The 72,089-nt window shown below is 33.5% G+C and overlaps 3 protein-coding genes and 1 long non-coding RNA gene across 5 annotated transcripts; 3 read left to right on the forward strand and 1 right to left on the reverse strand.

The window, feature by feature from the left end:
* Positions 1-5,858: 5,858 nt before the first annotated feature.
* On the forward strand, positions 5,859-10,172 carry LOC137810752 (leucine--tRNA ligase, cytoplasmic). Its single transcript, XM_068612171.1, has 4 exons — positions 5,859-5,995; positions 6,090-7,621; positions 7,725-9,473; positions 9,818-10,172. The coding sequence occupies exons 1-3, from the start codon at positions 5,922-5,924 to the stop codon at positions 9,464-9,466; spliced, it is 3,348 nt and encodes a 1,115-aa protein (XP_068468272.1). The 5' UTR covers positions 5,859-5,921; the 3' UTR covers positions 9,467-9,473; positions 9,818-10,172.
* Positions 10,173-15,968: 5,796 nt separating this feature from the next.
* Positions 15,969-19,965, forward strand: LOC137810753 (uncharacterized). Of its 2 annotated transcripts, none has more exons than XM_068612173.1 (8): positions 15,969-16,136; positions 16,277-16,591; positions 17,335-17,406; positions 18,461-18,528; positions 18,677-18,833; positions 19,171-19,254; positions 19,349-19,438; positions 19,631-19,965. In XM_068612173.1, the coding sequence occupies exons 2-8, from the start codon at positions 16,304-16,306 to the stop codon at positions 19,745-19,747; spliced, it is 876 nt and encodes a 291-aa protein (XP_068468274.1). In that variant the 5' UTR covers positions 15,969-16,136; positions 16,277-16,303; the 3' UTR covers positions 19,748-19,965. The 2 variants fall into 2 exon arrangements, with proteins under 2 accessions (XP_068468274.1, XP_068468273.1); XM_068612172.1 differs by having other exon boundaries at positions 15,998-16,136; positions 19,628-19,965.
* Positions 19,966-24,058: 4,093 nt separating this feature from the next.
* Positions 24,059-29,694, reverse strand: LOC137810754 (uncharacterized). The gene is made up of 2 exons (XR_011080962.1): positions 29,426-29,694; positions 24,059-27,919 (listed from the first exon to the last, which is right to left on the reverse strand). It is a non-coding gene; the product is annotated as an uncharacterized lncRNA (long non-coding RNA).
* A 26,376-nt stretch (positions 29,695-56,070) lies between these two features.
* On the forward strand, positions 56,071-57,511 carry LOC137810755 (zinc-finger homeodomain protein 9-like). Its single transcript, XM_068612174.1, has one exon. The coding sequence runs from the start codon at positions 56,374-56,376 to the stop codon at positions 57,166-57,168; it is 795 nt and encodes a 264-aa protein (XP_068468275.1). The 5' UTR covers positions 56,071-56,373; the 3' UTR covers positions 57,169-57,511.
* The last annotated feature ends 14,578 nt before the right edge of the window (positions 57,512-72,089 follow it).

Consider the following 72,089-nt stretch of genomic DNA (forward strand, 5'->3'; position numbering starts at 1 on the left):
GTTTTTTCTTGTGTATATAATCTTTGTTTTTTTTCACAAGTGGAAGCTAAAAGTCATGTGGAAATGGTTCGTGTGATGACTGTAGACATGAATTTGGAGGACAAAAGTTTATGCTAGAGTCTAGAGATGATGGATAAAGTATTACCCCTCTTTCTTATGTTATGTGATGACTTTTTTACAATGTCAGAAGTAATAATTTGTCTCTAAGGACAAATATCAAATTCACAAGGAACAAATGAATTATCAAGTATAAGATTCACAAAATAGAAAACAAAATAATTAAGTTTGTTGGAAGTTTCTTGTTTATGATTTCAAGAATTGTAAAGAAAGCAAGTTAAAGAGTTTGTTGGTTCAATTGGAAAAATTGGGATTGGGTTCATCCTTCTTACTCTTGTGTATTTTGAAAAGCATATATTCTATCATTTGCTTGATGTTGATGTTCATATAAAATTCATTTATATTGATTCCTCGCATATAAATTTATTAAGAGAGTCTTCTAAATATCGATTCTTTGCATATTTATAAAAACTCTTCAACATTAGGATTAAATGTTGATAGCAATTAACATTTCAAATTTGTTCCTACCATTCAAATATGTTAAGCATTATCATTTGGATCAGAAACTTAGAGATACTTTTCAATCAAATCTAAGGATCTAAATCATGATACACAAGCATTACAACTAAAATGACAATATCAATCATCAATCAATAACAAAATATTATATTAAAATATCACCTCAATACATAAGATTTAGTCACTCATGTTGGCCATTACAAGCATGGAAAGCAAGAAAAGAAGATCCAGGATGTTCCTCGTTGACGGTTGCCTCCTTTAGGGTTTTTTAACATCTAATATTCTCTCAATTGATGTTTAGGGTTGTCCATCACGCCTCATATTTAACCTAGTTGGGCTTGGGCTAAGTGACTTCTTGCCTGAGCGTTATTGGGCTCGCCTGGACGAGTTAGACGAAAACAAGCCCAACGTCTTTAGAATGATCTCACTTGGGGGTAACTAAGCTCGTTTGGGAGAGATCCTCTAGAAGCTTCTTGCTTAGGCGAGTTTGGGTGAGTGTTTGGAGCATTTCAACTTTCTCTTTTTATCTTTTATATTATCTTTTATATTATCTTTTTGCCCTTTCATCTCCATTTTTTCCTAAAATCCTGAAATTAACACAAATTTGAGAATAAATTGTTCTTATTCGTATTATATCACAAAATATGTATAATAATTTAAATTCATAAATTAGGGGTTATATTATAGTTATTTTATCAATTAATATTCATAAGTGTTTGTATTGAAATATGACACTTATCAACCCCCCAACTTAGAATCTTGCTTGACCTCATGCAAAGTAAATGAATATAACCAAATCATATTTGAATTTAAATATCAGAACAACTTTATTTATTAAACAACATATGAGATTAGAAACTTATGTTGTTTCCAAATTCAAATATAACAAAATATAGATATAATCAACTTCCAGGATTCAACTAAAACAATAAAATGTCAATTCATCAAAGAATTTCTTCTCATATGCTCACATGTAAGTGTTTGTATATATTTTTACTGAATCATAACAGATCATAGTTGCTTTTCATTTCATCTTCATATCAAATACATATTAGAAGCATGAATATAATTAGGCTGAGCTTCCAAAAAGTATTGGTTTTTCAAATAACAAAACGCACATTTTAAAGAAGAAAAACATACCTACTATCCAGTTATAATACATATGTGTTATTTAATCACTATTTTCTTTTGACTTCACATTTCTCCTCATTTTCTTTCTACTTATTCATGATTTCAACATGAACTTTTCAACACATTTTTTTTCATCAATAGGAATAGATTCTTCCTATTCTAACTATTTGAACTTTCAACAATTAGAACCAACCATTCCCTTACACACACACACACACACACACACACACACACACACACACACACACACACACATATATATATATATATATATATATATCATTTATGTTCTCCTTTCTTAAACATGTTAATGGGTAGGAAAATACATCATTAAGGTTTAGGGTGCAATAATAACAAAACAAGTTGGCTCAAAGGAGAAAATTGGGATTGAGGTTCATCCTTCTCACTCTTTTGTATTTTGAAAAGCATAGTAATATTATATCATTTGATTGATGTTGATGCCCATATAGCAATTAGTATTTCAAATTTATTCATAGCATTCAAATATGTTAAGCATTATCATTTGGGTCATAAATTTGGAGATACTCTTCAGTCAAATCTAAGGATCTAAATCATGATAAACAAGCATTACAACTAAAATGACAATACCAATCATCAATAAAGAACATAATATTATATTTAAATATCACCTCAATACATAAAAGTTTGAACAAATTACTCTCAATCCCAAAGGGTAGAATTAGCCACTCATGTTGGCCATTACAAGCATGAAAAACAAGAAAAGAAGATTTAGGATGTTCCTCCTTGACAGTTGCCCCTTTAGGGTTTTCTAACACCTTTTATTCTTCCAATTGATGTATAAGGTTGTGTCTCATGCCTCATATTTAACCTAGTTGGGTTTGATATAAGTGACTTCTCGTCTGGGCATGTGGTGGTGTCTAAACCAAGTACGTATGCTTAGGAAGAAGTATCCATTGCTTAACATTGAGGTATGTCAGCCTATTCTTTTGACTAACTTCTTTTATTTCTATTTAGATTCATATTTTCTTCATGTTTTTAAACATATTAAATAATTGAGATTTTTTGCTTACTTGATTCTTGAACATGTTAAATATTTCGAATTTTAATTTTTTAAAGAGTACATTTAAGTATCAAATTTTTGTGTTCCTCTATGTAAATTACACTATGGGCATTACTATATCCTTTTGTTAATCTTTTCATACTTATTTATCTCTCTCATCTGTACATTCAAAGTTTTGCAGAGATCCATCCAGACTTTGTATATTTAAAGTTTAGACACCACCACACTCCTAGTGGTATTATAAGACTGGAAACTACAGAGATTCACAACATTGCCACAAAAAGCTTTGGTTCAAACTAGCTGCAAGAGGGTGCCAAAGTAAACACAAACAACATAACCAAAATTGATGCATATTTCAAAAATTTAAAGCAAATCGAAATCTCATTCCATAAAAGCAAACAATAACTTAAAGCAGATTGAAAAGAAAATGAATATCAAAAGAAGTATTACAATTAAAGCAAGAACATACCTCTTTCGATCAATCAAATAAAATGCCACAACGAATTATAAATTAGGATTGCAAGATTGAAACCATAGACATCAAATGCTGCAATGTAAAGGAGTTGAAGATGAAAGCCTTAGAAATCGAATTGGACAACGTGAACGAGTCGAACAACGACAATATGAACGAGCAAAAGAGCGAAACCCTTGAAATGGAACATAAACAAAATCCTTGAAGACTGAAATGTGTAGCGTGAATGAGTAGAAGATGAAATGGAAATAAAGAAAATAGAAAAACGGAAATCAACTTATCCATTTAGAGCAAAGAATGAAACCCTTGAAATGGAACATGAGCAAATAGCAAAAGAATGTGTATTTGGAGTAGAAAATAAAAGATGGTAATCTGAAGAGTGAAGAGAGAAGAAGGTATATTCAATGGGAACTTGTTTTTATCTTCCACACGTTTTTATTAAAGTTCTAAAATTTGAATCATCCATGGTAATTGTTGCATCTTATGGTGAACTATTTAGCGTGTTTTCTTGTATAACATGTGGTCAAATTTTGTGTTGCATATATTTTGTGAGTAGTAGTATTTTTTTAGCTTTCTCCTGAAAATTCATTTCAAATGCTCAAAACGACACACTATGAGATGTACCTACAAGATGCAATGTTCTATTAAGAGTCAAAATTAAGAATTATGAATTAAAATGATATGATAAGATGTTTTCTCACTCTTATTCCACTATTAAATTTATTTAATCTACACCATAAAAACTCAAATATTTTGAGAAGAATCTAATGTGTTGTTAGAGTGTGGCAAGTAAAGGAAAGGTAGCTAGTACAACTTTTCCAACAAAAAAAGTGTGGCGACAGAGGGAATGAAACTCTTCAATAAAACAAATACACAAATTAGAGTTGAAAATCTATGATGGAGGAAAACGAGTTATACTTAATAATTAAGAATGACCAAGGTGTGATAAAGTTCTCATCATGACATTTAACGAATGATTTAAACCTTTCTTAATAGTGTCATTAGCAAAAAAAAACAAAAATATCAACCAATTCTTTATTTTGAACTCCACTACAAAATTAAAATAATTTAAGAACTCATCAACCATTGATTACAACTTCCATAAATATGAATCTGATAGTTAGTAAGTTTGTCAATATAACACTAATTATTCCTATTAACATCATGTCAAGGATGATTGACTTTAATTATTACAATCTCCTTTTTTATAATTGAATTGAATTATGATCAAGCTATATAGTAATTTTTGTACATGAAGTTGTAAAGTTCATATGTGGACTTCAACTAAAATAATTTTTTTTTCAAAATTTTCACAAAATTATATTTTCTTTTGGTTTAAAACAATAAATTTGTATCCCACAAATTTATTTAATATTTTTAAACAACTCAATGAATCATCTTTTAAAACAATTAAATATTTATAATTTATGTTATCACAAATTTTTAACACATTTTAAAAAAAATATCATTTTGATCTTATTAAACAACCCTACCCCTAAAATCCTAAAACATATCATCCTCAATCCAAAACATAAACCCTAACTCAAATCCTAAATCTAAACCATAAACCATGCACATAGACATAAACTAAAATCCTAAACCTAAACCCTACGCCTTCCATAAATATTAAACCCAAATCCTAAACCTAAATCTTTAACCTTATACTTGCATGTCATTTTTACAATATTTTCATTTTTGAATGGACATTTTTTTTATTAATTATTAACACACTTAGACCAATAAAAAAATTAATTTATGTCACCACAATTTTTTAATTTTTTAAACAAAAAAATATAATTTGTAGAAATAAAATAAAATTAAACAAGGTGTCATATCATAAATGTCTTGAGTGTAATTTGTTTACACAAAATTTAGCATACCCTATAACGACTTCAATTCAAATATAACAAAAAAAAAATTAACATTATGGATTAATGGTCAGTGAACACGACTTCTTTCAAATTTTCAAAACGAAAGTTGTGTGAATTGCACTTTTTAGGTGAAATTGTGTCTCTGAGACTTTTTTTTCACAATAAAACACGACTTTATCTCTTTTTATAATAATTTTTAAATCTCCAATTCTCGTAATATCTAATATAAATGACACCATTTACGTAAATTTTTTTTCAAAAAGTAATACATTGACGTTCTTTAAAAAAATGACTTTCCTAACCTATTTTAATAATATATATATATATATATATATATATATATATATATATATATATATATATTAGGATTTTATGTTAAAATTATGAGACTATTTAAAGATAGGCAACTTCTTCCTGCACCTCTACAAATTTTTTCCTGCACCATCACTTTCAAAAAACACTGTTTTGCCTCCTTTAAAAATGACTTCTTTCCTAAACATGTTTTATGAATTCCGATTTTATAAATCTGAAGAAAAAAAATGTGTTCCAAACAGATATTCTAAAATGAGATTTTGTCTTTTGAATTTTTTATTTCAGAAATATCCTTTTTTATTGAACCATTATTCCGAAAACAGTAAAGGGTTATTTCGGTATTTTTGAAGAATGTAGGGGTTCAGGAAGAAAAGTGTATTGCAGGAAGAAACACCCTTAAACATAGATAGAAATGGGCTTGTAAGCCCAAAATAATGGGCTGAGCAAGGCCAGAATTGGAGAAGCTAGCAAAACCCTCATTCTTCATTTCTATCCTGTGCCTGGTTTTCGTCTCTGTATGTTGTTGTTTTGTCGCACACATTCTCGCCTCGCTCACTCTGTTCTCTGTTTGCAAACTTCGGCTGCACACAGGTTGCATTCATCTCGAAATGCCGTTTTAACTTCCATTTTTTCCATTTCTCCGTTTTGGTTTTCGATCTGAAACTCATTGTTTCGGTGCTTGCAGCTTCCGTTGCCTGACGGAAATGGCGACCGATGGCGGGAAGAGCTTCGCGCGCAGGGACCGTCTGCGCGAGATCGAGGTGAAAGTTCAGAAATGGTGGGAAGAGAAAGAGGTCTTCAGAGCCGAACCGGGCGAGGTAAACCCTAAGCCGGGCGAGAAATTCTTCGGCAACTTCCCCTTCCCTTACATGAACGGTTACCTTCACCTTGGCCACGCCTTCTCCCTCTCCAAACTCGAATTCGCCGCCGCCTTCCACCGCCTCCGTGGTGCCAACGTCCTCCTTCCCTTCGCCTTCCACTGCACCGGCATGCCCATCAAAGCCTCCGCTGACAAACTCGCTCGTGAGATCCGCAATTTCGGTGACCCGCCGGTCTTCCCCACCCTAATCGAAGAAGAACAACAGCAACAAGAAGATGAACCTTCTGGAGATGGTGCTCCACCTGATAAATTCAAAGGGAAAAAGTCAAAAGCTGCTGCGAAGTCAACGGGTCAGGTTTACCAGTGGGAGATTATGCGGAGTGTAGGGATCTCCGATGCTGAGATATCCAAATTTCAGGATCCTTATAAGTGGCTTTCTTACTTTCCACCTTTGGCTGTTGAAGACCTTAAGGCTTTTGGATTAGGTTGTGATTGGAGAAGGTCGTTTATTACTACCGATGTAAACCCTTATTATGATTCCTTTGTGAGGTGGCAGATGAGGAAGTTGAAGTCCATGGGAAAGGTTGTGAAGGATGTGAGGTACACTATTTTTTCTCCATTGGATGGTCAACCTTGTGCAGATCATGATAGAGCTAGCGGTGAGGGAGTTCAGCCTCAAGAGTACACTGTTCTCAAGATGGAATTGGTTTCTCCTTTCCCCGAAAAATTCAAGGTGTTGGAGGGAAAGAAGGTGTTTCTTGCTGCTGCAACTTTGAGACCTGAGACTATGTATGGTCAAACCAATGCTTGGGTGTTACCGGATGGGAAGTATGGGGCTTTTGAAATCAATGATAGTGAAGTATTTGTTCTTGCTCATAGGGCAGCGCTCAACCTTGCCTACCAGAACCACTCGCCGGTTCCGGGTAAACCGTCTTGCTTGCTTGAGCTCACTGGTCGTGACTTAATTGGACTTCCGCTGAAGTCTCCACTTTCCTTTAATGAGGTTATTTATGCGCTTCCCATGTTGTCAATTTTGATGGATAAGGGTACTGGAATTGTGACCAGTGTGCCCAGTGATGCTCCTGATGACTACATGGCTTTGCATGATTTAAAAGCAAAGCCTGCGTTCAGAGAGAAGTACGGAGTTAAGGATGAGTGGGTGATGCCTTTTGAGATTGTACCCATCGTTGAGATTCCACAGTTTGGAAACAAATGTGCAGAAACTATTTGCTTGCAGATGAAAATCAAAAGCCAGAATGATAAGGAAAAGCTTGCAGAAGCCAAGAAGCAAACTTACTTGAAAGGGTTCACTGAAGGGACGATGATTGTTGGGGAATTTGCCGGGAGAAAAGTTCAGGAAGCTAAACCCTTGATTAGGACCAAGCTTTTGGAAACAGGTCAGCATTTACTTTCTATTATTTTTTTAATATTGTGTAATATTGTTGTTCTTGTATAATATTGTGTGTTGACATGCTAAATTTTTTTGGCTCCACCTTCCAGGTCAGGCTATTGTCTATAGTGAACCAGAGAAACGGGTGATGTCAAGATCTGGTGATGAATGTGTTGTAGCCCTTACAGATCAGTGGTACCTTACATACGGAGAATCAGAATGGAAGAAGTTAGCAGAGGAGTGCCTCGCAAATATGAGCCTCTATTCTGATGAGACACGACATGGGTTTGAGCACACTTTAGGCTGGTTGAACCAGTGGGCCTGTTCACGATCGTTTGGTCTTGGGACACGCATCCCTTGGGATGAACAGTTCTTAGTTGAGTCTTTATCAGATTCCACCATTTACATGGCTTATTACACTATTGCTCACTATTTGCAGAATGGTGACATGTATGGATCCAGCGAGTCTATCATTAAACCCCAACAACTTACTGATGATGTATGGGATTATATTTTCTGTGATGGACCATATCCCAAGTTAACCGATATTTCATCATCTCTTTTGAACAAAATGAAGCGGGAGTTTGAGTATTGGTATCCATTTGATCTTCGAGTTTCTGGTAAGGACCTCATCCAGAATCATCTTACCTTCTCCATTTACAACCATACAGCAATTATGGCCAAGCATCACTGGCCTCGCGGGTTTAGATGCAATGGACACATTATGCTCAATTCAGAGAAAATGTCAAAGTCCACAGGAAATTTCAGGACATTGCGTGAGGCAATTGAAGAATTTTCTGCTGATGCTACACGGTTCTCTTTGGCCGATGCTGGTGATGGTGTTGATGATGCAAATTTTGTCTTTGAGACTGCAAATGCTGCAATTCTACGGCTCACCAAAGAGATTGCATGGTATGAAGATAATCTGGCAGCAGAATCTTCCATGAAAACTGGTCCCCCATCTACTTATTCTGATCGTGTATTTGCCAATGAGATTAACATTGCTATCAAGACAACTGAGCAAAATTACTCCAATTATATGTTTCGAGAAGCTCTCAAGACTGGCTTTTATGATCTTCAGGCCGCTAGAGATGAGTATAGGTTCTCGTGTGGGGTCGGGGGTTACAATCGTGACTTGGTGTGGCGCTTTATGGATGTGCAGACACGTCTTTTAGCACCCATCTGTCCGCATTATGCAGAATTTATTTGGAGAGAGCTTTTGAAGAAGGATGGTTTTGTGGTGAATGCTGGCTTGCCGACAGCTGATACTCCTGATCTCACACTGAAGAGTGCTAATAAATATCTGCAGGACTCGATTGTTATGATGAGGAAGTTGCTTCAGAAGCAACTTTCGGGCTCAAAGAAGGGTAATAAGAAAGGTCCTCCGGTTGCATCACTGACAGAAAACAAGGTGACAGGCTTGGTATATGTAAATGAACAGTTTGATGGTTGGAAAGCTGAGTGCCTGAGTATTCTTCAGAACAAATTTAATAGAGATACTCGAACTTTTGCACCAGATTCAGAAATATCGGAGGCTTTACAACAAAGTTCTGTAGGTCAATCTTCTAATTTTAAACAAATCCAAAAGCTTTGTATGCCTTTCTTGAGGTTTAAGAAAGAGGAAGCAATTTCTATTGGGGCACAAGCCCTGGATTTGAGATTGCCATTTGGTGAAATTGAGGTTCTTAAGGAAAACTTGGACTTGATCAAGAGACAGATAGGTCTGGAAGATGTGGAAATTTTATCTGCTGCAGATGCGGATTCCTTGGCCAAAGCGGGAAAATTTTCTACTTTACTAAATCAAAATCCTCCATCCCCTGGAAGTCCAACTGCCATCTTTTTAACTCAGTAGCTACTGGGTGAGTTTCTAGAAATTTTCCCTTAAACCAATTTCATAGTTTTCTCTTTGTCTCTGTAATCTAAACACGAACGTAATTTATTTTTAATTGGAAAATTTAACGTTTCAAGTTATTAAAGTTTGAGTTAGAATTTAATATTCTTTCTATTAAAAAGTATTCTTAAGTATAGTTGGTAGAGAATATTTGTTAGTAACTTGGAATGTTAGCATTCTCGTTATATCTGAAAATATAATTGCTTCACTGATATTGCATTAGTTTCCTGCTTTAGAAATTTTAGTCAAAGTGTTATTATTATTGTCAGGGTTGGGTGCAAGCGTGCTCATTGATGTTATTGTCATTTGTAGGTTGCGATAGTATTCAACTCCACCGAGGAACATGTAGTATGATAACCTGATCTAAATTCTGCTTTGATGGTGGTTGGGGAGCTTGAACCTTTTTTTGTGGATAACAAGATTTTGTTGAAATTGCCGATGTAGAATTCAGTTTTGCTCGTCCTCCTATCCTGGGCCCTCAAAGATATATCTTCTCAGCTTTTAATTCCATTACACACCTCCTTCATTGTTTGCTCTACATCTTTTTGGCCAAGTTGTCAGCTTTCTGATTATTGAGAAAACTACATTTTGTACCATAATCTTCTTATGGTGATGGTTTATTTTATTTGATAATAGCATTAAATCATGCTAAAATGTTTTGATCAAATTATAATCGTTGCTGGATTTCGAAGTTTATTCACAACATTTTACTCTTGAGCTTCAACATAGTTGAAAGTGGCGGACTTAGATTAATTGCTAAAATGCCTTTTTATTTTTAATTTATTTTGATAGTGGATCTATAATAGATTCCAAAACTTGTAAATGATACATAATAATTAAGATTTTCTTATTCAAATTTTGTATTTTGTAGAGAACAGGAAATCAAAGTAATGCATACTCTTGCTAAATCATATTCTATTATTGATTGAAATTTAATTAAAAATTATAGATTTAGGTGAGACTCGTTAAATTTAAATGGGTTGGCATGCTTAGTTTGGGTCTTATTTTTTTATTGCAATATTATCTTATAATTCATTCTCGTTACTGAAGTGTTAAATTTAACATAAGTATTTGTTATGGATTATCTAATCTGTAATTTATAAGGGTCTTCCTTTTTACTACGAAAAGGTTAATTTGGGATTAATGTTTTACATTCTGAATTATAGGCTAAGATTGTTGGGATATCGGAAGAATTAGACAGTTTAGTTCAAATTCTCCTGTTAGAGCAGCTGGAAGAATGGAGCAAAAATGTGGATCAAACAAAACATTTTCTGTTACTTAAAACAAATATATAATTAATATACTTTTGTTGAGATCATATGATGAATTCGTCATTACCGGAAGGATTGAAACAATTTTTTAAGAAAATAAGTGTAAGTTATATGAGAAATCACAAAATTAATAAATAATAGAATAATATAGGGTTTAAAATAGGATAGGGTTCCTTAAGATTCTAAAACAAAAACAATACTCATTTCTTGTCAACCAAGCCTCAACTAATGGTATCTTAAAATCAACTCTTTACTTAAAAACGCTAATAAATAACAGGATTCAAAATAAGAATAAGAATTTTACAAAAGATCAAAATGCGAAATAAATGATTGAAAACTAAATGTAAAATATAACAATTTATCGGAGATAAAAAAAACATGTAAGCCGTACTTAATCACTAATATGTCATTTAATAAATATATTATCGATGTCAGATAATACAAATTAAAATAAATAAACTTTATAAGATCCAAAATATTTTTTTTAGAATCATATGAAAATATAGAAATGTCCAAGAAATCATAAAGTTATTTAAGTAAATATTCTCTTTTATTTAAATATAAGGATTAAAATACATGGTCTATGCAATTAGAATTTAGGACAAAGATTACATATCTGTGGAAAAGTTTTGTTACTAGTTATGTTTCAGATTTTTTTATTTTTTTTTATCAGGAACGATTAAGATTGTAGACATAATAAAGCTGAAAAAATTACACAAATGGTGTAATTTCATACCAATTTTACAAGAATTGATAATTTCAGAAAATATTTCAAATTTGAAAAATTTGTGTTTAAAGAAACATGACTTCATATGTTTTCAATAGAAGATTTCAACTTGATTAAAATAGATATACCGAAGTTGTTATTATATCGTACAATTTTGGTTGAAAAAAAATTATTGTTGAAGTTGTGTTATATAAAAACGATTTTGATTAACAATTAAAACGTGACTAACTTTTTACAAGTGAAGTAGTTATATTTTATAACGATTTCAGTTCACTAACTTTTTTTTTTCTTAAAATGATAATATTTTAAAAGAAACTGGATTAAAAATAGGTTACGGAATAATTAAAAACATTTTATTCTTTTATAAAGTATTTTGAAGAATTAAAAATATTTGAGTTTTTTTAAAATAAAATAAAGTGAGTGAATTAGATTTTATAGAATTGTTAATAAATGAGGCAGTGTTTATAGAATTATAAATAAATAAAAAAGTGCAAGTTAGAGATTTATTAAAAAAAACAAATGTAACAAAAATTTTAAAAATAACAAAATCTGAAGATAATGGGAGACTTAAATTTTTTTTATACAGAACATACTTGTTTGTCCACCACTCTTTCTAAAAATGATGTTAATTTGGACTCAACTTATATTGTGTCCATGACGCTAACTTTGGTTAAAATAAAATTGTCCATCCTAATCAAAAGCTTAAATACATAAATTAAAAATTTAATTGCAAAAATAAAAAATCTCCATGATTATACTATCACATATAAAAAAACATGGCTAGGAAAATAAAAAAACTCTTGTTATGACCATTTAAGTAATTTTATTTACTTCTTTATCACAACTTATAAAATGAAATAGTTCACTATACAAGCAAAGCTATCAGTTATGTGATATGAGTTCAAGCAAGCAGTTTCCTAGACAAATCGCATTTTGCTAGAAAAGGGCGTACTATGGGGACAAGGGGTATGGTCATATGACTACAAATGTAGCGGAATGCAAGAACTTCATTCATAAGAGAGCTCGTTCCTTGCCAATTTCTGCTTTGGTCAAGGTCACCTTTGAAAGAAAAAAAAACATGGTTTGTGGAGCGAGGGCTGGAGATGATGTTCCACGTAGGTCATTATTATTCAAAAGATATCACAACCTTACTCTGAAAAAATCAACAACATTCAACTATGTGTTTTATGCAAAGGTTTAATAGAGAGAATTCAAAATTTGATGTCCAATAATTAGTCACCCCCTAACATGGTCGACGATTAGTGTCATATACAGTTAGATTAAATGATTGGTGGTATGATTGTGACCACTTTCAAGATCTTCAACTTCCTTATCCTCATGTAATGGTCGTTTGTTCTTCTTATCTTTAGATATGATGACATTGTTTAATCTAGTGTACAAACTCCACACCATTAAAAAGGATTATGAAGTTGAATTCCATTCAGTTTGAAACAAGGATTATTGATCTACTTATGCTAGACCAAATTTCATATCTAATTGTCACATGTGACACAAAGAGTCAGAACGACCAATCATTACTCGTTTGTAGAATGAAATGGATCAACCAATTTAAAGGGCAAAAGAAATGTTCTTATTGTTGCAAATAAGGGCACAATAGGGGAAATTGTCTATTTAGACACTAGAATAATCCATTGTAATATTTATTTCGTCAAATATTTTAATATCATATTTTTAATAAATTATATTCAATATTTTTGTATGCATTTTGTTTTAACATAAATGTGTGTACTATTATATTTTATATATATTATATAATTTATACTTTCATTAATATTGGTATTCGATAATCTAAAAATTTATATGTAAACACAAATTTCAATTAATTAAATATTTCTAATTTTTTAAAATACTTTATAAAATAATAAAATATTTTTATTTTATGTCATTTATTTTTAACCGAACTTTTTTAATAATATTTATGAAAAGAAAATCACTGAACTAAATTCGTCATAAGATATGGTGACTTCAGTGTAAACAAAAGTTAATAATGTTAAATTCTTAATCAAAGTCATCTTCATGTCCACAACTTTAACAATATTTTTTTTTTCAACAAAAGTCATATAATAATTTCAACGTATCTATTTTATTCTAGTTGAAATTGTTTATGGGAAACACAACTTCAAAATGATGAAGTTGTGCTCCTTGAACACGACTTCCCCAAATCAGTAATATTTTTTTGGAATTGGCCAGTCTTGTAAAATTAGTATAAAATTACACCATTTATATAATTTTTCCTAATAAAGTCACTGACTAGTTTAATTGTGTAAAAAACCACTAGCTTGTAGTTATTATTGTTAGGATGAAAATCGAAAAATAACAGGACATTCCAACCAAGCATGTTTCAAATTCATGTTTTTAAAGGTAGGTTTCAAAGAGTGGCGCAGGGGCATAGGAACCAATAAAGACATCTCCATAAATGAACCCAACCAAACCTCCTTCAATCAATGAGCCAACCTAGTAGATCCAGTTATCAACAAAGTTTCCACTAACCACAACTAGGTCGAATGAGCAAGATGGGTTCATCGAACCACCACTGAATGGACCAACAACTAGGATATTGGTATCCACTATGAACCCAATAACAATGGGTGAAATGAGACAACTTCTTCCTACACTTCCATACTTTTGTAAACCCAAAAATACCCTTCTGAAAATGGATTTAGGTTCTGGTGTTTAATTTTTGGAGTTTAATGAAGTTTATGGCATTTCTTGCTTTGGTGGCGATGGTGGTTTGTTGGTGGTGCTAGTCAGAGGCTATGTGTTCTGGTTAGTGTTCCATGTTTTTTTATTTAAAATTCCAAATTGTGGAATTTGTAGACTTTCCGAATTACTAAATGCAGAATGTAATAATTTGGATTAGTTGCATTCTTGATTGTGAAATTCACAATACAAATTTATATTTCGAATTTCACAGTCCATAATATAACTTTTTATTTTGAATTGCACTATTTGGAAGGTAATTCAAGATATGGATAAACTTTTCGGATTGTACAATCTGGAATATTAGGAACAATTCAGAAGTCATTTGGATCTGAAATTACCTTTCGGATTGTGTAATATTGAATACAAAGTTATATTATGGATTGTATAATCTAGAAGATAACACATTTTACTTAGATTTAAAATATGTTTGAAGGTTATTGGCATAATCGAGTTTAAATGTTTATCCTTTCAAATCTTCATTTTAATAATTGATAAAGTTATAATAAAGATGTTATCTATCATTCCTTTTTTGGTGTAATTGTAGAAGGATAATTGTTGAACTATGAAGATGGAATCCCAATTTTGGAGTAGAATATCCAATGAAGTAAATAAGATATCCCATATGGAAGAGTTCAATTTAATGAAATTTGTGGCCAATGAATATAAATTGATTGGAGGAGAATGTGTTAGGATTTTTCAACAAGGTTTAGATTGTTTCCAAACAAGCACACCACATGAACACCACAAAAACACTAGGTTACCACTAAGACACCAACAACCACACTTACACAACTAGAACAAACTCATTCATGCAAAGCAAAGCAAACATATAAACATAGATCCACCAAATTGTAACCAATGTGAACTTTCAAAAGGACTTTTACACAACACAACAACCAAATAAACATGATAAAATAAAAACCAAAATCACAAAAGAACAAACACATGCTCCATAATCGATTATCTACCAATCACAATTGATTACCCTTTAAAAAATCACCCATAATCAATTATGTCATGCATATAATCGATTACCTTGTAAAAAATCACCCATAATAATTTATCCTTCTAAAAACAACTATAATTGATTATGACACACGGATAATCAATTATTCTTTTAAAAAACATGTATATTCAATTAACACTTATTGTGTATGGTTTGTATGATCGATTATGAGACTCTTTTGTCTTAAGTAACCAATTTATGAGATTCATAATCGATTAACACAACTTAATGCACTTTGCTCTATCAAATCTTACCTCAAAACACCGTAAAAACAAATCAACACGAAACCATAATGGGACCACCACTATATCCACCACAACCACCACTTCAGAAAAATTTTTACTCGACATACAATCTCAGAACTTACCACCTTACTAGATTCACAAGCTCGGAACTCACAGTCAACTTTATTCAAAAATGTTGACGGGATATCATGAACATGTTATTTTTTTACCTAGTAGAATTAACTTTCTCCATTAGTAAATACAAACATAAATTCTTATCAATGAAGAGTACTCAAGTTAATGTAAAAGATAATAACTGTAAAAATCAAAGACGTAAACAATTTGTTTTTGGGTAAGAACAAGTAAAGGAAACGGTCGTTTAGCGGCAAGGCATGAGACGCGTCAATGACGAAAAGGACCCTTTGCACGTGTTTCGGTAAAGTTGAAATTCTCAAGCGTGCCACTAGGATAGCACAGTATCCTTATTAGTCTCTATTCTCCTTTTTCCATTATTCAAGCAAACTTTTCAAACCCAAAAATTAATATAAAAATGAAAATAAGATAAAATAAAATACACAAAAACAAGAAGAACAAAACGCGCAATCCAACATAACATTCACAACACAAACACACAGTTTCAATTGCATTTCTCTCTCTTTCTCGCAATTTCCATTTTCCGGTAAGATTTTCCTCGCTTTTTCGGGAAACCTCGAGATCTGCTCTGACTCCTGCGATTTCACGATTTCCCCTACTTTTTTCGATTTTCTTTGTGTTCTTCGCTCTGAAATTGCGTTTTTTCCCTTCCTTTTATTTCTTTAGGGTTTTGATTTGGGTTCCGTTTTTCCAATGAGCGATCACTTGGTGCTGTTCGTTGACCGTCTCGCGCGCCCTGTCCCCGTTGACCCGGTGGCGCAGCCGGCGCAGCTTCCCTCCGAGCCCTCTCCGCCTCCGGCCGCCGCTGATGCTGCCACAGCCGTCGCCGAGAGTTCCGGCACCGATCCGGTGGAGAATCGTGACGGCGACGGAGGTGATGAGGAGGAGCCGCTGATCCAGATGGCGGAGTGCCGCATCTGCCAGGAGGAGGACGGCGTTTCCAATTTGGAAACGCCCTGCGCCTGTAGCGGCAGTCTTAAGGTATCAATTTGTGTCTTTGAGACTTTATTTTCTTGGTTTTTTAATTTTGAATTTTAGGTTGGTTTTGTGGGATTATAGAAGTTAGAAGGATAAGTTTAATTTTATTTTTGTTAGTTATAATGATTTCTACCTTTTGATTTCGAAATTATGTTTTATTTTAAATGATCGTTCAATGTGGAAGACTGTTTTTAAGTGGTGATATTTAACTTGATTTTTGTGTTGATGGTAGTAACTGAGCAGATGTTTGCTTTGTCTTGGGTAGAAGGCTTTTAGTTTTGTGACTTTGTTGTGTATATGCACTTGTTTTTTGATGCTACCCTGGCCCAGATATGTTTATGAGATTTTAAATACGATATGATTTTTGCGTTCTTAGTGTATGTTTTGATTAAATTTTTCAAAACTTAAGTTTGAAGGCAAAATTGAAGCAAAAATCTGTTTGCAAATTGGTCCAAAAAATCAAACAGTGGATTTTTGAAAACTTGTTGGGTGGCTCCTAACCGAAAGACAAGTCTGCTCTTAATTTATTATTTTACTGGGTTTGTAGATTAGATTCATGTTTTACTAAGAAATGACAGCTAAGTAATCTCATGAGAAGTTGCTCTGTGATATTCTTTATTTTCTGGTGAATGCATTAATATGAACAGCATTAATATTTTATTGTTATATGTGTCAGGTTGATTTTCATTTTTCACCTCTGTTTAGTATTCTTAATTCTTGGACTGTTTCCTTTTGGTTTTGTGCAGTATGCTCACAGAAAATGTGTCCAGCACTGGTGTGATGAGAAAGGAGACATTATTTGTGAGATATGTCATCAGGTATGATGATGGGAATGCTTATTTTAAGAGTGTAGCTTTATTATTGGACCTAGATGGGAAGGCGGTGGCTCCGCATAAAGTTTGTCTGTGTTTTCTTCGTTTGATGTTAAAAATTCTCACATAAAAGATTATTTTTTTCTGCCTATGAGGGTGCAGTGACAGGTTGAAGAACTATCCGTATGCTTGATTAACTGCTCTCAATTGATAAAAAGTTACTTCTGGAATTTCACCGAGATATTGGATGTAGTATTGAAATAAGTAAAAGATAATCACGACAAGTCGTTTAAGATCTTGCCCTGAGCTAATAGCCAGAATTCATAAGAAAATAGTTACTCCTCCAATAACCTTAACTGTCATATCTACTCTGTTCTGCTTGTTACATCCTCTGCTTACATATCCTCCATGAACTGAAATCTAATCCTTGCATGTCCACTGATTTGAGAATAACCGTCTTCCAACTGCATTTCTAACTACTGACTTCTCTCCTTTATGACATGCATCCGTTTTCCCTTTAAATAAACAAACCACTGTCGTGAACTTTCTTCAGCAACAATAGGTTTAACATTCATGGATTTAAAAAATCTTTGTTTTTAATTTCTTGATTCAAAACCATTTCATATTAATCTTTTTATGAATGGTTGAACTGGCAATATATTACAAAAAAGTGGTCTTGACTCTTAATTGTGTTAAATTTGAGATTCATTCATGCTTTTGGATGGGGATTTGAGGATAGGATGCCTGCTACCCACGTACCAAACATGGGGATCTTGCTTAGCCATTCAAGATATTCTGGAGTTTTAGATGCCTGTACGAGGATGCATTTGTACTGTACACACCTTGTTCCATAACTTTCCTGCTTATGGAGGGGAAGGAAAAATATCATTCGCGTCTGCGTATAAAATATATTTGAAATTTTGTATTTTTAGATTTTATTAGTGTTCAGATTGCTTCTGTAAATTTCACATTTTGGTGTCTTATTTGAATCCTTGCAATTATATGTTGTGCTTAATTTGATGGGAGTTATTTCCCCTCCTTTTATACATGTAACACTCAGCCTTATCAACCTGGGTATACTGCACCACCGCCTCGTGCTAATCCTGAAGAAACTACCATTGATATAGGGTAAGCTGAAATTTTCATTTTCTGTATAATGGTTCTCGATTACATTTTATGTGTAGTTGTTATCTTTGTAAGTTGTATTGAGGCCGTCATGCTTTATTTATAGACATTTGAAGATCATCTCCTTAACAAGTTGTCAATATTCTTGCAGTGGTGGCTGGACAATATCTGGCACTCCTTTGGACTTGCGTGATCCTCGGCTCTTGGCAATTGCAGAGGCAGAACGTCAATTCTTAGATGCTGAATATGATGAGTATGCTGCTTCCAATGCCAGTGGGGCTGCATTTTGCCGCTCAGCTGCTTTAATTGTAAGGCACTAACCTTGTGTTTCTTTCTACCAAATATAACTGTGTCAAGGTAATGGACAACACAATAGGACATAGGGTTGGGGAGTGATTGACCAAGCACTTTTTGGATCTCCAAACCAAGTTCAAATTTTGGTTAAAGTGGTTGATAATTTTATTCATTTATAATAGTTTCTGAGGAAAGTTGAAGCCCAAAATAAGCTGGACCGAATGGTACCATAAAATGAAGCTTCGCTTCATTTAGTTCTACTAGATACTTTCAGTGCATTTGTTACTCTTTATAATGTCAACAAACTAGTATGTGGACAAGATTTAAAGCCTAACTCATTTTTTGGATCAGTTAATGGCTCTTTTACTCTTGCGGCATGCACTTTCTGTCTCAGATGGTGATTCTTCTGATGATGATCCATCCAATTTTTTCTCTGTAAGTGACTTTAGTTTCTTTTATTTAAGTTGTTCATATGTGTTGATTTCAAATGCCTTTGGAGCCAATCTAATTTGATCACAATTCTCTTCAGCTTTTCTTGCTTCGAGCTGCTGGATTTTTATTACCTTGCTACATTATGGCCTGGGCAATCAGTATACTGCAGCGTCGACGACAAAGACAAGTTAGTTTTCATTATAGTTATTAATATTTGTTCCGATTTGCTTAGTCAGTCCATCATTTTGAGAAATAGCAATGTTATATGGTTTCATTTTGGTCTGCATACAATGTTTGTGTTCGGAAACTGTAACACATGCAGAGGGGTTTTCTCTCTTGTATGTAATTTCTTACATTTTTGTATTATATGGTAAAGCAGGAGGCTGCAGCACTAGCGGCGACCCAAGTTGCTTTTGTTCTTCAATCTGGGCAGCGTAGAGGTCTACAGTTCGCAATAGCACCAGGACCAGCCACAGTACACCAGGAACAAGTGTAATTGTTGTTATGCTTCTATGTATAAATATTTAGAAGGCTTGTTGAAATGCAGTGCGTCTTTACTACTCTTGATTATATCAGCTTAATGTATGTACATGTACATACTCGGGGGATGGTAAAACGATATTCAGGAATCCATTGGTATCAATTCAATTCATCTATCTATGAATGTAACCTAATCATTCAGCTACTATATAATAGTAAGAGATTTATGGAAAATGACTATTAATGATTTAATCTCACTTCCTTTAGTAAGGATTCGTTGTTGAGCATATTTGTTTGGTGCTTGCATCTAATGAAGCATTAACCATTATAAATTAGAAACGGATTGTTTTAGTTCTGTGGAATTGGTTTGAAGCAATCAAACCCTAGAAGTCGAAAATGAATCGAGTAAACAGGACATGTATCAGGTATGAGTGCGTATTTGATTAACTGCATATATAGACTTAATAGTGCTGTGTTTACTTAATTAGATGCTTTCTTTTACCAATCCTTTTATAAAGAAAAAAATTAATAAAAACTATGTATTTTTCTTTGGAAACTTAAGAAGATATCTAATACTCAAGAGATTGATAGGAGTATGCTGTACAAGGGTATAAAATTATTAATATATAGTTTTATTCTGAACAAACATGTTAAATTTGTGACTAATTTCTTTTAAGTTCATCAAACTTTGAGATTAAGGCTATGTCTACCAAACAAATTCAGGTTCCCAACTTATCATTAAAGTTATTGGTTTAACAATAAATTGAATACGTATTTTTCATGAGTAAAATTGTGTCTTTTATCAGATGTTGTTAAATAAATACAACTTTTTCTTTATCTTTATATTTGAGTATTTAATCAAACATTTACAAATTTCTTCAATATTTACGTTGTGTATTTGTGAATATATTAAAAATATTTTCAGACACTTTAATCATAATTTTAACTGTTTGATCAATTATTTCAAGGTTAGAAAACTATATTTTTAACCATGAGGTGGTACCTTGGTATACTTCTTCCCTCCTGTTTATTAACCAATATAAAATATATTTGTTTGAATTATTTATCAAAAAAGTATTCAATTGTTTATATATATATATATATATATATATATATATATAACTTGTTCCCAACAAATGTAATATACACCACAGGTAAAAAATCCAACTAAATAAATATATTATGAAGTAGAAACATGGTAATGTAATATCTGTGTTAAATATTATAACTTTTAAAACTTATATTTTGAATTGGTAGCTCTGTATACAAAAAAGTATTCATAGTAGAGTTCATTAGTTCATCTTATGTAATCTTAATTTTAGGTATGATTTGTGGTAATGTGTTTGTTTTACAAATAACAAATGTTATTGTAGAGGAGTGAAGTGACAACCTATAATAAAAATTTAAAATTATAAATTTGAATTATACTGTTCATGAAGAGTTTATATTTAATGGCTCTATATTCTGCTGTACCAATGTCCATATGATGAAGTGAAAAAGAAAACAAAAGAACATACTATATGAATTCAAAGCTTTTATATTTATTCAAATTAATTATAATAACTTATAAATTTTTTATTCATTTTTATTTTATCAATCTAATCAATCTCAATTTTAACTCTTTTTTTTTCTTTTTTCACTCTTACTTTTCATCTACTTACCCAAATATACACTTAAATACTCAGTTCAAATACTTAATAACCTACATATTGCCCTAAACAATAACTACATAATCCTCCAAACATCTTTATGCAATGATAGGATTTAAATTTATTTTTTATTTTTTCTCAACAAACATTAGCTGTCTATAGTCCTTGCTATATATTACTAAAACAATAAAAAGGATAGCTTAATTAAATGTGTACTATACATTTTTTAAGATTCTCTAACTCCTAATTATAAACTAATATAAACAATTTCTTTTTATAACATATGGTATATGCACAAATTTCTGTTTATTAATTTTTATATACCATTTAGAATAAAACATATGTAATATTTAATTTATAATTTATTTAAAATGATTTGCAAGTAAAATAATTTGGAAATAAATATGTAGAGGTTCCTGGTGAGCTTTTCCAACCTGGATGAAGATGAGTTTATTATTTAATATTTTTATATCAATCTCTTTTAAACCAATCCATGAACCTAACTTGTCCTTATCAAAAGGGAAATGAAGATAATCAAACTTAAATATCTGTGCATCCAATTGTTTACTTATTAAAAATGTGTAAATTAAAATTAAAGTATATTTTTCTACTTTAAACAATATCACTTAAAATATTTGTAATCACAACTCTTTTATTATTACAATAGATTACAATTACAATAAATTAATCAAATAAAAACTAAATTAGAGACCATTTTAGAGATTAATTTTTTTTAAGTTAGTTTTTATTATTGTTAAATGGTTTATAAATTGATATTTAATTAGCAACCAAAGTTTTTCTACCAAATTTAGAAACTAAAAAATTGGTCATTAAAACTTTGGTTGCTAATTAGATATCAATTTAAAAATCATTTAACAATAATAAAAACTAATTTAAAAATCATTTTTTTTTAGTTTCTAAAATGGTCTCTAATTTAGTTAGTATAACAACTAATTATTTTGGGTTTCTAAAATTGGTTTCTATTTCATGTTTTTCTTGTAATAGTGATTAAAAATATACATTTTCAAAAATGACATTGTTCTAGTTAAACTTAAAATATGAATACGTAAAATTAATTTTGAATTGAATAAAGAGTTAATTCCAACAACACATTTTTTTTAGTTCTTAGTAAATTTTAATTAGAGTTTTGTTAACAGTATTCTGGTTAAGAAATTCTAAATTAATATTTTTATTGAAATCTACATTAAGTAGTGTTAGAAATGTAATAGTTGTACATTAATGATACTTTTAAATGGAATTTGTTCTATTTTAACCATTGTTTTAAGAATATTGGTTGACATTGCGTTTTAATAGTAATACCAAAAGAGATTTTGTTACAGGAAATATGTTTTTAGTACTTTTCTAAAATTAAATATTACTCCTTATTAACTAAAATATAAACAAGAATAACTAATGTTTATACCAATTAAAAAATTAATTCATATTATTTAATTTATTAATCAGATTTAAAAATATTTGTTTTTAAATATTTCTTCATTGGAACTTGATATAAAATAAATATTAGAATGACATCTCAGTTAATTAAGAATGATATCTTTGAAGTAGCAACGTTAATTAAGATAAAGAGACTAATTGAAATTAGTTTTTACTTAAACTTACGCCTTTTCTTATAATTGATTAGGGAAGGACATAGATTTTATCAGTGATTCAGTATGTTTAGATGTTTGGTAAAATAAAAATAAGTAAAAAATAGCGAGCAATTATTTTTAAAGTTCTGTGATTTAATTAGTTTGATAGAAAATAAAAATTTACTAAAAATATATGAGAAATAAAAAATTAATAATAATATGTGAAAATTAATAAAAATGTGAGAAATAATAAAAAATAATAAAATATTCGAGACAATAAAAATATGTAATATTTGCGGGTGGTTGATAAATAGAAAAACCTCACTAAAATAAATTATGATATTAAAAATTAAGTTTAAATTTAAGTTATTTTTACAAAACCAATTTATAAAATAAAATTCATTTAAATTTATATGTTTTATATTCTTTAGTTTAGTTTGATTTTGAAATGAGAAGTCCAAAATAATTAATATTATTTCTTTGTATTGTGCTAACCTAAGAGTAAACAATAAACCGAAATAGAGATATTGAGGATATGAAATTTTTTGGACGTAAATTGCAGTTTTTTAGTGAACGTTGTGGAAACGATGAGTGTTGATATATTGATTGATACACTAGATTATAAATGATTTTTTTTTTATTAAATGGAATAACTTTAAAATTATATTAACTAAATCATAATTATAAATTAGTGTTTTGGTTGTTAAATAACACTTTTTATAAAATATAAGAAATGAGTAAGGTATTTAGAGAGAGGAAATAGTTGAGATTTTAGAAGGTGATATTGTATCGAAATTGAGAAAGAAGTAACAGTCTCTTACAGAAGGGAAACTGATTAGATTTTTGATTTTTATCTCTTTTGAAGAAAGCAAAGCAGATAAGCATATATTCTAACACACCCTACTTATGATTATGACTGAAGATGGCCAACCATTTTAAATCAAACCCATAGCAAAGAAGCATCTCACTTTAGCTTATGTTTTGGTGACATTCTCTTTGTAGCTCAACTTTTTTTCCTTTCTTTTCTAAAGAATTTATAGCAGCCAACCAGTCTTATCAACAACTTTGATTGCTCCTGCCTACCAAATATGTTCCAAACTTGCAATTCATTCATTCTTCATATTCAAAATTCCCTCACAATCTTCTTACTGCTATTTTTCTTATTTCCCTACTTCTATCACAACTTTTTATTACTCAATTTGGCAAGATCATAGGTTCATCACTGCTCATGTTCCAGGCTGTTTAATATCTTGTCAAGTAATATAAAGCAAATAACTTAAAAAACCAAAAATCAAACTATTCAAAGATGGGGGATGGATGCTATCTGTAACAATTACAGCTCGTTTTTTGCTTTTACCTTCTTTAAGTTGCTTTGCCATTCTTCTTTTGGTGTCTTTTGTGGTTTTGTGGTGGCCTTATTCAGTGAGTACTCATTGGTCCGTGATCGTCATGCTGAGCCTTATGGGGCACACTTTGGTTCACAACAATTTTACAAAGAGACTACACCTTTAAGACCAGTCTTCAGAATCCAGGAAAGCCTAAACGTGTAACATTTTCATCTTTGTTGTGCTGCATACTGTAAAAATGTTAATCATAGGAACTGGTTCCAACCAAAATGTTTAGATAGATAGTGCCACACATTTTATAACGGCAAATAGGTGTATCAAGAAGTTGCACTTGGCATTGTACATACCGTACCACATATCCTTTGTATTAATAGGACCCCACTATGCATTTTATTTATTTATTTCCCATTTTGGCAAAAGAATCTTAACAAATTAAACAATTTTGTACACTGAAATGCTAGATGACACGAAGAAAATAGAGAGAAGAAGGAAAGTATAAATTTAACAGGTGATGTCAAAGTAATTGATTAAGAGAACTTGTAAGTGTTAATGGTGTATTCAAAGTAATTGATCATTATAGTTCTCAAATGTTATTGTCTAAAGAGGAATGACATGAAATGATCAATTACTTTTTTTTTTACTCTTTAGACAGTAACACTTGAGAATATGATATTACACTGATATCCGTAAAACATGTACATTGACGTACGTGTAAAGAATTTTGGCATTTGGCATCCTCTAGGGATCAACGAAGGTGGTGATGTTATTGCGGCAAGATCAATAAACAAGACTTTTTTGGGACACAACAAGAGTGCAATTACTTTCATAATCTTTCTAATGAAATAGTTTACCCGCCAAAGAAAAGTGAGTCGTTTGGTTTGGACCCCTTAGAAACTAACCATGTAAGGATCCCAAAGTTACCACACAAACAATCTAAAATACTATCTTTTATTTGAAGATAAAGTGCTTGTGCTTCTCTCGATTTGATGGTCATGTACCACGGAAAGATAACCTTGTCTAACACAGACCATTCTCCCCAAGATTAGCATGTAACAACATGTTAGGCCTTTGGCATATCAATGTAATAAATAATCAGAAGAGAATAAAAAGCATATTCTCCTAAGGAGATGTGATTTGAAACGAGGTGACACTCTCAAAAGGCAGTTTCAAACCATAGGAAGAAAAATGAAAAATAGAAAGCAGCGAGTCATTTTAACTCTCACTTTAATAGTAAGAAAAGAAAAGAAAATCTAGAAAAGAGGAGATAAATTTCAATCCGCTGGTTGTTTCACTTGGACCATGACCAGTCACCCTTCTTCAGATTTAAGAATAAACCAAGGAATTTATGCTTTCGACAGTTCCTAGTTGCATGTGGTATTTTATGTTAAATAAAGTAAAATAAGAGAAAGGGAGAGAGTGAGAGAGGGAGGGCAAGAAATTTTGAAGGGACAAATAGTTTGGGAATCCATCTAATCTAAAAGTAGAACAAAGCATAAAGGTAACATTCAGCCCAAGAAATATAGTAGTGTTGTTTTTGTTACCTTGGGAAGTGAGCTTGGAATTCTAAAGTTACTTGGAGATCTTAGAGAAGTTAGAAAAGTACATAAAGCAAGAGTTTGTTTCTTTTGGGGACTGTTCTATTCCCCTATCTATTCTTTACATAACCTGCATGCACTGTTGCAATCTCCTGCTTCAGCCTGGCCCATTGTCACTGTTTTGGTCTTGCTAATTAAAGGAAATAATATTTAACATGGCCCTTTCTTAATAACAAAGGAATTGTAATTTACCATTAACCCCATATAAGACCAGAGTTTTATATGCTGAAAACCTGCACCTTTTTGCAAATTTATAATGCAGCTTGTTATGAGATAACATGCATTAAGCTGACATAATTAGATATTAAGATTCAACATATAAAATTAATATAATATAAACACGAAACAGAAATCCTAAATCAGAACAAAGGCATTAACATAAGTGGGTTTTTGTTGTTATAATAAAATACTATCATCCAATCATTGAGGTACTTCACTTGTATTGGTACACAAATTTAAAAGATATTTGCAACATATAGGCAAAAAGTATGCAAAAGAATTCAATAGATACATACAGAATGATAAATATTTTGAATTATCCAAGTACGCCAATACCAAGCTTAACACTGGAGAATGTAAGACCTATTTATCCATACACAAGTATAGCAGTATGATGTGGCAAGTTGGACAGAGTCCTGGCAACGGTGTATGGCTTCTTTTGGAGAAAAAAGCAGGCATATGATAGACATGTAGGGAAAGAAATGAAAAAAGAAATATACTTGGCCTCTCAAGGACATTGTCCCAACTCCCTTTATTCATCCTTGTCAGATTCTTCAATAACAGCCTTAATTAGCTAAGATTTCAGGCTTGTGATTCGAGATGAATCTAAAATTCCTGTAGGCCATCTCTGCTTTAAGCTTTAAAGTCCCCTCCAAATCTAGTATGACATATATAACAAGGTTATGTCTACAGGAATGGACCATAAGAACACAGATTAGGGGAGAGCTGCTTATTCTCCTGTCACTCTAAACAGAAAGAGCACACCATCTATCTATTCTTCTTGTTTCAGAGTGAAGAGAATATGGTGTTTCATCCTTCTAGAAAAATCATTCTTCTTCTCTTTGTGGGTTTCTTAATATCAATTCAACCAGAGAATGTGTTAGGCCTGAGAAGTTCAGAAATTGCACTAAGACACAGCCAAAAAGACCAAAGGATATTGTTGCAGAATCAACACGCTACGAAGACTACAGAGGAATTATTGAACACAGAGAAGAATTCAGCAAATGGCAACAAACGGCTTGGTCCCACAGAGAAGATTTCAGCCAATTTCAACCATGAGTTTGATCCAAGTCAGTCCAGCAAAAGAAGAGTGCCAAGGGGATCAGATCCTATCCACAACAGGACTTAAGAAATTCATCTTGTTCCTTTGACTACGAAAGAAAGCAACACTAAGCTGACATCTAAGAGAGCAACAACACTTGGAAGCTTGAAAACGAAGAGCAGGTTAGAAATATGGTCGAACTGTACCTACATTCTGAAAATATCTTCACAACAGTTGTTTGGTTTTCCCCTTCTTTTCAATCTAGTTTTTAAGAGTTTTGTCAAAGAGAGGCATGTATTTTGTACAGTCAAGCTACTGCATAATTTTTATAGATAGCAATTCAGTGAAGCAGCATCATCCAAAACGTTAGTATAGATGATAATCCGAGCTCCTCCAATCCAACAGAAAAATGTTTTCTTTTAGTTTCGTCCAGTGAAATGAAATACCCATATGCACTAGTATTACAGTTTCAGCAAGATTACAGTGAAATTCTTTTGTAATGCTGTCGTGTTTTAGAAGTATTTCAAGTCTAATGATCTTTCTCATCTTCATTTTTTCGATCCAACAGACAACAAGTCTTGTTCCTTAACCAACAAAAGTAAAGTTTATGAGCCATATTATACATAACAGAGCTCTGGACACCTGTATTGTCTCATCATGTCATGTAGAGAAGTACTGGATGGAAATTTGTCCCACAGTCTTTCTTTTATTTTGCCTGTTTCTTGCGATTGTGGAGTGCATGTGTTTGCTGAACAAGAAAAATGGTTTGCTAAGAAAAATTGAAAGAAGAATACCGGTAATATTATCAAACAAAAATAAGTCATTCATATAAAAAGATGATAAATTCGTTCGTACGCCAGAGGACAAGTAGCTTGCCAAAAGCAAGGTGTTGTTACTTATTAAGTGTCAACCCATCAAGGCATCATTTTTTTTTTCAAAATATGATGAATAGTTTCAGTTTCGTAATACTTCATTTGCTTTAAAATCAAAATGGAATACTAAAATATCATCCAACATGAAGTCATTCCTCTTGTTGATCATCAAAGTCACTACAAAACCTCTAATAGTAGCATACGCAACATGCAAACTTAAGAAAGTGATGCTTCAACATTCACCGAGTGTACAATGTGGGGAAGAGTGAGAACCAAGAATTGAAAGTTAATATCCTTTTCATAATTAACATACACTAAGATTCTTGATGAATGTTCCTGAGATGTGACAGATTGTAATGACTAATGCGGATGTGAACAGTATTGGTGTCAAAAGCATAACATTGGGATTGAAGTATGGTCAGCCTATATCAGATAACGGTTAGGAAGCATGATTGAACTAAAAGTTCTATGTGAGTGAGTACTATTTTTCACCTATTCAGGCTAAAGCAGAATCTACTTATATATTGTATTTCTTCCAAATCTTTCTGGTTCCTTAGCCCCAATCCGTATAGAGGCTAGACTGAAGAACTATCCAATACTGTATGATCCAAAGCAGCAAAATACAACTGATACGTATTTGCTTGTACACAGATTTCTCGGGTTGCACCCATGCATCATGATATTTTCTTCATCCCAGTTGTTCATTGGTTCCTGTAACTGTATAAATACAGTTAAAAGGTTGATGGGTAGAATAATAATCTTATTGAAATAGTTGTTGGAACCACAAGCAGAGTGGCAACATCCGATTTTAACAAGGAAATTGTTCTTAGTAAATTCAGACAGAGGAGCGTGTTCACTGTGCAGCTGTTTTTGATTGTGATGGTAAAATTTAAGCTCTGGCTAGAGAAATTAGAATCTAGATAGCCTTTTTAACGAGCGACTTGCATGTGTAATGCCATTACTTCATATCTCCAATTTGCAACAGTTATAAAAATCGCCATTATTCAAAAGTAGCAACATATAGTTCCCATAATTGCATATAATACCCCATCAACAACCCTTTATTTCTTGCAATCTCTAAGTGAAGTAAATTTGGGAATATTGAATTTCTAATTTTCCCAAACCTTCATTTCTAACAATATCTGTAAGTGAAGTGAATTTATTTCCTCTTTCTCTTGATGGAGTCCTCACATTTGCAGCGTGAGGAAGATGTGCAGGAACCAAGTTTTGTAAATATAATAATCGAATCAAAGCATCCCAATATCATAGATTTTGAAAAAGTCGAAATAGAATAAAACAATTTTACAGAGAAGATTCAGCAGAGGATAATGGAGGTAAAACAAATTTTACACTGAAAACAAATAAAAAAATGGAAGTAATACCAAGATGCAGATAGCAACTTCAGAGTTTATCTTCCATACATTCATTCCATCATCCATCACCAGCTCGAAAAGTTCTATGTTTCCAGCTAAGGAATCTCGAACCAGAAGATAACTAAAACGTCGCCGTTAGTTCCGTGAAAATCAATGGGCCAATATTAGTGTCAACCCATTAAAGGAATTGGGCTTGCTTTATTGATATTGAACTACTCCAAGCCCCGTAGGAGATTGTAATGAAAATGTCGAGGATGCTTCTTATTATACCCTATAGATAGGTTCTTCTGGTATCCTCTAAATTTTGTAATTCTAAAAATACTTCTCTATAAAAAAGTTAAAAAAGTTTGAAGTGTTATATAAATTCTAAATTATATAATCTGAAAATCTTTCTGATCTAGGATTAACTTATGGATTATGTAATTTGGAATATGTTTTTTCAAAAAATGTATTTTGGATTACATAATCCAGAAACTAATCCTAGATCCGGAAAAGATTTATGGATTATGTAATCCGAATTTCAATTTTTGAAAAAACACATTCTAGATTACATAATGATGACAGAGCTCCCAGTCACGAGTTCTACTAGACAAGAATCAAAATATTCCAAGGAGAATGGAACTCAGTAGAGACTATCAGAGGAACATTCTTAGGACTCCAAGAAGAATGGAACTCAACAGAAACTTTCAGATAAACATTCCTACATATCTTAGATCTTGTTCCAGTTATTAAATATTAGAATAAAATTTCATTTATTGTAAAATAATGTTGACCTACACAGTTAGGTCAAGTAGTGTAGAAATTTGGTTTATATTTGCCTTTAACTAGATTAGGTTTAGGGGTTTTAAACCTACCTAGGGTTTAATTGGGCTCAATTATGATCTAGAAGGTGAACATGAAACACAACCTTCTCATGGCAAGTGTGACTTGCTTTGGCTCCACTTTTTGAAACATTTTGAATTTGAATGAACCTCCATTTTGCTTGTAGCTTGGTCGTTCTCTTTACCTATAAAAGGAGGTGCTTTACTCTTCAAAGTTAAGATCAATAATATTAGAGTTATGCTGCCCAAATGCAAACTTATAACTCTCCTTGTCTTGCCTCTCTTTAGGTTAGACACCTTTTTTTATCTCCTCTCCCTCTCCAAGTGATTAGGCCTCACCTGTCACTCTTCAAGACACCTCATGACACTCCAAGCTCCATGAGAACTCTTTGAGTTATTCCTTGACTTCACTCATTCATTGCTTCTGCCTTCCTTTACAAGACAACCGGTTCTAGTTTTCACAACATGAAGAAGGAACTCCATCATTTGGTATCAAGAGCTATGGTTCAAACAAGGTGTAGTGAGTTCTTCTTTTTCTAAATTATTTTTTGAATTTCCATGTTGTCTACATCACTTTTTAATTGTCTTAAGTTGATTTTAATCTTGTTTTACCATTTATTTTGTGCCTATTTGAGGTTTAATCAGTTTAATTTTCAAATTCTATGTTGAACCTTTCATATCTTGAGTTTAGGAATTCAATTATGCAATTCGTTTATGTGCTTTTATTTTTAATTGAGTCTTGATTGTATATTTATTTTTTAAATGATATAATTGTGTTTGTCTTGAGTCATTTTACTTCAAAATTTAATTCTAGTTTTTTCAAGATGTTAGTTGATAATTGTCAACAATTTCCAGTAGTACTTTTATTGAATTGATGTTTCTTGTTGTAGTTGAATGTTTCAATTTGTGTTAAACATATATGTGCCTTTGAATGTTTTTTAATTTCAGCAATTGAGTTCTATACATTTTAATTAGTTCAATAACAAGTTCATAGAGTTAGAATTTCTACCGTGTCTTGAGTTTGTGTGCCAATTTTCATTGCATTCTTTAGGTTTCATAATTTGCAAATTCCCAAAAATTCATTGTCGGCTGAAAACATTTATCATAATTTGATTCATTATCAAAAAAAATTTGAAACTCTTGATTTACATACCTTGATGTGTTAGAAACCAGAAGAAAAAAAAATTATATCAAAATTCAAAATTAAAAAAAAATGAAAAATCAAATACGAAAGGAAGTCAGATTGACTACGTCGAATGAGATGAATGTGAGCTAAGCACGATGAATTGAGCTTTGAAATCTCCAAATTTATGAAAATTTATTGGAGAACTTTTTTTGACGAAATTCCAGTGCCATTATTCAGTTTATTGATTGTATTTTCAGTGAAAAAAATTTCAAAGACTGAATCCAGATACAAATATTAAAATAATTCTAGCAAGCTTACTACTTTTTTCTACAATTTTTTAGTAATTTTAGTTTTGTTCATCTATTCTAGATCATTTTTTAGGAATTCCAATTTTTGTGTTATCCTTCCTTGATTACCTTAATTTATTGTTTTTCATTTATGTTTTAATCAATTGAGTTTGTCAATCATAATTCCGTTTGAAGTGGTACATGTTTCAAATTAAACTTTTGTTATTTTTAACTTGCTTGACCTCTATTTAAAGTGACTTCTTACCTTGGTGAATATTTGGAGTTGTGATTTGGTGAGAAAATAATTCCTTGGAGAAGGAAAATGGTGGATCAATCAAAGTTCAATATCCTAAGGAGATAAAGCAAGGGGAAGCAACACCAAAAGCAAGAAGCAACAAAACACTTTGGAGTACATAGTTTTTTTAGAAGAAAAGTTGTATAAAAAATTACTTGTCATTGTATTTCTTTGAGTTGTATTTGCCTTAAAATCTTAATTTTAGTGGATTAATATCACGTTTAGTTTAATGAGTGTGTCTTCGAGGTCCAAAGGTGCCAAGAAGCCTCACCTAGGGAACATCTAGTTTAAGCTTTCTAGTTTTAGAAGTTTAATTGTTTTATTTGCTTTCAATTTCTTGTTTTAATAGTGTTTTCATCTTTTTGTGTTTCTAGGAATTTGCTTAGTGAGAAGTTTGTGAAGTGTTTTTTGATAGTATTTGGTTAGGAAATGCTTGGTACTTAAGCGATCCTAGTGTCATTTCACTCATTCATTGTTTCCGCCTCCCTCTACAAGCCAACCGGTGCTAGTTTTCACAACATGAAGAAGGAACTCTATCACATAATCCATAAGATAATCCCAGATCTGGGAAAAGCTTATGGATTGGGTAATCTAGAATGTGTTTTTTCAAAAAATAAATTCTAGATTACAAATCCAGAATGTTCTCAGAATGCAAAAAAACCAGTGCAGTGAAATGAAATCAGTGCAGGAGAAGAGTGAAATACATATGAAAAACTAACATTTTCCATCACACAACCACAAACGCACCATAAAATACTCTCAAACTTTGTATACAACCACAAAAAAACCTTCAACTAGTGAAAATCGCGTTCTGGAGGTGCCTTGGGGTGGATGGGGTGCTCGAGGTGTGCCTTGAGAGAAATCAGAAGAAGAGGTATGGTGAAAATCTTAGGTGGGATTTTAGGATTTAGTTATTTTTTAACTTAAGGGCAAAAATGTAATTGCACAATTATTATGGGGTGCCACGAGAACCTATGGTAGTGTAGTAAGAACAAGCCAAATGTCGAATAGGGCATAAAAGAAAAGAAAAGGAAAGAAGTTTCTTTACTGGTTGCTTCTTCCTGTACCCCCATGACTTCTTCAGGCATGTGCATACTAAATAAGAATTTACTGTTATGCCCTACAGTAAATAATTTGAAAAACAAAACCCTAAACATTTTACCTTTACGTTTTACCTCTCTCTGCTCTCTTCTCTTACCCTACGACACCTCCATGATCTCTTTCATTTCGACGCACATCCAATGTTGGTCTTATTCATTCCATCACACTTCTAAGGCTATTTGTGGTGATTCTTTTTGTAAACAAGTCAACCTCCATGTCCATACTTCAACCTTCATTAATAAAATATAATTTTTTATTTTATTCTAATTTTCATTGAAATTCACACAATTATGCAAATAAAAAATTGCATTCAATTTCCATTTCAGATTGGATAATCCATAAGTTATTTGATAACTCAAAAATACCTTTCGGATTAGGTAAACCATAAGTCACTTGATGATGTGAGTTGATTTTAGGATTGTACATTTTATGGGTTACTTTTTTGTTTATAAGTTTTGAGATTAGCAATTATGGTGATAAACTCAAAGAAGATTGTCATTGAACACGGACTTAACCAAGTGATTAAGTGTGAAGGTTCTCTTCTAGAGAGCAAAAGGGAAAATACAATTATATGGTGATGATGATGAAAAGGTGCGAAATTTAAGAAGCAAAAGATAAAGAACAATATAGACCGAATGACAAAAGAAGATAACAAGACACAAGATGAAGGATGATGGCGCAATGAAGAAAATGAAAATAGAGAAAAGATAAGAAAGCATAGGTGAAATGAAAGGGATGATCACGCCACTTGGAAGGTGAGGGAATTCCAAGGTGAGTGGTGAGAAGCCGCCACTTGAAGTGCACTACTCTCAAGATAAGACCCAAGAACAATTTAGGAACAAAGGTCACTAATCACTCAAGCAAAGTTTTTCTTAATTCAAATTCAATGTGTCTAAATACATGAGGCAATACACCCTTAATATAGGAGATAGTGACTTGGGGAGCAATAGTGAGAGGGGTAAGGGCATAATTAGTGAGAAACCTTCTAGAAGGTAGGTCAAAGAAACCCCAAACCTAGGTGCATATGTCATGAAAGGTGGGCTTGACACAAACCCAATTTACTAAGTATACACTACTGATGTGAGTTGATTTTAAATGTTTTCATTTATGGTGACACTTTTACTTAAGATTTGGATTTTTAACAATTAATGGTGAGGACCTAAGGAAGATTCCCACTGGACACGAACTTAACCAAGTGGTTAAGTAAGTGTAAAGGTGCACTTCACAGAGGCAAAAATGAAAAACAAGATATGGTGAGATGCAATTGCGGAATTGAAAATGAGCACAAGGTAACATCAATGGTGGTCATGGCCTCCCAAATGATGCACCATGCTCATGATTATGAGTGAAACCCAAGAGTAACAAAGAAGAGAAACTAAGAGACAAACACATAAAATGGAATGGAGAAATGGAAAGAAAAATGGAATAAGAAAACTTATGATGGTGGGTGTGAAATGTCACGCCACTTGGAGTGTGATGTGCTCCAAGATGAGTGTGTTGTCCGCGACTTGAGAGCTTCCCAAATCACTCAAGATAAGACCTCAAACCTAAGAGGACATAAGCCTCACTAAGAGCTCACACAATTTGTGCAGAGTTTCTTTACTTCATTTAAAGTCAACTTGTCAAATACAATGGGTAGGCCTCCTATTTATAGGTGAAGGAGCCTTGGAAAACAAGCAAGAAGGGTAGGATGGGAAAAGAGAAAAAAATGGGCAGCCTTAGGGTTTGACTCAAACCCACACCCTAGGCTTGTCCTCTTAGAAACTAGGTCAAATTGCCTTCCTAAAGGGCTAGGAACAAGCTAAAATGATACCTACACCACCTATTATGCTAAAGACACCTTATTCTAGCCTATCTTTGCTATTTGGACCCCTAAAGTGAGCTCAAATTATTTACAAACATATTCTATTTTTTACGAAGACCAAAAGGAAGAACTTCTGATATTTGGGTTTATAGCTTCTTCTTCTTTTGCTGATTCTTTCTCGAGGCTTGGTGGGGCCTGACTTTGTATCTTGAGATGACTGACCCTTTTGGGAAGTGCTTGTTGTGTCCTTCGTTATCTGTTGGTTTGTATCACCTACTCTATCTTATTCTTCTATTTGGACCCTAGAAAGAGCCAAAATTATTTACATAAACTTTGTCTTCTAAAAAGACCAGAAGAAAGAAAATATGATGTTCCGACCTATGTCCAATTCTTCTTCTGCTGAGGTCCTTCTGATGTTTGGTGGGACCTTGTCTTGGATGCTGAGATGACTGGCCTAATTGTGAAGTGTTCGTGGATAAAAATTATGTTAAGCATTATCATTTGGCTTAGAAACTTAGAGATACTTTTTAGTCCAATATAAGGATCTAGATCATGATAAACAAGCATTACAAATAAAATAACAATACTAATCATCAATCAAGAACATAATATTATATTTAAATATCACCTGAATACATAAGAGTTTGAACAGATTACTCTCAATCCCAAGGGGTAGAATTAGTCATTCATGTTGGTCATTACAAGCATGGAATGAAGGTAAAGAAGACTTAGGATGTTTCTCCTTGACAGTTGCCTCCTCTAGGGTTTTCTAACACCTTTAATTCTCCCAATTGATGTCAAGGGTTGTGCCTCACACCTCATATTTAACCTAGTTGGACTTGGGCTAAGTGACTTCTTGCCTGTACGTGATTGGGTTCGCCTAGGCGAGTTGGATGAAAATAGGTTCAATGTCTCTATAGTCATCCCGCCTAGGTGTGACTGAGCTCGCTTGGACGAGATCCTCTGGGAGGTTCTGGCTTAGGCAAGTTTGTGCGAGTGTTTGGAGCGTTCTAGTTTTTTCTTTTTATCTTGTATATTCTCATTTTTCTTTCTCATCTCCATTCTCCCTAGAATCCTGAAATTAACACAAATGTGGGAATAAATTGTTCTTATTCATATTATAATCACAAAATATGTAAAAAGATATAAATTCATAAATTAGGGGTTATACTAGAGTTATTTTATCAATTAATATCCATAAGTGCTTGATAGTGAGCACTTATCAGTTATTCAAAATAAAATATAAGGTTAATGGAACAATTGAAAGGTAAAAAGCAATGGTAGTAGCAAAGGGATACGCACAAATAGAAGTCATTGACTACCTTGATACTTTTTCTCCAGTAGCAAAAATGATCATCGTAAGGTTGCTTCTTTCTCTAACTTCTATCTATAATTGGGAATTGAAACAATTAGACATAAACAATGCCTTTTTACATGGAGAGTTGAAAGAAGATGTATGTGTGGTTTCTCCTCCTATATTGACTTCTATTCAACCAGGACAAGTTTGTAAATTAAAAAAAGGATTTATATGGCCTTAAGCAAGCCAACAGAGAGTGGTTTTCCAAACTGTCACCCTTTTTGCTTTCTATGGGATATACTAAATCTATGAATGAGCATTCCTTGTTCATTAATTCTTCTGAAGGATCTTTTACAACATTATTGATGTATGTGGATGATATAATATTGGTAGGAAATGATAAAGAGGATATTAATGAATCAAACAAGCCTTGAATCAGACATTCAAGATTAAGGATCTTAGGAATTTAATATATTTTCTTAGTCTTGAAATAACAAGAAGTAAGAAAGGGATAATGGTGAATCAAATGAAATATCACTAGTGCAAAAATAAGAAAAGGGTACTATTTATTTAGTGCGGCTTTTGCGCTACCCACTTTCGTAAAAAACGCGTTGGCATTTTTGAAATTATTTTGATTTACGAATGCGGCTATTTGTATAGTCGCACTTGTAAATCAAAGCGTTTTGATTTACGAATGCGGTTTTACCTTTAGTTGCATTCGTAAATCCTTTTTACCCTAAATTTTGAAGCGCGCCACACACAATTTCATACTTTCTTTCTCGTCTTTGCTTTCGTTTCGCGTTTGCGCTCTGAGTTCATCTCCTTCTACTGCATCTGCATTCCATTTGTGCCAATGTAAGTTTCTTGAGCTCTCTTTCTTCCTCTTCCTCTTCATCTTCACAAATATATGCATAGATGTTTTCGTTTTTCTTATATATGTTTTTTCCCTTGCATTGGTGGTCTCGAAACACTATTTCATTGGCTGGCATTCGTTGCTCCGTCACTGCTTCCCTATCCGCCGCCGCCGTTGCTGACGCTCCCGTGCCATTCTTCATGTATAAATTTGTTTCGTTTTTCTTACATTGTTTGGTTTCTTGCATTGCTCAGTACTCTTTCATTGCCTTAGTGGGTTCTTATGGGTTTTTTGGTTTGCTCCATCTTCCTTGTCCGTCACCGCCGTTGTTGGCGCTCCCGTGCCACTCTTCATCAACGTTGCATTCACACAAGATTTATTTTTTAATGTTTTGGCATATACAAGTGCGGCTATAAGAAATATCCGCACTTATAAATGGTATTTACAAGTGCGGCTATATAGCCGCACTCTTATCTCTTTGATTTACAAGTGCGTGCTGATCAAATGCGGCTATACAGTCGTCCTTAAAAATTTAAAATAGTCGCATTCGTTTTGCTTTTCTGCACCAGTGTATGCACTAGAATTGTTAACAAATGCAATTCTTTTAGCATGCAAACTGCACTTACTCCAATTGATAATCATGCAAAATTATCTTGTTGTGATTCCACTAGCACAATTAGAATGATTCTTGACATTCTTAGGAATCATCTTGAGTTGGTTAAGAGCTAGGCACTTTATCATAGAAATGGATCAAGGTTCTATGAACAAGAACTCACCAAAACTAGTGCCAAAACACAAACTCATATAGAAGTTCCAATTATTGTCAAATTGAACCGAACAAAAAGGCACAAAAGCTAAGCAAACTGAAATTGAATGCTGGAAATTAAAATGAACCGAACAAAAAGCTGGAAAATGAAGAAGAAAGATGAAGAACAACAAGGCATAAAGAAAGAACCGAAGCAACACAAACTACAGCTGAAAATGCCGAACCAAATTCAACAAGGAAACAAGCTAAGACAAGAAAATAACAAAAGAAGAAAGGAAGGAGAAGAGAGTGCTCATGAAGATGGATGTATGGTTGGATGATCACGCCACTAGAAGGATGGTTGCTCCTAGATGAGTGTGATGCCGCCACTTGAGGACACCATGGATCCTTCAAGATGAGACTAGAGAAGAAGGCTCAAAAGCTCTCCAATGATCACTCAAAATTTGAGTATAGTTTCTTTTCTCTAAAATTCAAATCTGAAATTTACAAAGGAAGCACCTCTATTTATAGCCTAAGGTGCTGAAATGCAAGCTAAACAATTTCAAATTTCCCCCCTAAATCATTCTAGAACCGGCGCCTATTTACAAGGCATGAGGAAGGTGTGACCTCTTCCTTCACTTTGGCACCTCCTATTCTACTCCTACACCTATCTACTAATGCACCCCCCTCCTAAAGCTCCTAACTAAAACCTAAAAGATGCTATAACAAAAGAGGTTTCTAATGTTTCCCTCTAAGCACCTTCAACCAAAGAAATTACAAAAAGAGAAAATAAATGTCCCCTAGCTCCTAAAGCTTTGAACATGCTTCTTGTAAGCCTTTGAGGTGGGCTTTGACCTCCATGGGCGTCCTCCATTTGTGCCTCTACCTCTTCTTGATCTTGTTGATTGGCCTCCATGTCCTCTTGAGCTCCATCATACTCCCCGAGTTGGAGAGAATTCGACCACGAATTCTGGAGACCTACAGAAAAAGGAGTTAGATCGCTGATATTAAAAGTATGACTACCTAAGAATGTATTAGGCATATCTAACTCATAAGCATTGTCATTAATCCTCTTGAGGATTTGGAAAGGTCCATCCCCTCGAGGCATTAGTTTGGACTTCCTTTGAGTAGGAAAGCGATCCTTCCTCAAGTGAAGCCAAACCCAATCGCCCTCATCAAACAACAATGTTTTTCTCCTTTTATTGGCAAGTTCAACATACTTGCCAACCTTCTTCTCAATTCTCTTCTTGATGTCTTTATGCAAAGTTTTCACAAAAGAAGCCTTTTCATCACCATCTTTGCACAAGACATCTCCAAGAAGGGGAATAGGAAGAAGATCAAGAGGTGTTAGGGGATTAAACCCATAGACTACCTCAAAAGGAGAATGTGAGGTGGTAGAATTTACTACACGATTATATGCAAACTCAACATGGGGTAGTAAATTCTCCCACACTCTAGGATTCCCCGAAATAAAACATCTCAATAGTTGTCCCAAAGTTCTATTCACCACCTCGGTTTGACCATCAGTTTGTGGGTGGCAAGTTGTAGAAAATAAAAGCTTAGTTCCAAGCTTGCCCCACAAGGTCTTCCAAAAGTGACTCAAGAACTTAGGATCTCTATCGGACACTATAGACCTAGGAATCCCATGTAGGCGAACCACTTCTTGGAAGAAGAGGTTTGCAATGTGGCATGCATCATCCACTTTGTGGCAAGGAATAAAGTGAGCCATCTTTGAAAAACGATCCACTACCACAAAAATGGAGTCCTTTCCCTTTGATGTCTTGGGTAAGCCTAAGATGAAATCCATAGATATATCTACCCAAGGCATTGAAGGGATAGGAAGAGGAGTATATAGACCATGGGGATGCATTTTAGATTTAGCTTTGCGGCAAGCTATGCATTTATCACACAAACTATGAACATGTTTATGCATATGAGGCCAAAAGAAATGTTCATGCAACACATCCAAAGTTTTAGCAACCCCAAAATGTCCCATTAAACCCCCCTCATGAGCTTCTCTAACAAGAGATAATCTAATAGAGCTTTGAGGAACACAAAGACGTTTTCCTTTAAAAAGAAAGTCATCTTGAATAAAAAAAGTCTTTGTGTCCTCCCTTAAGACACTCTTGATAGATGAGAGAAAAATCAAGGTCATCATGATAAAGTTCCTTAATGTGATCAAAACCAAGATATTGAGAGGTTAAAAGATTTAGCAAAGTGTATCTTCTAGAAAGAGCATCCGCCATAATATTTACTTTGCCTTGCTTGTGTTTGATCACATAAGGAAATTGCTCAATGAATTCCACCCACTTGGCATGCCTCTTGTTAAGTTTGTTTTGGCTTTTCAAATATTTAAGAGATTCATGATCATTATGTATCACAAACTCTTTTGGAAAAAGATAGTGTTGCCAAGTAAACAAAGCCCTAACAAGTGCATATAATTCCTTATCATAGGTGGAATAATTGAGATGACTTCCCTTCAATTTCTCACTAAAATAGGCTATGGGTTTAATCCCCTAACACCTCTTGATCTTCTTCCTATTCCCCTTCTTGGAGATGTCTTGTGCAAAGATGGTGATGAAAAGGCTTCTTTTGTGAAAACTTTGCATAAAGACATCAAGAAGAGAATTGAGAAGAAGGTTGGCAAGTATGTTGAACTTGCCAATAAAAGGAGAAAAGCATTGTTGTTTGATGAGGGCGATTGGGTTTGGCTTCACTTGAGGAAGGATCGCTTTCCTACTCAAAGGAAGTCCAAACTAATGCCTCGAGGGGATGGACCTTTCCAAATCCTCAAGAGGATTAATGACAATGCTTATGAGTTAGATATGCCTGATACATTCTTAGGTAGTCATACTTTTAATATCAGCGATCTAACTCCTTTTTCTGTAGGTCTCCAGAATTCGTGGTTGAATTCTCTCCAACTCGGGGAGTATGATGGAGATCAAACTCAAGAGGACATGGAGGCCAATCAACAAGATCAAGAAGAGGCTGCACTTACTCCAATTGATAATCATGCAAAATTATCTTCTACTGGAAGTGTTCCTTTCACAAATGTTCAATCCTATAAAAGATTGATCGGAAGACTTATGTATCTCACTAATACCTGACATGACATAACCTTTTTTGTGCAACAACTTTCTCAATTTCTTGCTAAGCCGACAATTGCGCACTAGAACGCAGCAATTAGAATCTCACATATATTAAAGGAGCTTCAAGTCTTGGTTTATTTTTCTCTTCCAACATTTATGCTCATTTCTTTTGTGATAGTGACTGGGGCGCCTATAGTGATTCAAGACAATCAGTGACTGGTTTTAGTGTGTATCTTGGGAATTTCCTCATATCCTAGAAATCAAAGAAGCAAGGAACAATATCAAAGAGTTCATGTGAAGCTGAATACAGGGCAATGACCACGGTTACATGTGAAATTCAATGGCTAACTTATCATCTTCAAGATTTCAAAGTTCTTTTAGAGCAACCATCTATTTTATACTGTTACAATAACTCAACAAGATACATTGCAACAAATCCATTGTTTCATGAGTGTACAAAACACATAAAAATAGATTGTCACATTGTTAGGGAAAAATTGAAGAAAGGTCTCATACATTTGTTTTCCATTTCTACCATAGAGAAATTGACTGACATTTATACCAAAGTTGTAAGTTTTCTATCTTTCAAGAGTATTTGTTCCAAACTAGGTCCCATCAATATTTGTTCCCAGTTTGTACTGCACTAACAAAAGATATAGATATATAATACTTCTAGAAGAAAACTAATATTAATTTTGTATTTTCAAATTCTTTGTTGTTTCTCTTTATATATATGTTTTGATTTAAATAAGAAAAAAAAAACACAAAAACTATTTTTTCTCATATTGCTTCTTCTCTCTTGTTCTATCAGTTTTTTTATAATATCCTCCTTTAACTCTTTTCAAAAGTAAAAATAATAACATATCCTTTTTTTTCATTTTTCTTTAACTATGATACCTTTACGGTAAATAGTTTACAAATTAATTTCATTCAACCTTAAATTTACAACATCTAATCTAAACACGGCCTTAATTGTAAAAACCACGTTCTTGATTTCCTTTACCATTTGTGTTCCAAAAGAAAAGGTGCAATAATAGCCATAACAATTGTAAATGGGAGAAGAAAAAAACATGATTGTTCCTCCTCATGCTCAGGATTCAGGTTTCAGTTTTCCAATCTTTGGGGTTCAGAGAGAAACAACCCTACTCGTACCAGTTAAAGCTGTGTATTCAGACAAAAAAAATTGATTAGGTCAAATAATCCGTGCCTACGCTACGCTACTTTGTGTCACTCACTACGCGCATGCTTTGCTTTGATCGTGACACACAAGTCAGAGAACTGTTTCACTGAATTGAGGGTGGTTTTGACTCTTTCACCCAACCCTAACACAAAACCCCAAATTTGGTGGCTACACCACCACTCATTTGATTGCTAATTTAAGATCCAACAAATTGGGCACGCCTTAATCTTAACATGTCTTGTCTATGTTTGAAAGAATCCTTAACCCATTGAGAAAGAGAAGATTATAATTAGCATTTAGCATATATCACTATGATCACTCAATGTGCTTGATAAGATCCATCAAATCGTGCAATTGGATCCGATATAAAGCAAGTGTAAAACTATTTATGAGAATTTTTAAGGGTGAGATAATTAATTATTTGAATGGTTTTGTGAATTAAGGATGATCTACGTAGCTAATTGCAGATTTCCTTAGTCAAAGTTTGATTTGAATGAATGAACGTTGTTATTATCACAAATCCCCGTCACGTAAAGGAAAGAAGAACTGTTGGATTTGAACTTCCATTCTTAATAATCACCACAAATGTAGAACCGCATTAAAGAACACAATCCTTGACTTTTCATTTTTCTCACTACAAATGGTTTAGTGGCAGAGACAACTTTCAGGTCGCGTTGCTATCGTTAAAGAACCCAAAATATTCTTCTTAGTTACTGCTTAATACCAACTGCTGTTAACAAAACAACTTAATCTCATCATAAGAGGACGTAGATTTTGTAACCCTAAAAACTGAAACTAAAACATATTTAATCTTATTTATATAATTATATCAAATTTAATTCTTTGGGTTATTTCTCATAAATTTAGTGTTACTAGTATGTTGACATGTGCAACACAGAGGAATATTTTAAATATTTTATATTTAAATAATAATATTATAATTACAAATAATAAATTATATATATTAAAATTAAATTAATTAAGAATGATAATAGAGTCAATTATAATTATAAATTAAAATTATATTAAATATTAGTAAATAATTTAAGAATACATTAAATAGACCAAAAATAAAAATATTATGATTCAAATTATTTATCAATTTAGGATGATGCTAGTTTCTCCTTTAATTTCATATTTTGATGAACACATGTAATGTTAGAAAAATAATTAAATAAGATTTCTTAAATAGGCAAATAATAAAATTTATTAACCAAATATACCTTTTATTTGAATACTCTTCGTAACAAAATGAGTTCTCTGAATGAAATTTTATTTTGATGTGACTATATGGATGTTCCCTGCACTATCGCTCAACATCCATTCCTCACCCAGTTCTTTTTCAAACTCGATGACGAATGCACGATCAACATGCCCATTCTATCCATTTTTAAACCATAAAAGAAGTAAACAATTGAATTAACTGTGAAAAATGTGAATCTCAGAAAATAACTATGAAAATATAAATACATACCTTGCCACTAATGTTCATTGTTGTAAATAGGTCTCGTGTATGAAGTTTAACAATTTCTTTTAGGAGTGATAGCCATCAGAATCACAAAAAGAAAGTTGAGGAAGATGGAAATAGGCAAGAGTAGGATTGTGAGGAATAAAAAACTCATGTTCCTTATTTATAGCAAAAATGGAACCTACGAAACTCTCCATCTAAAACAATGTGGCCTTTCAGTTCTACTGTTAAATAATAATTAAATAATAATAAAAACAAAAACACACATATATATATAATAATAATAATAATAAGGAGTAGATGACGAGTTTTTTCCGAATAGATATGTCCTTTCAGTTCCAATATTAAATAATAATAAAAAAAATACTAAAATCGATTAATGAAAATAAAATAATTAATTTAATAAATTAAATAATAATAATAAATTAAAGAGTAATAAATACGAAAAGAAAAAATTATAAAAAACAGAGTACATGGGTATGTTATCTGTAATTATTCTTTTACGTTTCGATTTTACATTGCCTCATACAACTGAGTCTCTTAAGTTGAAGTAAATTATTAACAAATAATTAATAAAAATACAACTATATTTTATAACTAAATAATAATAATAATAATAATGACATATAAGATTAATTAGCATTAAATAATAATAAATTAAAACAGTGAAGATAAAACTGTATTATAATTTGTACAATATATGTATATATATATAGAAACATGATATTACTGAGTTAGTCCGATCTTGGGATTCGACCAAGTCGATATGTAGGAACACAATATTACCGAGTTGGTCAGATCTTAGGATTTGACCAAGTCAATATGTAGAAACACGATATTACCAAGTTAGTCTAATCTTAGGATTCAGTCAAGTCGATATGTAGAAACACGATAATACCGAGTTGGTCTAATCTTAGGATTTGGCTAAGTCGATATGTAGAAACACGATATTACTGAGTTAGTCTAATCTTAAGATTCGGCTAAGTCGATATGTAGAAACACGATATTATTGTGTTGGTCCGATCTTAGGATTTGACCAATTGTAAGTAAATAGTCTTTTTGAATGACAAACGTGTTTATTAACGGGCGACCTCGTTAAAAACCCTCCTAAGGGAAAAGAAGTATCACCACAGAGAATGTAAATTGTTCAACGTGTAGAGCATAGTAAATAAAAGTACTTAACTAAAGTAAAATTTGAGATTTACCCCATTTCAGGTTCAGGGGATGGGCCTCCGTCCAAGGTCTCTAGTTGGTAGGCTCTATTTCCAAGCACCTTGATCACTCGGTAGGGGCCTGTCCATTTTGGAGACAATTTGTTCTCAATTTGATAAGGGTGAGCTTTTCGTAGCACTAGATTAGAGACTCTGAATTGTTTATGATTCACCTTAATTTTGTATTTTACTTTCACCTTTCTCTTTAGTGCTTCTGAATTTATGCGTGCTCGATCACATACTTCATCAAGTAAATCTAAATTCAATATCCTCTCTTTGTCAAAATTTTCATGGGTGAATTTTTGGAACCTTGGCGAGTCTTTTAGTATCTCTATGGGTATCATGGCGTTTCTCCCATATACTAGATTGAAAGGTGTTTCCCGTGTTGTGGTTTAGAGACTGGTGTGATATGACCACAATATTCTTGGGATTTCCTCTGACCATCCTCTTTGTCCTTTTCAAGTCTTCTCCTCAGGCCCCTTAGCCATACTCTATAGGCTGATTCAGCCTGGCCAATGGCCAGGGGGTGTTCTACAAAGGTGAATACTTGTTTGATCCCTATCTTTTGACACAAACTTCCGAGCTAACAAATAGCGAATTGGGTCCCATTATCTGATACCAAATGTCGATATACAACATTTTTCCATACGAAGTGTTAAATTTTTTGGGTAGTTATTTGGGCGACTGGTTGGGCTTTGATCCATTTGGTGAAGTACTCAATGGCAACGATAAGGTATTTCATCTAGCGAACGACCAAAGGGAAAGGCCATGGGCTAGAAATGGAATGTAATTCCTCAGGAAGTGAGTGGCTCCAATCAGCATGCTTTTGGCATTGTTCGTATCTTTTCACATACTTCATGCAATCCTCTTTTATCGTTGGCCAATAATAACCAGCTCGAATCGTATTCAAGCATAGAGCTCGTCCGCCGATGTGGCTTCCGCATATGTCCTCATGGAGCTTGGACATTACTCGGACACATTGATCGTTGCTTATGCAGGTGAGGAGCGGGTGTGTGAAACCATATCGGAGGAGGTGACCATCCACCATAGTATATCAACTTGCGTTCTTTTTTACGATCTTCGCTTCTGTGGGATCGGAGGGGAGTAACCCGTCTGCTAGATATCGGACATATGATGTCCTCCAGGTATCTATTGAGGCGACCTTGTTTCCTTTGGATAGTTCCTGAAGGGTTACCCTTGGAATTTTCAAAGTCTCTTGGATGACAGATCAGTGTGTTCCCCTTTTTCGAGCTTGCAAGTTTGGATAACAAGTCTGCTTGAGAATTTTGTACCCTAGGAACGTTGACGAGGTCAAAAGTGGAAAAAACATCTTTCAGAATTTTCACGTACCTAAGATAGGATGCTAGGTGTGGATCTTTGGCTTAGTATTCTCTAAAAACCTATCCTGTTATGAGGAGTGAGTCGCTCTTCTCTTGCAAGCAGCGAGTTCCCATTTCTTTTGCCAACAACATTCCTGCTATTAAGGCCTCATATTCGACCTGATTATTACTCGCTTGAAATGTGAACTTGAGAGACTGCTCGATTGGAACACCATTTGGACCTTTCAGAATGATGTTAACCCCACTTCCTTGCAAGTTGGAGGAACCATCGACAGAAAGGACCCATAGGAAGTCGTCGAGATCGGGCTCGAAGCTTTTGGGGGGCGAGCTCGATCAGGAAATTTGCGTATACCTACGCCTTAGTTGACCCACGCGGTTCGTAATGTATATCAAACTTTGATAGTTCTATGGCCAAACAAACCATTCTTCCTGCAATATCAGGTTTCTGGAGGACCTTTCGTATAGGGAGGTCTGTCATTACTATCACTATGAAACTCTGGAAATAGTGTCGCAGCCACCGAGCTGTAAAAACCACTACGAAAGTCGCTTTTTCAATAGCTTGGTAACGAATTTCCACAACTTGTAATACCTTACTAGTGAAGTATACTGGCCTCTAAGCTTTTCCTTCTTCTTGAAAAATAACCGAGCTTATAGCTAGGTCGGTGATTGAGAAGTAAAATCGTAGAGTAAGTATTAGGGTAGGCTTGCTAAGTATTGGCGGTTTAGGAAAGTATTCTTTTGATTTGGTAAAAGCTTCTTCACATTCATCGGTCCATATGAAACGATCATTCTTTTTTAGGCATTGAAAATTCAGGTACCACTTTGTTGCCACTGGCAGATAGGAAACGAGAGAGGGCGACTGTGTGCTCGGTCAACCTTTGCACTTCTTTTATGTTGGCTGGGCTTCTCATCTCCATAATAGCTGCACATTTGTCGGGATTTTCCTCAATTCCCCTTTTAGTTAGTAGGAAACCGAAAAACATCTCTTCCTGTACTCCGAAGATACATTTTTCGGGATTAAGCTTTAAATTATGTGCCCCTATAGTGGCAAACAACTCTTCTCTTCTAAGTCTGATGTATGCTCATTTTCCTTCACTGAAGTTACCACCATGTCGTCCACATATGCTTGAACATTCTGTCCGAGCATTGGTAGTAGAATTCAGTCCATGAGTCTCTGGTAGGTTGCTGAGTCTCTGGTAGGTTGCCTCAACATTTTTTAACCTGAAAGACATGACCTTGTAGCAGTAAATGGTTGCTTCAGTCATGAAAGTTGTTTTACTTTCGTCCTTTGGATGCATCCAAATTTGGTTGTATCCCGAGAAGGCGTCCAAAAAACTCAGTAGGCCATATCCCGAGGCATTGTCTACCAACGTGTCTATGTTCGGCAAGAGGTAGGGATCCTTGGGACAACCACTTGCTTATTTCACCATGATGACGTTGGCCAACCACTTGAGATATTGGATTTCCCCGATGACACCAGCTATAAGAAGAATTTGAGTCTCTTATCGGATGACGAGACACTTCTCCTCATTGAATTTTCTTCTCCTTCGAATGAAGGGCTTGACCTTCTCATTTATGGTGAGATGGTGACACAAAAAATTTAGATCAATCCCAAGCATGTCGGCTGACAATCAGGCGAAAACACTCATGTTTTTCGAAATGACTTCTGCGGTTTTTTCCTCAACTCTTTATGTAACGAAGGCTCGAGCTTGAATATTTTTTTCGTTAATTTCTATCTCTCAAACTTCCCTTGCAAGCCCAAGTCGCCTCTCGTCATGAGGGACGAGGTTTATCTTTATGTAGAGCTCTTCACGGTGAGTGGATATCATATACATGTCTCTTCTACTCCTCAGGTTATTTTCATAGCACTTGTGGGCTATATTATGATCTAGTTTCATGGTGATGACTTTCCCTTCTGGCAAAGGCAATTTTACTTTCATGTGATACGAGGAGGGTATCGCTCCTAACTTGTTCAAGGATGGTCGTCCCAAAAGCAAATTATAAGCAGAGAGTGTATTAACTACTATATACTTTACCGTGATGGTCGTTGCCGCACTTTCATCTGAGAAGGTGGTTCAGAGCTCGGTGTACCCTCAAACTTCCATTCGATCCATCGTGAACCCCATCAGGAAACCTTCATAAGGTCTTAGCTAATCCGGAGGGATTTGTAATCCCAAAAACGTCTCCCAAAACATCATGTCGGCCAAACTTCCCTGATCCACAAGGACTCTATCTACATTGCGGCTAATAGGAATGACTGATATGAGTATAGGATCATCTTCGTGAGGGAAAACGTCATCAGAATTCGACGTTGCGAAATAGAGGGGGGGACCTGGCCTGGCTTGGCTCAGGTTTTTTGGTCTCTAAGGTCATCACAAATCGGGTGTAATGTTTTTGAATAGATGTCGAGGTCCCTCATCCGGAGAATCCTCCTGCAATTGTGTTGAAATCTCCTAGAATGGGTGCCTCGTGGTTCGTCTCCTTCGCGATTCTTCCTTTCTTTTCTTTTTTTCCTGCTTGTTATCAAGATATCTAGTAAAACATCCTTATTTTACCAACTTCGTAAGCTGGTAGGATTAAGTGAGGCATTGCTCGGTGTTGTGACCCCGGGCGTGATGGAATTCGCACCAATCGTCTTTTTTCCCACCAAGTATTCGGTCTGTGGTTTTTGGGAAGCGTGACTTCTTTACAATAACCTATTTGGAGATGAGTGATTTGTATGAGGCGTATAATCATCATCTGCTCGCCCTTTTATGTCGTCCTTTTTTGCTACATAAGGGACGTACCTTTGGTCGAACCGTAGATGTTTTGGTGTTCCTCGAACAGTGTTCTCATCCATTTTCCTTGTATCTTCTTTGTTTGAGTTATGAGTTGTCATTTTTCACTATTATGGCCTCCTCTACCTCTATGTGGGCGACTGCCCTTTCCCTGACATCAACCATCGACTCGAATCAGTTTCAAATGAGCGAGCCGCTAAAAGGGCTTGCTGACATCCCCTTTACAAATGCGGAAACGACCTTCTCCTCATTTGGTGTTGAAAGTCTTACTGAAAAGGCACAATAGTGATTTAAATAGTCTTTCAAGGATTCACCCTCCCTCTTCCTGACATCGAAAAGGTCAGGAAATCAAGAAGGGTCGAATTTGTTGGCTGAGAACCTTTCCTTGAAGATTATGGAGAACTGCTGGAACGGTGTTATATGTCCATCAAGGATGCCGCTTAACCAATGAAGGTTTGTTCCTGTGAATGTTCCCATGAGCATCATGCAGTGGATGGCATCTCACCCACTTGAGATGATCATCTAGGTCCTGAACACCTTTAAATGGCTCTCAGAGTCATCTACTCCTAAGAAATGAGTTATCTTTGGGTGAGAAAATGAGGTAGGATCGGTGGTACCGCCAATATAGTCACACATCACTTAAGAGTTGGGGCCAATGACAATTTATATACTTCTTCCTATGGCCTTAAACAATAGGGGGGTGAATTGTTTATGAAAGATTTTCGCAAACTTTAAAGGTATAATGAAAGCTAATGAAGAATCACAGAGAAGGAAACTATGGAAAGCAAAACACAAAGTTGTTTTAGTTGATTTCCAGAAAATCAACCGGTTGTTTTTGCGATTCAACTGGTTGTTTTTATCAGCAGTTATTAAAATCAACTTAAAACAGATATATGTAAGATCAGGGAAAGAGAGAATCACACAAGCAGATTTATACTGGTTCACTCTTACACCAAGAGCTACATCCAGTCCCCATAAATCACTGGGTAATCCACTATGCAATCAAAACTAGATTACAAACACCACACACCAAAGTAGTGACCTTGAACCCCTCAAGAAACACACTACCTTTGGCAAACCACACCAAGAGTGTTGATCTTGAACACCTCAAGAACACACAACACTCCTTGGCAACACAAATACAGAAATACAGTAATCAAGGAAGAAGGGAATAAAATACACCTGTGTATTACAAAGCTTAAAGTTCAGAATTACAACCCAATCCTATTCCACACACTTAAGAATGATCCAAAGCTTTTTCAAATCTTGGAAAAACTGTTTTTGATAAACTCTTTTTCTTACTTTAAGACTAGGAGCGTAAAACCACCTTTATATAGACCAACTAAGTGGTCAAAAGCATTTAATAAAAGAACCAAGGTGGTTAGGATCATTTAAAACATATTAAAACCACTTAACAGAATTCTGTTAAGATTTTCACAAAAACAATCGGGTGTTTTGTCGAAACAATCGGTTGAATTGACTTGATAGCAAAGTCAAGCTTTTCAAAACCTTTTCAAAAATTACTAAGGTAAAAATACATGTTGTTTCGAAATTTCAACCTGTTGAAATTTCAACAGTTTTTTAGAAAACTCATCTTTTCAAAAGGTTAAAGATTCAAATGAACTTGAATCATCTTAAGGAGTGAATTAACAAGTTTCAAACAACTAGACACACTCATCTTTTCAAAAGGTTAAAGATTCAAATGAACTTGAATCATCTTAAGGAGTGAATTAACAAGTTTCAAACAACTAGACACACACACACAACGACAATAAGGTCTTCAAGCTTTCCACTTGGATTTGGAGACATCAAAGCATCTTGTTCAACAATCTCCTCCTATTTGATGAAGACAAATCCCTGATTTGTTTGTGTTGTTGTTTTTGAACTTGAAAGGTCCTGCAAAACAGAATTTATGCATATACAAAGCAAGTATACTAGTAGGATACTAAGGCACACACAGATACAGTTTTCTGCATAATCCATTTGCAAAGAAAACCAGAAAACCAGTGCCAAACATAGTATTGTGTGCAGCAGAACTATGGTGAATAAGAGCATAGCAGTAGCAAAATTTAAACCATGATAAAACCAGATAACACTAGAGTGTAGCAGTAGCAATACAACACATAAAACCACACCATTCTCCCCCTATTTGTCTTCACAAATAGAATGGAAGAAGGGATAAAAACAGAATAATCTGTTTGCATCAGTGTTTTCCAGCATTGAAAACCAACATATAATAGCAACAGAATAAACCAAAAAACCAATGTGTGTAGCAGCACCATTGCAATAACAAATCTTTGATACCATATAAAATTGCAACAGAAATCTTTAGGGTATCAGAGCTTATGACAACAACGAAATTTGCACAACAAATTAAAGCACCATAGAGTCCAAGAAACCACAATTTCTCCCCCTTTCTTTTCGTCACCCAACAGTTCTCTAAATGAAAGAAAAATGTCGCTTTCTTGCATAAGACAAAGAGATCTGAACCAGTGTAATCTTCACACAAGAAGACTATACATTCAAAGTCAATGTTTTCTTCAGTCCTTCACCCTTTGATCCGAAACATCATTTCCAAATGCTTGATGGAGACATCAAAGTATTGCTTTTATCAAGTTTTGAAAGACGAGTAGTAGCAGTAAGGACCAAAACTTGAGCATTTTGAGCAGTAGTAAAACCATCTCACAAAGCTATGAATTCAGATTTCATGTTTATCATCAATCCAGGAATCTTCTATCCTGTTGCAGAATTTCAATCGATTGTTTCGCAGAATCAATCAATTGTTTTTCTGGACAGGATTCCAGCTTTTACAAAATGATGTTCTGCTCATCTTCTTCTGCATAATTCTTTGTAGAACCCTGATCTGTATAATTGATTTCATCGAACACCATATGGACAGACTCCTTCATAGTCATGAGTCTCTTGTTGTAGAATAGCATAAGGGCATCTTCATTGGCTACAAAACAATAAACATATACCCTTATGACCAGATTCTGAGGCATACATATTGCATATTTGACCAACAACTGGCTTTGAAAAGCAGAAACAGATTTACCCATTCATAAGCAATTGTAGCAGCTTCATTCAGAGGTGTCAAAGGCAAAACAACTGGTTGTTTTGTACTTTCAACTAGTTGTTTTCTGTGACAGCAAAGAGAATATTTTCCAAAACCAAGTAATCACCTTTTAAGAAGATGAAAAAAGCAGTATGCAATTTGTTCATACTTTAGCAAAGAGAACCCCAAAAGATTCACTCTCTTTATTCTTGAAGATTCTCTTTTTGAACAACCATTGTGCATGTGCCTAGGATGACTCTTGACTTTCAAAGACCTTTGCAAGACATGTGCAAATGAAAAGTGTAGGTGCAAGGATTGACTCTACTCTTGATGTTCTTCCTTTTAGCAGACATTCTTCAAGCTCTTGTTTTGATCCTCTTTGATGAAGGGGATGTGGGATCCATGAAGGCAAAGAGAAAAACCAGAAAACAGAATGAGACTTTTGCCAGATTTGAAAACCAGCAAGAGATGTCGCAATGGGTTGTTTTTTTGAAGAGAAACAACTGCATATAAGTTTATATATTCACATAAAACAGTTCCAATCCTTGGCATTTAGTGGGTTTCGGTCTTCAAGAAAGAGAGTCTGGTCCAAGACTACACAGTAGCCCGTCACTCAGTGGCAGATTTCACATGAAAGCACAAGAAGACTTTGACTAGTCATAAAGGTTCTTAATTTTCCAAAAAATCATGGAATATATTCCATTTATGACAAAAGTAACACTCTTATGAATGAAATCAAACCCATGATAAATGCACTTTGACTCATAACTGCTTGAGGAAAGAATCTGCAACAGACATAATGCATAGCAGAATTTATTCAATTTAATGTAGTGTTGTCAGAGGGAAACAATCGATTGTTTCGCGAAAACAATTGGTTGTTTTTCTGTGACAACAACTTAAGCATTTCACAGATTCAGAATTGACTGGCAAAAGATGAATCAGAAAGGCTTCACATACACATTACATAGATGAAAGATAAAGACATCAATCAATATTTTTCATACTACAGAATTAAAGAAAATATTCAAGAAAAGAAGGTTAAAACAAGGAAAGTCTTATCCTTTAGACAATGTAGTTCTTTCAATGAGGCATTGTCCATAATCAAGTAACTTCTCTTAGTCTTCAAGAAAACTTGGCTTTGTACGAAACGATAATTGGAAGTCCAGAAAGAATCTTTTCCCTTCATAAGCTTGGTCTTGTGACTCAAGAATCCTTGATCTCTTACCAAATTTGCAAAACCATGAAATCAAGCAACAAGATTTGGTCCCCTTACAAATGTGGGTCCTTTGGCATTAGCTTTATCATGAGGAACCTCAAAATTCTCGGGAATCCATCTCATAATACCTTTAGGAACAAAAAACCTCCTAATATCGCTGAATCTAACTGAGTGGCCTCTCTTCATGCAATAAAAGCATGTAACAATCGGTTGTTTTTCTGACAGTTTTGAAAAAGACTTTGAAAACTCAGTTTTCTTGCTTTGTGAATTAAAACCTAAACTTGCTTTTCCAAAAACACAATTTTGAGATGCCAAGAGATTCTCAAAGTTGGATTTACCCTTTGAAAGTCTATCCACAGTTTTCACAAGGTAATGAACCTTCTTTTCAAGAGTTTCACAATTTTCACAAACAAGTGAGTCACACTTTCAAGAAGAGTTCTTGTAAATCATTTCAAGATTTTCAAAATCAGTTTTTGAATTCTCCAACTCTTCTTTCAGTGCCTTGACTTTGTTTTCAAGCCAGTTATTCAACCCTTTCAATCGGTTGTTTAAGAATGTCAAACGATTAGTTTCCTCATGTGTTTCTTTAAAAGCTTGAAGAAGTTGACTATAATTTTTAGCATTTAAAGAAGTACAAGAACTTACACTACTTGCATCATCTTCTTCCTTGGCCATCCAACACAAATTGGCTTCTTTTTTATTTTGCTTTATTTTCCTTCTTGCTTGACTTCTTCTCCTTGCTCTCTTTATTTCATCGGTTCCCTCATGAGTTACTTCAAGTGTATCCCACATCTCCTTAGCAGATCCACATTTTGAGACCCTGAAAAACTTATTAGAATTTAAGGAAGGGGTGATAATATTTTTTGCAATACAATCATATTGTGCTCTTTTACTTTCACTCTCAGTCCATTGGGACCAAGGTTTTTCAAAGAAAACATCATCTTTTTCAAACATAGGAATAAAAGGACCATTTAGTTCAACAAAGATTTTCATTCTAACCTTCCAAAACTGATAGTTCAAACCACAAAATAAAGGTGGCCTATTTATTGAGACACCCTCCCCAAAAGGTAATTTTTCAGCCATAAGAAAAAGGTTTTTAGGATCAAACTTGAATATCTTTCAAGAACCAAGCTCTTGATGCCAATTGTTAGAATATATGGCCTTAAACAAGAGGGGGGTTGAATTGTTTATGAAAGATTTTTGCAAACTTTGAAGGTATAATGAAATCCAATGAAGAATCACAGAGAAGGAAACTATGGAAAGCAAAGCACAAAGTTGTTTTAGTTGATTTCCAGAAAATCAACCGGTTGTTTTTGCGATTCAACCGGTTGTTTTTATCAGCAATTAATAAAAAAAAACTTAAAACAGGTATCTGTAAGATCAGGGAAAGAGAGAATCACACAAATAGATTTATACTGGTTCACTTTTACACCAATCACTCACTCAAATCTTGGAAAAACTGTTTTTGATAAACTCTTTTTCTTACTTCAAGACTAGGAGCGTAAAACCACCTTTATATAGACCAATCAAGTGGTCAAAAGCATTTAATAAAAGAACCAAGGTAGTTAGGATCATTTTAAACATATTAAAACCACTTAACAGAATTCAGTTAAGGTTTTCAGAAAAACAATCAGTTGTTTTGTCGAAATAATCGGTTGAATTGACTTGACAGCAAAGTCAAGCTTTTCAAAACCTTTTCAAAAACTACTAAGGTAAAACAACCTGGTGTTTCGAAATTTCAACCTGTTGAAATTTCATCAGGTTTTTAGAAAACCCAGCTTTTCAAAAGCTTAAAGATTCAAATGAACTTGGATCATCTTAAGGAGAGAATTAACAAGTTTCAAACAACTAGACACACACACAACAACAACAAGGTCTTCAAGTTTTCTACTTGGATTTGGAGACATCAAAGCATCTTGTTCAACACAACCCACCGAAGCGCCATTTAAGGACAAAATCGTGATGGAGCACCGACCTCTAAAGTAGACAATACCTCGGATGTGGTGATTGACCCTAGCTATGTTATCTCTCGAACTTGAGGTCAAAACATTGGTGCCGTCTTTGGAAACAAAAATGTGTCCCAAGCCCTTCAACTAGGGGGAAACCACTCCCCTTATACCTCGACTGGGGGGCTTGTTCCAGTATCGCCAATATAATCCCACATCGCTCCGGAGTTGAGGTCAAGAGCAGCTTATATACTCATTCCTCCTCCAACCCACCGAGACGCCTTTTAAGAACAAAATCGTGATGGAACACCGACTTTCAAAATGACCAACACCTTCGATGCAGTGAGAAATGTTCTCACCATTTGGCCTATTCGTGTTTTGGACCGAATTTAAGTTATTGACAATACCTATTGTTGAGATTATTGGAACGAGAACTTGAGTGCTCAAGTTGTGGGCTGAGCATACCGAAAAGTATAATTAATAAATGAAATAAAACTATTACACCTACATGTTGAAAAAAAGGGCGAATTCATACATGAGTATCTCTTAAAAATTTATGATAAAAGTTTATTTGTAGAATATTGTGTTGACCTTAGATAAAATGGGGGTCAAAGTTTTATGAATCTAACCCTCCCACGCGAGACAAAGTATTCCAGAGAGTAAATCACATTGACCGCTTTATCCATATCGTTTACCAGAAAATATTGTCAAGTTTTTGATTTAGATGAGGCAAGAAGTTTGAATAGTATTTTGATAAATGAAGATTAGAGATTAGGGTGAAGAAATGAATATTTGTTACCTGGCCCTCCTTCCTTCTATGCAACACTTCCCACAGGTCGCCACGTAACCCTCCAATACTCACACCAAACTCTGTCCCTTCAACACGAATCAAACAAATTCATTGTCCCCAACTAACTCATGTCAACTTTCAAAAGTAAAATGGAAACTAAACCTTAATTACCACCATAATTTTACAAACACCTTTCCCATCATGTCTTAACTTCACTTCGTGTTTCCCTTCTCATCTCAAATCATGTCTTAACTTCACTTCGTGTTTCCCTTCTCATCTCAAATCATGTCTTAACTTTCAACTCGCTTTCTGCATCTCATTCCCCCTTCCCTACAACCCCATTTAAACCTAAGATTTTCTCATCACTTCACATTACAAATCATCATCATCATCACCTCCATCACGTTCCACCGCCACCCACCCTTCCAAACTCTTAACTTTAGATTCGTTTTTCAAACAACACTTTAATCATGTCAAAACTCTAATAACCCCATCTTCTCTTTCTCTCTCTTTTCCCTTTTACATCAATCACTCACTCTTGCACAAACTCACATACATGGACCTCACCAACAACGCCAATACTACACACGCAAATCCTCAAACCCCCCAACACCCCACCACCAAGCGCCACCGCCCCACCACCGCTCCTCCGCCCTCACAGCCACCGTCCGCGGTCGTTTGCTACAAGGAGTGCCTCAAAAACCACGCTGCCAGCATAGGTGGCCACGCGCTTGATGGATGCGGTGAGTTCATGCCCTCCTCTTCCTCCAATCCCACAGAACCACGCTCGCTAACTTGCGCCGCCTGTGGATGCCACCGTAACTTCCACCACCGTGACACACAACAGTATCACTCCAACCCCAGGCCAAATTTCATAAGCTTCTACCACTCACCGCCGCCACCCCATCATGGCCCGGGCCTGTGCACTAGCCCAAGCCCAAGCCCGTTGTCAAGCCCCAGCCCGCCGCCTCTCTCCCACCATTTCCCTGGCCGCAGACCAGTCCTGGGGCTCTTTGGCCCGGGAAACGAGCATCACCACACGAGTTTCCATCTTTCCGAGAGCCCGAGTGGAAAGAAGAGGTTCAGGACCAAGTTCAGCCAAGAGCAGAAGGAGAAGATGCAGAATTTCTCTGAGAAATTGGGTTGGAGAATGCAGAAAGGGGATGAAGGGTTGGTGCAAGATTTCTGCAATGAGATTGGCGTTTCAAGAGGGGTCTTCAAGGTGTGGATGCACAACAATAAGAACACTTGCAGGAAGAGATCATTGGAGCCTGATGAAAACACCAATGCCAATGCTTCTGATACTCTTAATAACAATCCTTACAGCACCAACCATGACACTCAAAACTGAGATTAATTAAGGTAGTTTTTTTTTTTTTTATATTTCTGATCATGGATCATAGTTAATCGTCTTAATTTTGATCCCTTGAGAAGCTTAGAATTGGCAGTGGAGCAAGTAGAATGAGATAGTTTTTTGTTTATTCATATTTGAATAATTATTTTTTGGGGTCATTATTTGAGGCGAGGGTGAAGAGAGATCTAGTTTTTTTTTAGAAGCTATTGAGATGTGACATGAAAGGGTTGTTTTTGTTGATAAGAATCATAAGCTATGAAGTTAATGCGGTTCCATAAATGTTTCACCGTCTTATTTCTGTCACGTTCATCTCTTGATAATGACAGGTTCCATTTAAGTAGTTTTGTTTCTTGTATTTTTCTTGTATTTAGACTATTCATTTACTTCTGATAAAAACAGTGTATATTCTCCCAATGTCCATACTTGTTGACACTAGTTTCATCAATCTTGGAATGCAACTGTTGCTGAAGACAATGTATTTATTTTATCCATGGCTTTTCTGCATTCCATCATGCAAACCTCTAAACTTTAATCTACTCTTGTTTTTCTTCTACCTTATCATACTTGGTGGGTTGAACTTCTGATAGAGATCAAGTGGTTCTAGCCACTTTCTCTTTTGAGGGAGGCCAACATATTTACTGGCACACTAATTTTTCACATCACATCTCAGCTTTTAAGATGGAGCTACAATCATATCTAAATTTAATTATAATATAATATCAAAATGTTGTGAGACTTAGATATTAATTCCTCTATTCCAAAACAATAAGCTATTTTTCAACAATATATAATTAAGACTAATTAATGCAGAATTTGTTACATTGAAAAAGAAGAAAGTAATAGGAAAGTTGGAGATAATCATTTACTAGAATATTTCTTAACCGATATAAAAGATTAGTAGTTATATTGGAAAAGAGATTTTGAATAGTGTTGAGAAGGTGGATAGAAGATTTTGTATTGATGGGTAGGTGATGGAGAAGATGAAGATAATATAAAGATATAAGTAAAATACAAAGTTCCCTTTATAAACTAATATGTGAAACCTAATTGGAAGGGTTTGTTTATGAAAAATGGGTATAAAAAGGAAGAGAGAAGATCTAATTTGGAAGTAGAAGGGAGATTGAGAAGGAGAGTTATGTGTAACAAATTGGGAATCTTTGGTGTGTGTGTGTGCGTAGTGGAGAGATTGGGTTGAACCAATTTGTGAAGGTGTCACCTTTCCTTATTGGGCTTGGTTCAGTGGAACGCAAACTTTTTTATTATTTAATCAACACCTAATCATAACTCTTCTCTAAGATACTATATTCCATTATTTAACAATTCCTCAATTTACAAAACAACTCACTTCAGCAAATGCATCGAAATGATGGAATTTTTCTCCCAAATTATTAGAATAATCACAAAACTTTTTTATTGTAAAAAATAGTTAAATCGTGATGTTAGAAGACATACTACTCTGGTGTGAAATGTGAAGAACTCGTCCTTGCCATCAAATTCTGTAAAAATTCAGCAAAGCTTAAATAATGTTTTAAATGCACAACTGAAGTCAGTGAAATTTACAGTCCAACACAATTGTGCTGATTTCTTTAAAAATTAAAAAGAATGATTAATTGAATTGTTAAAAAAATAATAAATTTTATAAAATTTTAGTTTATTCATTTAAGAAAGATTTAGTTATTTTTTAATTAAAAATATAGTGTTAAAATTCTAAATTGTATACTGTAAAATAACCGTAACAAAAAATGTCACAACTCTAGTACTCAAAGTAAAAACTTTAAATCATATATAAAAAATCTAAATCATAAATTTAAAACGTAAACTAAAAGTCTAAGATATATATAAAATATCTAAAACTTAATAAATAATTGATTTTTTTTAAAATTTTGATATCCCCAATGTCAGATTGGAAATCAAATTTCTTATCTTATTTAAAGCAACTTTCATTTTTAATCATCTCCCTCCCAACTCTATTAAAATTTATGATCATTTAAAAACTTTTTTACAAAATTTTATAAAATTTATTAATTTTTTATCAATTCAATTCATTATTCTATTTTTGTAAACTTTTTTTTTAAAAAATATATATAAAATATCTAAAAAATACAAAAAATTTAAAAAATTATTAATAAATAATTGATTTTTTAAAATTTTAATATCCTCGGATTGGACATCAAATTTTTTATTTTATTTAAAATAACTTTCATTTTTAACCATCTCAATCTCAACTCTTTATTACAAATTGGACATCAAATTTTTTATTTTATTTAAAATAACTTTCTTTTTTAACCATCTCAATCTCAACTCTCTATTACAAATATGATCATTTAAAAATATTCCTACAAAATTTTATAAAATTTTATTTCTTAACAAATCACTTAATTATTTTATTTTTGTAATTTAAAAAAAAAATTAAGTCATATTCTACATGCATAAATTTAATGTAAATTTTTTCCATACACGAGTTATATGTCATCTTCACCTACAATTTAAATTTTCTTACATTTTTATTGCACTCGTACATTAAGAGATGACTTGTTCACAAAAAAAAAAATCCTATTTTCATAATAAAGGGAGTTTTCCATTCATTCTGATAATTTTGGATAAAAATTGTACCATCTTAGTGCTTTTGGCGAGGACGGTTTCTTCCTGCACCTCCATCATTTCTTCAGTCACCTCCATAAATTTTCAAATTTTCAAAATTATCCTTCAATAGAAAGATACAATTAGAAACAATATTTTACACTATGAATTACGTAATCCGAAAGTCAAAATTATTATTTATGAATTATATAATTCATAACCTATTTAGCCGCTAATAATATCAGATTACGTAATATGAAATTTATTTAAAAAAATAAACATACCAAATTACATAATATGAAAGTAAAAAGTTATGTAATTCGAAATAAAAAAAATTACCACTTTTGGATTTTTACTTCCAGAAGTCAAAAATTACTACTTATGAATTACATAATTTGGAAGGTTTATTTTTTTAAAATAAATTTCGGATTATATAATCTGATATTGTGAGTAATTAAATATATTCTGGATTACATAATCCAAAAATGATAATTTTGACTTTTGGATTACATAATCGTAGTGTAAAATATTGTTTCTACTTTTATCTTTTTATCGAAGGGTAATTTTAGAAATTTTAAAATTTATGGAGGTAGGTGAAGAAGTGATGGGGCACTCTTTGGCAAGTTTCATATCCTTTGCAAAATCAATGACATGTGTCTTTTTTCCTCATTCGAACCTTTTTTTTTTTGTATTGCCTTTCTTGGGCCGGGATGCGATGGAATTCCACATTTTAAGATTGTGGCCTCAATTCTAAACAAAACCTTTCAATCAATGTTGAATGATATATGTTTAATAAATTTATCTTAACATCTTGGTTTATCCGTTCAAATATTGTTTTAGAATTAATATAAGTATAGTTTATCACAGTTTCTCTTAATTGCATGCAATTGAGGTTATTCGGGTGTATATGTTGCACATTTTAAAACAAATTATATGTGATAAGATAAAATATTAATTTTTTAAAAGAATACGTGACCAAACTAAAATTAGACTAAGTTGGCAATTTAATCTAAAAAATATAACCCATTTTCATTCTATTACTCTATGTCATGGACGATTATTTAGTTTACATCTCCCAAAAATTACACAAACAAATAATCTATAAAAAATATCATCTCCTTGAAAAACATACCCATAATACACTTTTATATTTTTAATAATTTTTTATATAATTTTTTTCTTAAAACATCTGTGAAATTATTTCGATTTTTTTTGTGTTAGTTACTTTATGATAAAAACCTGAGGAAAGTACCAAACATACTAGAATATTTAAAAATAAAGAAAGAACAATAGATAAACATTAGTCAATATAGATAATAAACAAGAAGTAAGTTAGATAATAAGATTAAAGGGTATAGAATAGAAGGGAAAAAATAATTTCATTAAAACGAGACTCCATATTTTAAAATATTTATAGAATATTCAAAATAATTTAAAAAAACATTTTTAAGTTTTCTGTTTGTGTTACAGTTGTGAGGGATGACAAAAATAATTTTAAAATATATATAAACGTTGCCACTAATATTTATTAGAAAAAATTAAAAAGATTTAAAATAAATGACAGGAAAAAATAAATTTTAAATTTATAAATGAAGGAAAAATGTGTGCATACTATATATCCCATATCATAAAGACACTTTTACCTACTTTTGAACTACGCTATTTATAAATATTAAAATATTTATTTCATTATACAAGGAAAACATGCTCAATAATTATTTATTTAATGTGCCATTTATTTTGAATGAAAGCTAAATTTTATTATTATTATTATAATAAAAGAAGGGTTCATATTAATAAAAATACTAAAAGGTTAAATTTTATAATTTAATTTTTTTATTTTAATTAAAATGTTAGCATGTAACATGATTTCTACTCTAGTTCTATAAATCATATTTTTGTTTTTTCGAAGATTGCTTTTACTAAAGTTAAAATCAGTAAGGAACGAGTTCTCTTAAAAACGAAGTTGATGCATTCGATTAGATTTTTGGTTATATAGCCGTACCTTTTGTCATCATCGTACGTCTGAGTCTACTTTTTTTAACAATGTGCAATTTTTCTAGAAAACTGCTTTTCAAAATTCTGATCACATATGTAGAGTTCACTATTTCATTTCATAAGTTGTGATAAAGAAAAGAAATTGATTAAACATTTATAGCTTTTGTAATTTTGTATGAGAAAAGGAAACATGTCTTCGCACTGACTGTCATGGAATGCTTAGAAGTTGGGTTGCTGTCAAAACGTGCTGGATCACGTACCACCCAGCATTCACACAGCTGGCTTTGGCCTTAAACAATAAGAAGCTAATCACATTTGATGCTGGAACGTATATGGGTGACTTGTCACAAAAGTGCTTGTGCTTGTTTTTGTGCCTCTCAAGAAGATGCTATAACAGAACTGACTATAGGCTTGTGGCAGTATTTTGGGTGAGTAAAAAGGTGTAGAGTTGGAAGCTGGCAGTATAAAGGGTAGTATTGTGGCAGGCAAATCATGGATGCAGAATCTAGCTTGAAGGATGGTGTGGTTGCTGTCATTCCTTTAACTTCCTTGTCATGACGATGCACCTGTTAAATTATACCTTTAGTGGTCTAGATATGCTCTTTATTCAATCCCACATGCTTGAGTTTTTGGGGCAGGTGCTACTATGATTCTGATAGTTCTGGGTATCTTTTTTGGGTGTATTTTTGTAGTGTAACTCTCTTTATGGTTATTCTGCTCCAACTATAAGGAGGAGTACACATGTGGCTGATGTATACGGGTTGGGATACCCCTGAAGTATCCCTCTTAATTTAATTAATTCATTGCTGATAAAAAAAAATTCATGTAAATCAGTTATCGCTTTAGTTCAAAATATTGAACTTTTTGTTAAAATTAGAAGCATTATGACATATGCAATATACATAAACAAGACCATATGTTTCCTATCCAACTTCTTTGGATTGTAATGATGACATTTTGTCAATTCCTCTATAAATGATCATGCACAAATTCGGTTAAGGTGTTATGTATTGTCACAATATTTGGAATATTCATATAAAAGTCTCCTAGGTCTTGTCTTCAACAATGGCAAACACTAATGAAAATATGTTTCGATTCTCATCTTATTGCGATAAAAAATGTTGTATCATATATTCTAGTAAAAAGTGTCCGTCAACTTGGATAATAGGCTTGAAAGGCCAAAAGACGCGATCCAAAATGTAACAAGATTTGCAAGAATATGACACACAACTAGAGATTACACAACCTCATTCACAACCCTATTAACATCATCTTGGGTCGTCTTCTAATGTTGAACTTTTTCAGCAACAATTTCGTTTGTCAGGTGTTCAACCAACTCAATTGTTCGGATATATGGATCAACCCCATAACATGTCATCTCAATCATCGTTTCAACAACTACCTTTCAATTACTCAACATATTAATCTTAGCCAAAAAAAATTGTTGATCCATCAAATCTCTTTGCCACCTCCACCATAACCCCCCCATATTTGCCTACAATATAATGTCATCAATGTATTGTTATTGACCAACATTGTTTTTATAATGGTCTGTGTTAAGTAATAGATTCGTTAAACTGTTTTAGCCAGTGTTCTTTTCTCTCTTTGTTTGTCTATGTTATATAAATTGTTGAGACTCATCCCTGTAATTTAGTTTTTTCAATAATAATCTTCTCATTTTCACTTTTTTGAATGCCCACTCATACTCATATCCTTAGATGGTATCACGAGCCTTGATTTTTTTTCTTCCCCTTTTTGCACTCCTTTTCCATCTTGATTTCTTTTTCTCGGTTCTTGCCTTTTTCATCATGTATGTTACCTCTTCTTTCGCCGCTTCTTCTCAAACCTCCATGCCTTCTTCTTCTTCTTCTTCTTCTTCTTCTTCTTCTTCTTCTTCCTCCACACAATTACATAATTTCTTTGTTCCTCTCTTTTTAAAACTTAACAATGATAACTACCTCGACAAATTCATTTTCTTGAATGATCTAACTTACCACTGCGTTTTCTTACCATCGAAGATGCTACTGCTCACCATGTTAATCTTGCTTTTCTGGTTCATTAACAACAAGACCATCTCCTGGTTGCGTGGCTTCTTGACTCCTAGACAACACCGGTCTTAGAAAAGATGGTAGGGTTATGTTCTACCTCACAAATTTGGGGAAATTACAGGTTTATTATGCTTCTCAAACTCGTGCCAAGATCAACAACTTAAAGACGCAATTGAAGGCTCCTAAGCGTGAGCGATCAATATCTACATATCTTCTTAATATCAAGAAGATTGTAGATACGCTTGTTGCAACTGGCTCGCCCCTCACTAATGAAGAACATCTGGAAGCTATTTTTTAAGGATTATTTAAGGAGTACAAATCTTTGATCATCGTTGTCACCTCTTGTCTTTACCCATACACATGGAAGATATTGAAGCTCTGTTGATGGCTCATGCAGAACGTCTCGAACGGTATAAAATTCAATATCAGCTTTTTCCTTAAGCTAATCTTGTGTCAACTCGATCATCATACAACCATATGTCTAGACCCATGTATGGGTTCAACCCTTCTCATAATCGTGGTCCACGTCCTCCTTTCAGACACAACAAAAATAATAAACACTTTAATGATCCTCGTCCTCCTACCTAGAATTCTTGGATTGCATCTTCCATGGCCACTTCGTCTTTATCTACTCGCATTTAGTGCCAACTATGTCAGAAGTTTGGTCATACTGCTCTGAAATGCTGGCATTGGTTGACACTAATCTTTCTTCTTATATTAATGTTAATTCTTTTCAATTTTATTCTTCAGATAATGACCTTGGTGAGCTATCTTTGTTGGGTACTCCATCTACTCTTATTGACCCTCTTTGGTACCCGGATAGTGGTGCTACTCACCATATAACCCATGACAATAATATCTTTTCTTTTAAAACTCCCTACACTAGCTCTGAAGTGGTTCAACTGGGTAATTGCATAAGTATGAATATACGTCACATTGGCTCAAGTTTATTAATTCTCACACTATGACCACATTACGCTTACATAATTTGTTGCATGTTCCTTTTATAAATAAAAATCTCATGAGTGTCTCTCAATTTGAAAAGGATAATAGTGTATATTTTGAGTTTTTTCCTAACCACTGTTTTGTCAAAACCCAGGACACCAAGGAGATAACCCCCAACAGATTTAACCAAGAAAAAACATTTGGATGTTCATTTGATCATATAAGGCACGTACATAGGATGAGAATATACAACTTACTTTACATGGGTAAAGAATTTCTTTGACTTGTCAAAAACATATGTAAGTTGCATACATTTGAATCATAAGAACAATTATTGCTTTGGTTGGCTTTCCCCGAAGCATATTTTCTTTGATCTTAATGTTTCCTTGACTGCTAAGAATACCTACAAGAGAGAAATCAAGAAGCAAGGTTTGGTCCCCTTACAAATTTGGGTCCATGGGCAATAACTAGGACATTAGGAACCTTAGAATTCTTAGGAACCCACTTTAAAACACCCCTGGGAACAAAAAACCTTTTCACTTTGCAAAATCTAACAATATGGCTCCTTTTCATGTAGTAAAATCACATTTCAACTGGTTGTTTTAACAAAACAATCGGTTGTTTTTCAAAGAAACTGGAAAAGGATTTTGAAACTGATTTGTTCTTGCTGTTTGGGTTGAATCCTAGTTTAGCCTTTCCAAAAACACAATTTTGTGAGGCAAGAACAGTTTCAAGATTTGATTGGTCTTTGGAAAACTTGTCTACTGTTTTTAAAAGATAGTGGAACTTCTTTTGAAGAGATTCACAATTTTCATAAAAGCTAGACTCAACACACTTACAAGAAGAGTTTTGGTGAATCATTTCCAGGTTTTCAAAATCAGTTTTTGAATTGTTCAACTCTTCCTCTAAGATCTTGACTCTATTTTCTAACACATTGTTTAACCCTTTTAACTGGTTATTCAAAAGGGTCAGCCTATTAGTTTCCTCATGAGTTTCTTTGAAGGTATCGAATAGCTAGCTATCATTTTCAAAATTAATAGAAGTGCTTGAACTTACACTGTTTTATTTGGATTCTTCCTTTGCCATCAAACACAGATTGACTTCCTCATCTTCCTTACATGATGATATAATCTAAGTAGCCAAGCAGATGACCAAGGACTCAAGAGACAATTCACATTGTGAGCAGTCATCTCAGCAATCAAGACAATGTTCCACCAAATATTAGACGAACCTCAGCAGAAGAAGAATTGGGCATAGACCAGAACATCAAATGTTCTTTCTTCTGGTCTTCTTAAAAGACAAAAACATGTTTGTAAATAAATTAGGCTCACTTTGGGGTCCAAATAGAAAAATAGGCTAGAGTAGGTCACATAGCATAAAATGCAGTATACTTAGCGAAATGGGTTTGTGCCAAGTCCACTTTTTCAAGACAAGACATCTAGGTTTAGGAAGGTTGACCTACCTTTTAGAAGACCTAGCTAAGGGGCGGTTTTGACTATGGTCAACCCCCTTGGCCACCCCTCTCTTATTACCATTCTACCCTACCCCATCTTGCCCACCAAGGCACCTCTTCCTATAAATAGGGTGTCTTGCCTCATGTATTCACACATTGAAATTTGAAGTAAAGAAACTCTGCTTGAGTGAATTTGTGAGTCTGAGTACTTTGAGTTATTTGGTCTTATCTTGGGTGAGTAGTATCTCAAGTAGTGGCTCTAGCATCACTCATCTTGGAGTCCCTATGCTCCAAGTGGTGTGACTTCCTCTTTTACTCTTTATTTTGCGCCATCCTTCATTCCATATATGTTTTCTTCTTCTTTTTATTTGTTCTTTACTTTGTTCTTCTTCTTGTTGATTTTTCTCGGAAAGTGTACCGAATCAACTATAATATAGTACTCTTTAAAGTACGAATGTCAAACCCACAGGGAACAATTCTAATTAAGATGTTCTGTTATAAAACTCATTAAGTATAGAAAATAATTTTGAAAACATGTTTATAACAAAATTAAAGATTTCACAAGTAACTCAGAGATTTAGGGTTTGATTCAACCAAAACCAAAACTAACTTATCAAATAAAGATAAAGATACTTGGGATTGAATTGCGTCTATCTCAATCATTTGTATTTTGAATAATACAATATATAATACTCAAAACTACTTATTCTTGATGCTTAATTTAAAGTCATTCACCTTGATTCCTCACAGATGAAATTCATAAGATAATTTCTCAAATATTGATTCCTCATATATCTAACAAATCATCCAGCTTTATGAACAAAATTATGATGTAATTAATAACCTGGAATTTATTCCTAGCATTACAAGTTATCAAGTATTTTCGTCTATTTCAGATCCTTAAAGGTACTTTCCAGTTAAATTTAAGGATCAAAATCAAGACTCCATTGATCAGATAGAATCAAGCAATAAACATGAAACGAAAATACCAAGAACGAGTAGAAAAGAGAATATATATATATATATATATATATATATATATATATCACCAAGAATACATTTGATCAAAGTAGATTACATTCAATCCCAAGTTAGAAAGCACTTAGCCACTCATGACAACTCTTCCAATCTTCATTCTTGATCTGGATTGCATAAAAAGGGCTGATATGAGCAAATTCTTCTCCTAAGAACAAATGTTTCTTCTTCTTCTTTCACTAATCTCTCTCTATAAAAATCCAATCTTTCTCCACCGCTTCCTTTTGAGTTGTGTTTCAAAATTTATATAATGAACTTTAGCTCAAGCTAGCCAATTTAGCTTAAGCTAGATCTTTCGGTGCATTTTTAGCTTGAGCTAGCGATTCTAGCCTAGTCTAGATCAGTACTGCACCTTTAATCAACTCTGGACAGTTTTAGCTTGAGCTAGCAATTCTAGCCTGGGCTAGATTGGTACTGCACCTTTAATCAACTCTGGACATATTTAGCTTGAGCTAAATCCTCTAGCCTGAGCTAAATCTTCTAGCTTGAGCTAAATCTTCTAGTTTGAGTTAAATCTTCTAGCTTGAGCTAAATCCTCTTGTGATCCAATTAAGTTTTTTGCTTTCTTTCTTTCAATGCCAGCTTGAATACATTCTTTCAATGCTTCATATTCATCTACAATTTACACAAAAATTGAGATTAAATTTCTTCATTTGTTTCTTGGTTCAAAATATATAATCAGATTCAATAATTCTCAGATTAGGGTAATTTTCTTACATTAAGAAACAATTAAGTTCCAAAGTGTTCAATTTTATCAATCATAAAAACTACACATTGGCACTTATCACTTCTTTATTTGTTCCTTGTCTTTATTTTCGCATCATTGCATCATTTGTCACCTCACAATTGTCCTTTTCTCTTTGCCCTTCTGAAGTGAACATTCACACTTACTTAACCACTTGGTTGAGTTCGTGTCCAGTGGGAATCTTCTTAGGGTTCTCAGCTTAAATTTCTAATTCAAAAATCATAAATAAAAGTGAAACCTTTAAAATGTGCAATCTAAAATAAACTCACATCATGTGGTAATCAGAACATGGTTTTAATTGTGTTTATCTTTTCTGAGTTGATTTTATGCTTTAAAATTCCAACACATTTCAATTTTTCTTTTATATTTCAACAATTTAAATTTCGATTTACTTTCAACACCTTTAAATTTTGCCTTTTAATTCCTTGACATTTACAATTCCTCTTTTTATTCATTAAGCACTTTAAATTATGCTTTTGAATTTGTGTCGATTTTTTCCTTACCTCCTGTGCTTGAGTCTTATGTTCTTAGTGTTCTAGGAGTCCTTAAACCTTTCTACTTAGTTTTCTTTTAATTGGGAAGAACTAAAAGCAACTAGAAAATTGTTTTAGAGAAGTTGATTTAATTCCAAACAAATAATTCAAGTGATCATATGAATTGAATCTCAATCTATGTGTTAATTAGGAACCTAGGATCAAATAGCCAGCCTTTATCTTATTTAATATATATATATATATATATATATATATATATATCCCTTTTGAGCCAAAAATCTTTGTTATTATTACACCGTAAACCTTTAAAGATATATTTTCCTACCCTTTGGCATGTTTAAGGAAGGAGAACATAGATGCAATATACATAGAAAAGGGAATGGTTGGTTCTAATTGTTGAAAGCTCAAATAGTTGGAAATAGGAAGAATCTATTCCTATTGATGAAAAAAAAGAGAAAGAAAATTCATGTTGAAATCATGAATAAGTAAAAAGAAAATAAGGAAAAGTGATAAGTGTCAGATTTCAGTAATATTTCATATTAAAATACAGACACTTATGGATATTAATTGATAAAATAATCATAATATAACCCCTATTTTTTTAAATTAAACCTTTTTACATATTTTGTGATTATAATTTGAATTAGAACGATTTATTCCCAAATTTGTGTTAATTTCAGGATTTTAGGGAAGAATGAAGATGAAAGGGAAAAATGAGAATATACAAAGCTAAAAAGGAAAAGTTGGAACACACCACACTCCCTCAAGCTTACCCAAACTCGCCCAAGCCAGATGCCCCCAGAGGATCTCACCTAAGCAAGCTCAATCTCTCCCAGGCGAGATCACTCCAGTGACGTTGAGCCTTTTTTTTCGTGCAACTCGCCCAAGCAAGCCCAATAACGCCCAAACTAGAAGTCACTTAGCCTAAGCCCAACTAGGTTAAATATGAGGCTTGAGGCACAACCCTAAAGATTATTGAGTGCAATGGAATCTAATTAGGAGAATAGAAGGTGTTAGAAACCCTATAGAAGGTAGTCGTAAAGGAGAAACATCCTAGATCTTCTTTTCTTGCTCTCCATGCTTGTAGTAGCCGACATGAGTGGCTAATTCTACCCTTTGAGAGTAATATGTTCAAACTCTTATGTATTGAGGTGATATTTAAATATAATATTTTGTTATTGATTGATGATTAGTATGGTCATTTTATTTGTAATGCTTGTTTCTATGATCTAGATCCTTAGATTTGATTGGAAAGTACTTCTAATTTTCTGACCCAAATGATAATGCTTAACATATTTGAATGTTAGAAATAGATTTGAAATTTTAATTGCTATTAACATCTAATCGTAATGATAAGAAATTTTTATAAATATGCGAGGATTTGATATTTAGGAGACTCTCTTAATAATTTTGTATGCAGGAATCGATATAAATGACTTGTATACAGACATCAACATCAATCAAAAGATAGAAAAATTCCCTTGCTAATCAAAATACAAAAGAGTAAGAAGGATGAACCCCAATCCCAATTTTCCCAATTGAACTAACAAATTCTTTGACTTGTTTTCATTTTAATCATTGCAATCATAACAAACTCCCAACAAACTTTATTATTTTTTTTTCTATTTAGTTAATCTTATACTTGATTATTCAATTATTCCTTTTGGGTTCGATATCCATCTTTAATGACAAATTATTACTTCTGACAACACGATGCACTTGTTATAAATCAATCATCATATTTCTGCTCACAATTCTTAGTTCTTTTCCACAAATTCTAAGAGCAATGAACAATCGTTGTTGGGGACACCCTCTTCTGTTGTTGATTCCTTGTGGTATCCGGATACTGGAGTCACTCATCATATCACATAATAACACTATTTTTTTCCACAAAAATATCCTACACTAACACTGAAATAGTTAAACTAGGTAATGGGTCAGATATGCAAAAATTCAGCATAGTGGTAGAACTTCTTATGTTAGTCCTTTATAAAGATAAACATCTTCTTTTACATAATCTTTTACATTTTGTGAAAGAAGAACCACTTAGAATTGAATAAAGTAAAGGATGGTTATAATGGTAGGAAGTGAAGATGTTTTTTTTTTCTTTACGCCTTTTATGAATAAGACCTCATCAATTGAATTCTGACGAGTTTCAAAAACTTTTTCTTTCCAATTTAAAGAAAAAGTAAAAGAAAAAGTCTTCTAATTGCAACAATTTTTCCTTTTTAAAGAGCGTTCAGCCGAACCCTGTCGTAATATGGAAGTGCAACTAAAATTCTTCCATTGACTTCATGTCTGATGGGAGCCATGAACCCTCACTAAAACACGTTTAGATTTGGGTTTATTAGGCCATTCTAATTAGTGGAGTCGGCAGCATTAGTCATCCACTTTTGGTAGTTCAAATTCTTAATTACATTGCTTTAACCAAACAATAATTAATGTTTAACGAACAATAATAAACTCAAGTTCATTGCAAACTCAATGCTAATACTGATACATTTACTCTCCAGGTACAAAGAAACATGTATTAAGAAAGGTCAACCTCTTGAGTAGACTTCAATACTTTGAAGTATCAGTCTCTGATTAAAAATTTTAATGGGTGGAAACAAAGAAAAAAAGGAAGTCTCATCATAAAGTAAGGAAAAGTAGGAAGTGATTAACTTGGTTGATAAGGAATTTAATAAACATAAAAAGTTTACAATAATGAAAACTCTAAATCAGTTAGCTTCTGCATACTTGTTCATCTCCCCTTGTATTTTGATATTGTTCCCATTAACTTTCTTAACCACTGTCATGTTTCACAAATTAAATGATTGTTAAAATGAAGAGGTTGATGCATTGAAAATGACATGCACCACCTGCCAAAAACACGCACCGTCCAAAGAAGAGAATAAGATGACGGAAGTCAGCATGCACTACGCATGAATTATGCCATAAATTGACGAGAAACCCTATTTTTTTTTCCAAGTGGCTGTGTTTCCACCATCACATTCACACCAAAGAAGAATCTACAATTAAGAACCCTTCATTTAAAGTTTTCCTTCACGATCAAACATTTACAACAAGAGATATAGCGTAGTTGAAGTGTATATTGTTTTGCAGGTGAAATAGGCTTTTCAGAAAGCCATTGTGTGTCATCTTCCTTCGTGACGCCACAAACAACCACTTCTTAAACTATTCAGAGTCACGTCCAAAATTAATAGCCTTTTGCTTTTGCTTTTGTTTAATCGTCCCAAATTTTATAAATATACGAATTTCGAAATAATAAACATAATGCAATTTCATAAATGGACACTTCAACTTTGATAATGAAGTTTATCTAACCTTTTCCTATTTGTAGACACGCTGCTAGATTCCAAATCTTCACACTGTTAAGTCTGGTTAGTCACTGAATCCATGATCACATGTTACACACATATCTTATTTGCATGCACAGTGTGGATTCATTAATCAAATCATGTTTATCAATGAGTAAATTTAAATCTTTCACGTTTCATTTATATAATTGAAAAAGTGTTAAGAGTGGTGTTCTTGTCGGTTGACCTTGTTGTCGGTTGACTCTACGAACAGATTGTGACTTCGTCTGTCTCTGTTGGGATTTTCTCTTTCCTTTGAAT

Source organism: Phaseolus vulgaris, chromosome 2, assembly GCF_000499845.2.
Source record: "Phaseolus vulgaris cultivar G19833 chromosome 2, P. vulgaris v2.0, whole genome shotgun sequence".
Lineage (NCBI taxonomy): Eukaryota > Viridiplantae > Streptophyta > Magnoliopsida > Fabales > Fabaceae > Phaseolus > Phaseolus vulgaris.

Bases quoted from the DNA above. Each gene is read 5' to 3' on its own strand.
- LOC137810752 (XM_068612171.1), top strand. From the start codon at position 5,922: ATGTTGTTGTTTTGTCGCACACATTCTCGCCTCGCTCACTCTGTTCTC. The intron at 5,996-6,089 runs GTTGCATTCATC...CGGTGCTTGCAG, and splicing joins CAAACTTCGGCTGCACACAG to CTTCCGTTGCCTGACGGAAA. The intron at 7,622-7,724 runs GTCAGCATTTAC...TCCACCTTCCAG, and splicing joins GACCAAGCTTTTGGAAACAG to GTCAGGCTATTGTCTATAGT.
- LOC137810753 (XM_068612172.1), top strand. From the start codon at position 16,304: ATGAGCGATCACTTGGTGCTGTTCGTTGACCGTCTCGCGCGCCCTGTC. The intron at 16,592-17,334 runs GTATCAATTTGT...GGTTTTGTGCAG, and splicing joins CCTGTAGCGGCAGTCTTAAG to TATGCTCACAGAAAATGTGT. The intron at 19,255-19,348 runs GTAAGTGACTTT...AATTCTCTTCAG, and splicing joins ATCCATCCAATTTTTTCTCT to CTTTTCTTGCTTCGAGCTGC.
- LOC137810755 (XM_068612174.1), top strand. From the start codon at position 56,374: ATGGACCTCACCAACAACGCCAATACTACACACGCAAATCCTCAAACC.